The 60948-nt window shown below is 48.5% G+C and overlaps 3 protein-coding genes, 3 non-coding genes and 2 pseudogenes across 6 annotated transcripts in view; 4 read left to right on the top strand and 4 right to left on the bottom strand.

Moving 5' to 3' along the window:
* Nucleotides 1-1881: 1881 nt before the first annotated feature.
* On the bottom strand, nucleotides 1882-5862 carry NR1I2 (nuclear receptor subfamily 1 group I member 2). The gene is made up of 8 exons (XM_053455205.1): nucleotides 5644-5862; nucleotides 4717-4847; nucleotides 4270-4457; nucleotides 3654-3796; nucleotides 3267-3412; nucleotides 2914-3030; nucleotides 2520-2628; nucleotides 1882-2061 (listed from the first exon to the last, which is right to left on the bottom strand). The coding sequence occupies exons 1-8, from the start codon at nucleotides 5829-5831 to the stop codon at nucleotides 1917-1919; spliced, it is 1167 nt and encodes a 388-aa protein (XP_053311180.1). The 5' UTR covers nucleotides 5832-5862; the 3' UTR covers nucleotides 1882-1916.
* A 17640-nt stretch (nucleotides 5863-23502) lies between these two features.
* CFAP91 (cilia and flagella associated protein 91) lies at nucleotides 23503-39671 on the bottom strand. The gene is made up of 18 exons (XM_053455200.1): nucleotides 39542-39671; nucleotides 38599-38675; nucleotides 38297-38454; nucleotides 37122-37199; nucleotides 36238-36294; nucleotides 35740-35909; nucleotides 34382-34559; nucleotides 33924-34081; nucleotides 33560-33742; nucleotides 33022-33161; nucleotides 32426-32542; nucleotides 31969-32040; nucleotides 29928-30074; nucleotides 29420-29641; nucleotides 28767-28915; nucleotides 28540-28631; nucleotides 26894-27079; nucleotides 23503-23601 (listed from the first exon to the last, which is right to left on the bottom strand). Exons 1-17 carry the CDS (start codon nucleotides 39615-39617, stop codon nucleotides 26913-26915), a joined length of 2241 nt encoding a protein of 746 aa, XP_053311175.1. The 5' UTR covers nucleotides 39618-39671; the 3' UTR covers nucleotides 23503-23601; nucleotides 26894-26912.
* A 3028-nt stretch (nucleotides 39672-42699) lies between these two features.
* Nucleotides 42700-42863, top strand: LOC128481088 (U1 spliceosomal RNA). Its single transcript, XR_008350861.1, has one exon. It is a non-coding gene; the product is annotated as a U1 spliceosomal RNA (small nuclear RNA).
* Nucleotides 42864-43454: 591 nt separating this feature from the next.
* On the top strand, nucleotides 43455-43633 carry LOC128481133 (uncharacterized; annotated as a pseudogene).
* Nucleotides 43634-44126: 493 nt separating this feature from the next.
* LOC128481122 (uncharacterized) lies at nucleotides 44127-44264 on the top strand (annotated as a pseudogene).
* A 544-nt stretch (nucleotides 44265-44808) lies between these two features.
* Nucleotides 44809-44972, bottom strand: LOC128481037 (U1 spliceosomal RNA). The gene has a single exon (XR_008350812.1). It is a non-coding gene; the product is annotated as a U1 spliceosomal RNA (small nuclear RNA).
* A 2471-nt stretch (nucleotides 44973-47443) lies between these two features.
* LOC128481095 (U1 spliceosomal RNA) lies at nucleotides 47444-47607 on the top strand. The gene has a single exon (XR_008350868.1). It is a non-coding gene; the product is annotated as a U1 spliceosomal RNA (small nuclear RNA).
* A 6132-nt stretch (nucleotides 47608-53739) lies between these two features.
* The window catches only part of LOC128475437 (nuclear receptor subfamily 1 group I member 2-like), a 14236-nt gene continuing 7027 nt past the window's right edge, over nucleotides 53740-60948 (bottom strand). The window contains exons 2-9 of the mRNA XM_053457936.1: nucleotides 57316-57578; nucleotides 56567-56697; nucleotides 56124-56311; nucleotides 55494-55636; nucleotides 55107-55252; nucleotides 54760-54876; nucleotides 54343-54451; nucleotides 53740-53884 (exon numbers count right to left, since the gene is read on the bottom strand). Of these exons, the coding sequence (XP_053313911.1) occupies nucleotides 53740-53884; nucleotides 54343-54451; nucleotides 54760-54876; nucleotides 55107-55252; nucleotides 55494-55636; nucleotides 56124-56311; nucleotides 56567-56697; nucleotides 57316-57506 (1170 nt within the window). The 5' untranslated portion in view covers nucleotides 57507-57578. The remainder of the gene's footprint in view (nucleotides 53885-54342; nucleotides 54452-54759; nucleotides 54877-55106; nucleotides 55253-55493; nucleotides 55637-56123; nucleotides 56312-56566; nucleotides 56698-57315; nucleotides 57579-60948) is intronic.

The following is a 60948-nucleotide window of genomic DNA, read 5'->3' as shown; positions in this document are numbered from 1 at the left end:
TACCCCCCATGCATGGGTTTGTAGGGTTATTTGGGAGGTAAAAGGCCGCCTTTGTGAGGTGTGTATTTTTTTTTGCCATTTAGACATCTGCCCCATGTCCCATATTTGGGACATCTTTGAACCCGGCCAATTCAATTTACCCCATCAACTCATATATTTTTTAATACTAGACACCCTATGGGCATTTGTAATGCCAATATTTTAACTCTTTCCATGATGGAATTTTTGTAAAGATAAAACATTTTAGGACTTGCTTATTAAAAACTTTTTTTTTTTGTGCTTGCTCCTCGGATCACAGGATGCCCTCCCCGGATCCACGGTCAGCCCGTACATGTACGGGCATTGTCGTTAACACGTTGCACGGCAACCCCCTACATGTACGGGGATTGTCGTTAAGGGGTTAAGAAAGAATATTTGCGAATAAACGGCGCCGTCCTCGTTGCTTTGAAATCTCTTTATTCCGAGTCTCGTTGCGCGGACGGAGGTATCTTGTGTTGCAGCTTAAATCAGATCTGATATATAAACGGCTCCGATCGCCTAAACACTCAAATTACAGGCAACTCCCGGCGATCGTTTCCGTGGCGTCTCCACGCGGACGGGAAATATTATTATTTTATACAAACATAAAAAAATCTTTCATAAATATACATTTAACAAACGTTCCCACAAATTGCACTTGGATTGACAGAAAGAAAAGGCGGCTCCGGCGTTAGCGTGTGAGAGTGCGTGTGTGAGTGAGTGTGTGAGTGAGTGTGTGAGTGAGTGCGACCCCGGGAAGGGTCCGTCCAGACAGACACACTGACAAAGAGTCCTTTCTGGGCTCCCCCGGCTCATCGGTTTCATGAATATTTATCACACGGGAGGCAGGCGTTAATTACAAAATCGAGAGCGGGGGGGGGATTCGGGTTGTGGCCCTTCCCGTATCACGCACCGGCCCCGTTACTGTAAAGAGTTTGGCACTTTAAAGAGGCTTCTCGTGACCAAATCAACCACATGACCCGCTAAGATATACAAATTAACACAACGTGTGTAATTACACATAACACGCACACGCAAACACGCACACTTAATCCTATGCAATGAAGCCATGTCCCGTAACATGCACACAACAACTACACGCAGGTTCAGACATTTTAACACTAACGGCAAGACTCTCAGCCTCTGGCCCGGCCGACATAGTGAAGCAAGACTCCCATCAAGCCTTTAGTGAGCGCCAACCATTTGCAATCCATTGAGCATGTTGGCTGTGGCTCACGTAGCCCTGGAGGCTGTATAATTACACAACGGATGCTCCCCTGACATTCATGCGCATCCTGGGAGTGGGAGTGCCGCAGAGCGAAGGGTCATTCACGTTTGGTTATTACCCTGAGAAATTAGGTCATCATCGTCAATCTTTTGATAAACGGACTGAGTTCATCGCGGAGCAGGCGAGAACCTGGCAAGGCGGCTCGCGTGGCACGGAGTGGCATTTACACTGTAGTGTTTCCTGAGATTTCGCTGCCGGAGGACAGCGTTGAGGTTCCTGATTTGGTTACAAAACCACAATTTCACAAAGTTCACATTAAACAATCCCACCGAGTCCGCAACAATAAATACAACAAAGAATTAAAAAACAAAAAAAAAAAATCAAGCATTTTCCTGTGCTGGTCCTGTTAGCCCCGCCTGCATCTCTGCAGGAAACAGGGTGACAGTCAGGGACCGCCCCCGCGGAGCCAAACATCTCCATATTACCCCAGAACAGGGAAGAGCAGTGATCTCCAGGATCGCCCCAGCTGGACAGATAGCTGCATGTGGATTGGATGGACAGACTGCCGCCTGCGATGCTCTCATTGGACGGACGGACTGACTGTTGCCTGCGATGCGCTCAGCATGCCTCACGAGGTGTAGGCAGGCTGCGCCACGGCCGGATGGCGCCATCACTCGGGCAGCTTGCTGAACACCTCTCTCATCAGCGGGGTGCCATCCTCCTGGATGTCCAAGATTTGCAGGAGTTGTTTGCTGTGCTCGGAATTAACGCTGCGGAGCTCCGTCAGACACTCCATGATCTTGGCAAAGAGCATCCTGAAGGGAGAGAATGAATTATCAGTCCGTAAGCACTGAGTAATGCCTGGCACCGAGTACACTACAGGAACGGCACCGGCAGCTACCGGAAGCCTGGCGGGTGACGCCGTTCATAAAGTAATTTAGATTAATAGAGCAGGACGCGGCGTGACGGAAAACCTCCTTCCATCCATCTCACCCTCTAGTGTTACATTCTGGCCTTTCGTTGGTTTATTTAATGAGCTTTGAATACAATTCCCATCATGCATCTGGCCTAATTCAATATTCAGTTAATTTTACAAACCGGTGCAGGAATCAGATTAAAATAACAGGGCTTGTAGCATTTAACAGGTCCTTGGAGTGTAAGCTCTTTGGGCGACAAGTCTTATATACCAAGCGCATGAATATTTTAGAGCGAATGAATTAACGGATTGTTGGCGAATGCGTTTTGCACGTTAGGGACTGTCGGGGTCTCTTACCTGTTCCCCGGGGCCGGTGGGCGCTGGGCATCTATATACACCATCAGGGTCAGGGCTAAAAGCTCCTGGAGCTCGTCGACAGCACGGCGGTCCTGGATGCCCGGGCGGTCTACGATAGAGAGAAATACAAAGAACGCCTCAAATACCCCCTCTCCGGGTGCGATGGGGTTTGGGGGATTCTGTGAGACGTTTTCCAGCCAGGGGCCACATTACCAACTCACATATTTAATGACATTAATCCGGGCAGATTTCACCCAAAAACAGATAAATTATTTCTTGTGGGGATTATCGGCACCTTTACCAACAGCATATCCATGGCTCTGTGCCGTGGCCCCCCTACCCGTACGGCTGTGAAATAAAACGGGAAGGATCGGGCCCTAAACGGCGGACGCACCAGGAGAGAAGAGCGACACGGCCTGCATCAGGACGTACTCCTCCGTGTGCAGACAGAGCCTCTTCAGCATGCAGTGGAACCGGATCAGCGGCTCCAGGAACAGGTGGCGGAAGCCGGCTACGGAGAAACGCACAACGTGAGTCAGTGAGGGAGCGCCGGTGCTCGGGTAAAAGTGCCGTCCTACAGAATAGGAGATACATGCACGCGCGCGCACACATACATACACACATACATACATACATACTCACCCCCACCCGAGGAATGAAAGGAGCGATTCCTCATTCATCTCATTCTCCAGAGATTTACAAAGCAAGCGGATGAATGAAAGACGCAGAGACCGCCATAAGACTCACCCATCTCGATGTCGTCGATGTTGTAGGTGATGTCCCCGCACTCCCACGTCTGGGACTCGTAGTTGAACACGATGTTGAATCGGATGATGCACAACTCGAAGGCCGAGCCCTTAAGGAGAGCGATTTGATCTTCAATATTCAAATTCCTGAGGACGGTGGAGAGAAGAAACGATCATTCCTCAGGATGGACCCACAGACCCCAAAAACCGTCCAACAAGGCCCCATCTACAAAATGTCGTCTTCTCAGCAAGGCTGAGTAGACCAACTAGTACCGAGGGCGGTTAACCTGCTAGCTGGAAAGGTTTTGCTAGTCTCGGTACCGGTGGGGTTGCCCCTTCTGTCGAAACAGAATCCGCATCTCAAACTTGGCCGGTCCAGAGAACTCACCTGAAGTACGGGATGATCTTGGCAAAGTCGATGACGCCCTTGATCATGTAGGTGACCAGGTCGGACAGGTGAGGTAGCATCACGAAGGCTTTCGCAGAGGTAGAGCAGACTTTGTCGCCGGAGTCCCAGGTGCGTCTGATGGGCTAAAACACAGCGAGGAGGCAGAATGTTATACCGCGAAACAGTGCGCGGCCCCAGGGACCCGACTTCTCAGGATCTCCTCCCAAGGACCTCGATGAAAAAGAGCCAGAGCCGAACAAGTTGGCATGGAATAGGCATTTGGGAACTTGGGTAATTTAAACCCTGCGGGGAAGGCCCAGGAATCAGAGATGTGCTTTGGATCCGTAGGAACCAGAACCGGGGAGTTCTTCAGCCCGAAAGACTTTAATGGGCTCCATTGCTTCACCGTCTCGACAAACAGCGGTAACATTCGCTACAAGATTCTAAGAAAGAGATGCGAAGGTTCTATTTTAAGAAACCCAAGTTCCCAAAGGGTTGCATCAAAGCTGAAGACCGAAGATCATCTCCTTACAGATAAAATTAAGAGGATTTACTGCCCCTCGGTTGAGTAAAAGCCCCAGGAGACCCGAGGAACCCCAGCACAGCTGTGACCTACCCTGAAATCCCTGAAGTATTTGAACTCGAAGTCGAAGGTCCTGGCGTGGGCGTCCATCAGCTGAGCCACGAGGTTGAGCTGCTCCGTGGACAGACAGGTCGCGGACATCGCCGGGGGAGCCAGAGACTGCCCCTGCTTCCTTCTAATCAGCGCCCGTCTCCGCTGCACCGCCTCGTCCGACATGATCACTGCAGGCAGAGGACACCGGATCACACGGACTGGCACCCAGAATTACGGCACAGACTACACTGAAACCCAACAGCAGACCGCGGGGGGGGCATAGACAGCCAGCCCTGCTGGGGTGAGGCTGGGGGGACCTGGTTTAAGGCCCCGCGGTGGGATGCGTCTACCACCCAACCTGTGACATGGAGAGCACTGGCCCCCCGACGTCGGGGGAGGGGGTCACTAAGTGAATTGTCTGATAAAACGGAGAAAGGCGTCACGTACTTTCCTTCTTCATCCCGATGTCCAGGCATTTCTTCAGCCGGCAGGCCTGGCAGTGACGCCGATTGTTTTTATTGATGATGCAGGAGTTCTGGAAGGGGCAGCTCAGCCGCAGGTCCCTCTTCATCGCCCGCCTAAAAACGGGAAAGACTCGGAACGTATGACGGGAGAGACGAGACGACCCCCCCCCGGGTCACGCATTTTTGAATTCCTTTGATGCAATTACCACACTCTCTCCAATAACGAGTTCAAACCCCCCCCCTCCTCCCCGCAGCATTAAACCTGAACCGCTCGCCATTTATTTGGGTGGGGGAGCTCCAAATATTATTCTGGTTAAGGGGGAGGAATAAATAGAGGCGCACCGAACGCCATAATTTAATTTTAATGCATGCAAACAGGTGCAATAATTCTTTAGTTATTGGGCTGGATTTCTGACATTTTGCCGGCCCCACCGCGAGGGCTTCTATGGCCGGCTTAGAGCGGCTCTCGTTGTAACCACCTGTTTACACGAAGCGTCTCTTAATGGATATTTGGCTTGTTACCCCCAAGTGCCTTTGTCCAGACTGACGGTGCCCCCTGTCCTGTTGCCAGGTGATCACCTCCCCCACTTCCCTAAATACAGTTAAAGCTATTGTCTGCCGGGGCCCCCATACGCCGAGACCACCTGCCTTCAGGGGCAGAGACTACCGTACGACAAACCAAGAAACCGCCGGCATCCCTGCCCTTTCTCTACTACCCTGAGCAGAGGGGGGGGGTGATACAGCCGCATGGCGATGATAAAGGTCAGCTGACTGGGGCAGAAAATAGATGCCACCCAATAAACACTTATGTATTGGTTTCTTCCTCCATGTCTCGGGGCAAATAAGTCTATAAACACCAGGTTCAGGTGACGCTCTGATGAATACCCGGGGTAAATAAACAGCCACCCACCTGAAGAACCCTTTGCACCCTTCGCAGGTCATGGCATTGAAATGGTACCCCGTGGCTCGGTCCCCACATGCGCGGCAGATCTTGGGTTCCCCGTCGTCGTCGTCATCCGCGGTCCCATAGCTGGTGGAGGCGTCTTCTTCCTCCTCCTCCTCTTCCTCCAGTACGATGGCCTCCTGGAGCTTGGACATGGCTCGGTCACCCAGCCCCGACCCCCGAGAACAGCCACTTCTCGGATTTACAGTCCAGCTCCTCGGCCCAAACTGGAAAGCAAGAAGAGACGCCATTAGCCCGGGGGGGGGGGCAGGAAGGCAACGCACCAAACCCAACATACCCGGCCAGGGAGAGGAAAAGGGCCACCGACCCTCAGCGCCCCAATCCTTCACCCGGCTGCCGACACCGCTGCCTGCCAACATCAGCCAATTATTTTCTGTTAAGAAATCGGGGACCTGAGGCAACTCAGGGTATCCAACCCCCCCACCCTGGGGCTGCCACGCGACACCAGTTGGCTGCCTCCAAAGCGAATTTATTACCAAGCTGAGCATGCCGTGGCGCACACTGGCCTAGGGCTAAAGGTCCAGAGGATGGCAGTCCCTCTGCTTAAAAAACCCGGGGCAGCTCGCCCTATTAGGGCAATTAGTCTGCTTGGTGGAACAGTCGGGGTGATCAGAGATCTCTACCTGGGGACCCCTGTACAGCTCCTCGTGGGCTGGGTCTCAGCATAGATGGGAGGGGTAAATCAGGGGGTCGTTGGTTTCTGCAGATTTGCCCCCAAGTACCATTTGATTGTGTGCAACTCCAGTGGCGTAACTACAGGGGTCACAGCTGCAACGGGGACCATGCCTCTAGGGCCCTGGGGCGACCCCGGTCGCGGAAAACTGCAGGAGAGGCAAGCGCGGCAGGCAGGAATGTATATATATATATATATATATATATATATATATATGTGTGTGTGTATGTATGTATGTATGTATGTATGTATGCGTGTATGAATGAATGAATGAATGCGTGTGTGTGTGTGTGTGTGTGTAAGCATGTATGTATGAATGAATGTATGTATGTGAGCATGGATGTGTACGTAGGTTGAGATGGAGTGTGTGTTAGTGAGTATGAGTAAATGTGTGCAATTTGTGTAAGTGTGTTTACATATGTGTGCCACAGTGTATGTTGGGGGGGGAGACGACACAGACAAGTTGTTTGGGGGCAATGATGGCAGAAACAGGCTGTTTGGTGGCTAAGATGGCACTTATAAGCTGCTTGGGGGCAAAGGTGGCACTTGTTGTTTGCTGAGGTTGGGGGCCCCCCCAAGGCCAGGGCCCTGTGGTTTCTAGTTACACCCCTGTGGAGTTCATTGGATCAGATTCACCAAATTCGTTTTTTTATGGAATCAGCGGGGGATGACGAGTCCTCGGAAACGCACGCAGCACCCGAACGCCCCACCGCGGAAACGGGGCCCTCAACCGCCAAACTTCCAGCAGAGCTGCCCCCGAGCTCCGCAATTCCTGAAATTGCACCAAAAAGATCGAAAAATGAGAGGAATCCATTCCACGGCACATTCCGGATCCAGGACGGGGGGGGGGCAAAACGTGACAGACAGGGACAGAAGGAAGGTACAAGGGGGCAGAAAAAGAGGATCAGGGTGTGATGAGTGACAGGTGCCCTGTGGGGGAGGGGTGCAGAGCAAAAAAAAAAAATAAAAAGCCCCTTTCAATTGGATACACCACCAACTAAGGGACCTTCCAGGGCGTATTTTGTTTATACACCAAAGCGCCGTCATATTCCGTAGCGCAGTGCAACGGATTAACTCTTTCCTTTCTTCTGGTGCTTCAGATTTCTCCGGACGTTCCCCAAAATAAAGAAACCTTTAGGGATCCCGCCGGCAGATCGGCCCCATCCGGCCCCCATCTAGTCGCTCGTTTCTCCTGCTGTAAAGACTCAAACCTTAATCAGTCGTTGGTCTCGTCTTAGATTCAGGAGCCGTATGTCTATCCCACGCATGTTTAATACCCTCAATGTATTATCCTCTACCACCTCTGCCGGGAGGCTGTTCCAGTTGTTACAGTGACAGGGTAAAGGAGAAGGCTGTTATCGGACTTAAAGCTGCGGTTCCACTAATCGCTTCGTGTGCAGAAGCCTCACTCTTTCCTCAGAAAGCTCAATCGCATATAAAAAAGAACTTTAAAGTTTGTTTCTATAGCAATAGCCTATCAGTGTCTGCGTCCGCCTCACGTGACAAGCGCCCACCGGGAAAGAAAGGGAGAAAAGGGGCCTGAAAAGAAAAGGCATGAATGAGGCCTTTGAGGTCTCCTCTTCAGTTGGAGAAGGAGACACAAAATGGTCGCCAGACATAACCGGGGATGAAAGGTCGATTTAAATGACACCCGAGGCAGCTGCAGACCGGGGACGGGGGGGAACAGACGCAGAGCGGCCACGGTGGTCTCCATATAAGCCTTTTTATTCTCTATTCACATAGTAAAAAAACCCTAAGCCCTCCGTTACTATAGTAACCATAACAGAAATAATCACATTCATCAATTTCAGCCCGTTTTACTGACACATCCAGAGACAGCCAGCAGCACGGTGACCTCCCGGCTCAGGGGCGACGCTTTGCGGCAATGCTAATGAAGTCCGGTCCTCCATAGACTTTAGTCAGACTGGGTGAGTAAGACCGAGCCATTCTATTGTTCCCCACAGGCAGTATGATAAGGAGCCGGGGGGGTTTAGTAGATCGGGGGTCCGATAACAGAGCGAGAATCATACAAACGGCTGATATGCAGCTGCCTGAAAACTTTATATTATGGGGGCAAAAAAAGGAAAACAGAGCGATATGTTTATTCTGATACATTTTGGGGAGATAACGACTCCGGAGTCCATGGGCGAAGCCCCCCGGGGTGATCAGTGGGGAACACGGTCTGGGATGCTGCTCCTGCCCCCCCTCCCCCCGCACACACCCCCTCGGTGTAATTATTATTAATTAGCCTAATCTTTACAATTAACCTTTTCATTTCCATAAGTTAAAGCATATATTAAGTATAAGGCGGCGTGCTGTTTGCTAAAGGGTTAAACCCTCGGTCACGGCTCGTTTCTGGTGTATTTGACATCCGTGTCAGCTCCACGCGGGCAGCAAACAGCCCCAGTACCCGGGGTATCCGTGTCGGCCCCGACCGCAGGGGGTGACCCGCATCACACAGATAATGGAAAGGGCGGGAAAAAAAATCCTCGGAACCGGTTTATCCGGTTATTAAAGCGTCTGCCGGGCGGCAAACAGGAACGGCTAAATAATTTCAAATGGTTTCAGGGCAGAAACGTAACCCTTTGGTGACCAGAAAACCAAAAGCTATTTATTATTAAACAGAGAAAAAAAGTGCGATCCCAGCGCTGGCCGCAGAACACACAGATTCCTGTTTTACTGGTGGATAAGTGGAGCATCCTCCCATCAGAGGTTGTAGAGGGTAATACAGTGAGGGAATTAAACATGCATGGGATAGACATACGGTTCCTGAATCTAAGACGAGACCAACGACTGATTAAGGTTTGAGTCGCTACAGCAGGAGAAACGGGGCGACTAGACGGGGGCCGGGTGGGGTCCGGGTTTGGGCATGGACAGGACGGGGGATGGTGCTACTAATGCTGTCCATAAAGGTGTTGGATTCAGTAGAGCGGGTGGAACGGCAGCTTTAATTTACAGCTCATGGCGCAGAAGGGGGGTGAAAACTCGCGTGGCCCCCGAGGGCTTTTCTGCTCATTCCTTTACATAACGGGAACCGGAATCCCCTCAAACCCCGGCACGCAGGAACATGTATTATGCAACAGACTTCCTGCCACCACCTGCCTGGCGCCCGACTCCACCATGCGCGATCCCACGCAGCCAGCTTTACGGGAATCGACAGGGTGCGTCTCTTACGGCAACGCGACCCGAAACCAAGGAAACGGGGGATTCACACAAAACACTCCGATAACGAGGAGGGCGCAGAAGGTTCGTTTACATTTCGTTGTTTTGTTCTCTCTGGGAGCTGCTGAGACGATTCACCTTCTCCACGGATCAGCAAAAGGGCGGAGCCACGCACGCCCCCTCGGGGGCAGCCTTGCCTCATTCCTCCAATCAGAGACCGACCCCTGAATAATGTATAGTTAAATAAGTGGGCCGGCCCCCTGTATAATGTATAGATAAATCAGTGACCGGCCCCCTGTATAATGTATAGATAAATCAGCGACCGGCCCCTGTATAATGTATAGATAAATCAGTGACCGGCCCCTGTATCATGTATAGATAAATCAGTGACCGGCCCCTGTATAGTGTATAGATACATCAGTGACTGGCCCCTGTATAATGTATAGTTAAATCAGCGACCGGCCCCTGTATAATGTGTAGATAAATCAGCGAGCCGGCCCCCTGTATAATGTATAGATAAATCAGTGACCGGCCCCTGTATAATGTATAGATAAATCAGTGACCGGCCCCCTGTATAATGTATAGATAAATCAGTGACTGGCCCCTGTATAATGTATAGATAAATCAGTGACCGGCCCCCTGTATAATGTATAGATAAATCAGTGACCGGCCCCCTCTATAATGTATAGTTAAATCAGTGACCGGCCCCTGTATAATGTATCATTAAATCAGTGACCGGCCCCTGTATAGTGTATAGATAAATCAGTGACCGGCCCCTGTATAGTGTATAGACAAATCAGTGAGCGGCCCCTGTATAATGTATAGATAAATCAGTGAGCTGCCCCTGTATAATGTATAGATAAATCAGTGAGCGGCCCCTGTATAGTGTATATAATATGAGGTATATACAGGGATATAACGGGTTATAAGGATGGGATTAGTTATACGGGGGGGAGAGTATATAATATATAATATGAGGAATATACAGGGATATAACGGGTTATAAGGACGGGATTAGTTATACGGGGGGGAGAGTATATAATATATAATATGAGGAATATACAGGGATATAACGGGTTATAAGGACGGGATTAGTTATACAGCCGGAGAGTATATAATATATAATATGAGGAATATACAGGATATAACGGGTTATAAGGACGGGATTAGTTATACAGCCGGAGAGTATATAATATATAATATGAGGAATATACAGGGATATAACGGGTTATAAGGACGGGATTAGTTATACGGCCGGAGAGTATATAATATATAATATGAGGAATATACAGGATATAACGGGTTATAAGGACGGGATTAGTTATACGGGGGGAGAGTATATAATATATGATATGAGGAATATACAGGATATAACGGGTTATAAGGACGGGATTAGTTATACGGGCCGGAGAGTATATAATATATAATATGAGGAATATACAGGATATATAACGGGTTATAAGGACGGGATTAGTTATACGGCCGGAGAGAATATAATATATAATATGAGGAATATGCAGGATATAACGGGTTATAAGGACGGGATTAGTTATACGGATGGAGAGTATATAATATATAATATGAGGAATATACAGGATATAACGGGTTATAAGGACGGGGTTAGTTATACGGGGGAGAGTATATAATATATAATATGAGCAATATACAGGATATAACAGGTTATAAGGACGGGATTAGTTATACGGGGGGAGAGTATATAATATATAATATGAGGAATATACAGGATATAACGGGTTATAAGGACGGGATTAGTTATACGGCCGGAGAGTATATAATTTATAATATGAGGAATATACACGGATATAACGGGTTATAAGGACGGGATTAGTTATACGGGGGGAGAGTATATAATATGAGGAATATACAGGATATAACGGGTTATAAGGACGGGATTAGTTATACAGCCGGAGAGTATATAATATATAATACGAGGAATATACAGGATATAACGGGTTATAAGGACGGGATTAGTTATACGGGGGGAGAGTATATAATATATAATATGAGGAATATACAGGATATAACGGGTTATAAGGACGGGATTAGTTATACGGGGGGAGAGTATATAATATATAATATGAGGAATATACAGGATATAACGGGTTATAAGGACGGGATTAGTTATACGGGGGGAGAGTATATAATATATAATATGAGGAATATACAGGATATAACGGGTTATAAGGACGGGATTAGTTATACGGCCGGAGAGTATATAATATATAATATGAGGAATATACAGGATATAACGGGTTATAAGGACGGGATTAGTTATACGGGGCAGAGTATATAATATATAATATGAGGAATATACAGGATATAACGGGTTATAAGGACGGGATTAGTTATACGGCCGGAGAGTATATAATATATAATATGAGGAATATACAGGGATATAACGGGTTATAAGGACGGGATTAGTTATACGGGGGAGAGTATATAATATATAATATGAGGAATATACAGGGATATAACGGGTTATAAGGACGGGGTTAGTTATACGGCCGGAGAGTATATAATATATAATATGAGGAATATACAGGATATAACGGGTTATAAGGACGGGATTAGTTATACGGCCGGAGAGTATATAATATATAATATGAGGAATATACAGGATATAACGGGTTATAAGGACGGGATTAGTTATACGGGGGGAGAGTATATAATATATAATATGAGGAATATACAGGATATAACGGGTTATAAGGACGGGATTAGTTATACGGCCGGAGAGTATATAATATATAATATGAGGAATATACAGTATATAACGGGTTATAAGGACGGGATTAGTTATACGGCCGGAGAGTATATAATATATAATATGAGGAATATACAGGATATAACGGGTTATAAGGACGGGATTAGTTATACGGGGGGAGAGTATATAATATATAATATGAGGAATATACAGGATATAACGGGTTATAAGGACGGGATTAGTTATACGGGCCGGAGAGTATATAATATATAATATGAGGAATATACAGGGATATAACGGGTTATAAGGATGGGATTAGTTATACGGGGGGGGAGAGTATATAATATATAATATGAGGAATATACAGGTATATAACGGGTTATAAGGACGGGATTAGTTATACGGCCGGAGAGTATATAATATATAATATGAGGAATATACAGGGATATAACGGGTTATAAGGACGGGATTAGTTATACGGGCCGGAGTATATATAATATATAATATGAGGAATATACAGGGATATAACGGGTTATAAGGACGGGATTAGTTATACGGCCGGAGAGTATATAATATATAATACGAGGAATATACAGGATATAACGGGTTATAAGGACGGGATTAGTTATACGGCCGGAGAGTATATAATATATAATACGAGGAATATACAGGATATAACGGGTTATAAGGACGGGATTAGTTATACGGCCGGAGAGTATATAATATATAATATGAGGAATATACAGGGATATAACGGGTTATAAGGACGGGATTAGTTATACGGGCCGGAGAGTATATAATATATAATATGAGGAATATACAGGATATAACGGGTTATAAGGACGGGATTAGTTATATGGGGGAGGTTATATAATATATAATATGAGGAATATACGGGGATATAACGGGTTATAAGGACGGGATTAGTTATACGGCCGGAGAGTATATAATATATAATATGAGGAATATACAGGGATATAACGGGTTATAAGGACGGGATTAGTTATACGGCCGGAGAGTGTATAATATATAATATGAGGAATATACAGGGATATAACGGGTTATAAGGACGGGATTAGTTATACAGCCGGAGAGTATATAATATCTAATATGAGGAATATACAGGGATATAACGGGTTATAAGGACGGGATTAGTTATACGTCCGGAGAGTATATAATATATAATATGAGGAATATACAGGGATATAACGGGTTATAAGGACGGGATTAGTTATACGGGGGGAGAGTATATAATATATAATATGAGGAATATACAGGGATATAACGGGTTATAAGGACGGGATTAGTTATACGGCCGGAGAGTGTATAATAATATGAGGAATATACAGGATATAACGCGTTATAAGGACGGGATGCGTTATACGTGTCTGGGGAGGGGGTGTCTGTCCGTCACGCGCTGCCAGTAAATGCCGCTTCCTATAAATATCTAAATCGCTTAGATTTAAAGAAATACAGAAAAGCATAAAAAAAAAAAAAAAAAAAGACGCTTGGTAGATTAAATAGACGCCAATAAAAAAAAAAACATATGTCTGCGATATAAGCAGAGATATCCCGGAGCACGCAGCGCGTTATAACGCATTGTCTTATCATATCTCTGAAGCCGACTGACTCCTAAACCCCGCGTCCTGCAGACTCCCTCCCCACGAGATACACCGCAGGATGACGTATACACCTGGTACATATATACCTACATGTATGTACACAAACACTATATATATACACACAAAAACACATTACATATACAGTATATACACACACACATGGTATATATAATGAATATTATATATATTGAATAGTAAGTCTGCATCATGAAGGGCAAACACTAGCAGACAGTGAAGGCTGAGCCGGCCCCGCATGATGGGTAGTTAAATCCGGGAGGTAATTCATGAACTCTGCACAGGTGGTCTACCATTGATTGAAAAGTCAGACTGAGGACTGTCCCGTCAGATTCAGGAAATCCAGCAACTATTACACTTATTTTGACTGCTGCCAACCTGCATTTAACGAATCCTCACACGGAGAACAAGTCGGTGTGAAGGGGGTTAATTACCCACAGAGCTCGGCCAGACCCTTTGAATGTAGGGACTGTCGGAAGTGCGGCGAGAATTGTTGGTGCTATGGAAATAATTAAAATCTATGGAGTGGAAAGAGGGGAGGGATAATTCATTTGCATATGTGGCTGTGCTGTGATGTAATCAAAGCGTCCCGCAATAAAAGGAGCAGGTGCCAGGCAGAGGGTGACTGTAAAGTGCGGGACATAAACAAACGAGACCGCGCAGCCGGCCCCCGGGGGCCAAGAGACAGCCATTATGTAATGATTACTGGATTACCCAGAAGGGGTTAATGCTTCAGCCACAAGATATTAACCAACAAAAGGCCAGAACTCGGCAAACACTCGGATCCACTGAAGGGTCTGATATCTGCCCCGAGATCTGTTTGAAGTCCTTGAACAAGGGGGGTGACCCGGGGGGGGGGTTTATATTATACATATAAGTCTGGAGGGCTGCAGCACAGAGAACACGGACACAACTTACAGCGATGCGCTCTGTACAGGTATCAGTGACCCCAGCACACACACTCAGCGTGACACACACACTCAGCGTGACACTGACACACACACACACACACACACACACACAGTTCGCACATTATGCGGGGAGGGAGTCTGTGTCACCCTGCAGGTCACTCACCTTGTGTCCCGGTTCCTTCTGCTCTGCCCGGACCCCGGCTCTCTCTTCTCTCCCGGCGGTGGCCCCCGGGCTCTCCTCTCCCGTGCCCCCTCTCCTCTCGCTCGGCGGAGACACACCCCGCAAGCGACTAACTTCCCGGAGCACCGAACCAATGGGAGCCTACCAGAGGCGGGGCTGTAGGCGCTTGGGATGTATTTTCGTGCAACATTAACCAATACACACTCAGGGGGCGGGGCTACCGAAAGAACTTTGACAACCTGCAGATCATAAGGACATTTGGGCTGCGGAGCCGCCGGACTGTGGGCACACGGAGCATGAGCACTGTATCCACTACAACTCACCCGCACTCATAGAGCAGACACACCGCACTCTAACCCATCTGTGCCCATCACCCCCCCGTGTCAGAGACTCTGGGGTAAATGGGCAGGTAATTGGCTGCCAACCCGTTGCAGGTTTATATATGGGGGGGGGGGGGGGGGGTTAGGAAGCGTTATTTACTTTGCGGGGGAAATCCCTGCGCTAGGCAGCCCGGGGCGAGAGTCACTGGCCACGTACCGGGAGGTACCGGAGCAGCAAACGGGGTGGAGGACTCTAGCCATAGCGGCAGAAAATACACCTGGTAGGCGGCAAAAAGCTGTTATTTAATTCTGTGCACCCTTCTTCTGTCACAGTGGTTTCTTCTGACACAGAGTTCCCACCTGCGCAGACACCGTTTGCAGGCAGCAGACAGATGGTAGTTTTATATATTATATATCTCCAGCTCCCATGACTCTCAGCCAGTCTGGTATGTTAAGTGTCGCAGCAAAGTGAGCGCAACCGGAGTGTCAAAGGTTATGGATTGGTTCTGCCGCTGCTGTGGAATCCACATCTCATGACTCTCAGCCATCTATTTGGTTAATAAATACAGCAGAAGAAGAAACCTTAATCTGAAACTAGAGGATCAGAGACATGAGATGGAATGGAAGGAAGTTTTACTTTACTGAGAGTGTGGTGGATAAGCGGAGCAGCCTCCCAGCAGAAGTGGTAGAGGGTAATACAGTGAGGGGATTAGACATGCATGGGATAGACATACGGCTCGTGAATCTAAGACGGGTTTAAGGTTTGAGTCTTTACAGCAGGAGATAAAGTTTAGGATTGGACCTGCAGCTCATAGCCTGAGGGTAATATGGTGTTACATCACAAGGGGTGGAGCCTCTGCAGAGTGTTTCACGTGTAGATACTCTGCAGAGCCTGGAGGCTGTGAACATCATGAAGGATACAGCATGGCGACTACAGACCCCCCCCCTTCATACCCCTCTGGTGCATCTGCATGTGTGGATCACAACTCTCATCACACTTAGAAGTCTGGCTGATTTTCAGAGTACTTTTCTCTATTGATTTCGGGGGGGCAACCGTGACATCACAATTACTGATTCCTGCACGTTAGCAGGGATCGGACATTTTTTTTCCTGGCAGCCGGCCTCACAACAGCGAGTGACATGCTGACGCTTTTACTTTGTTGGCAGTAGTCGTCTGAAAGGGTTAAAGATTAATGAATAGTGATTGTGGAGATAAAGTCTTGTGAAGTAATTAAACAATCAAGTTCTGGGAATATTTGGATCTAATTTTAAAAAAAATATATTGTTTTGATTAATTTGGATGCGGAAGATCTAGATTGTAAGCTCCTGTGTACAGGGCCATCCTCACATGTTTCTGTTTCAAATTGCTACGTTATATACTCTTTGTTACCTCCTGTCTTCCCATTGTACAGCGCTACGGCGTATGACGGCGATATATAAATAATAACACATTGTACAGCGCTGCGGAGTATGACGGCGATATATAAATAATAATAATAACACATTGTACAGCGCTGCGGAGTATGACGGCGATATATAAATAATAATAATAACACATTGTACAGCGCTGCGGAGTATGACGGCGATATATAAATAATAATAATAACACACATTGTACAGCGCTGCGGAGTATGACGGCGATATATAAATAATAATAATAACACATTGTACAGCGCTGCGGAGTATGACGGCGATATATAAATAATAATAATAACACACATTGTACAGCGCTGCGGAGTATGACGGTGATATATAAATAATAATAACACATTGTACAGCGCTGCGGAGTATGACGGCGATATATAAATAATAATAACACACATTGTACAGCGCTGCAGAGTATGACGGCGATATATAAATAATAATAACACATTGTACAGCGCTGCGGAGTATGACGGCGATATATAAATAATAATAATAACACACATTGTACAGCGCTGCGGAGTATGATGGCGATATATAAATAATAATAATAACACACATTGTACAGCGCTGCGGACTATGACGGCGATATATAAATAATAATAATAACACATTGTACAGCGCTGCGGAGTATGATGGTGATATATAAATAATAATAACACGTTGTACAGCGCTGCGGAGTATGACGGCGATATATAAATAATAATAACACACATTGTACAGCGCTGCGGAGTATGACGGCGATATATAAATAATTATAACACATTGTACAGTGCTGCGGAGTATGACGGCGATATATAAATAATAATAATAACACACATTGTACAGCGCTGCGGAGTATGACAGCGATATATAAATAATAACACACATTGTACAGCGCTGCGGAGTATGACGGCGATATATAAATAATAATAGCACACATTGTACAGCGCTGCGGAGTATGACGGCGATATATAAATAATAATAACACACATTGTACAGCGCTGCGGAGTATGACGGCGATATATAAATAATAACACACATTGTACAGCGCTGCGGAGTATGACGGCGATATATAAATAATAATAGCACACATTGTACAGCGCTGCGGAGTATGACGGCGATATATAAATAATAATAATCTGGCTGCTTTGCCATGATTCCAGGCTGGTTTCCATTGCTCCTCAGTTACCATAGCAACATGTACACAGCTCCCGTAAAGCTTCATTCTATCACTATGGTTACTGTTGCTCTGCAAAAGGTTTATTTCATACAGGTACTTAATTAACCCTTTGAGTGCTGGGCAGTGCATCAGTAACCCCTCTAGCACCAAATCTAGTGGGACGGTGTCAGTTTACCCCTCAACAAACACCCAGCGGGGGTGGAAATTCTTCTGCAGTGGGGCATAGTAAGAGTGGGCAGAGGTGTGAGTCTTTAGGGTATTTAGGGCAGCCACACGCTACTCCCTGCCCAGGTTCCACCCACTACCCCCTTACTCCCTGCCCAGGTTCCACCCGCTACCCCCCTACTCCCTGCCCAGGTTCCACCCACTACCCCCTTACTCCCTGCCCAGGTTCCACCCACTACCCCCTTACTCCCTGCCCAGGTTCCACCCACTACCCCCCTACTCCCTGCCCAGGTTCCACCCGTTACCCGCCTACTCCCTGCCCAGGTTCCACCCGCTACCCCCCTACTCCCTGCCCAGGTTCCACCCGCTACCCGCCTACTCCCTGCCCAGGTTCCACCCGCTACCCGCCTACTCCCTGCCCAGGTTCCACCCACTACCCCCCTACTCCCTGCCCAGATTCCACCCGCTACCCGCCTACTCCCTGCCCCGGTTCCAAGGAAGATCCCAAGTACTTTTTCTTTTATTCGCGGATTAAAGCTGCTGTTCCCTCTGTTGCGGATTTTAACATGTTTAGCACCAAATGCGGCGATAGATTCCTCGTTCCTGGTGCCGCCGAGCCTGGAACCTCTTTCTGGAAATAATTAGATTGTTTTTTTCTTCCAGGGAATTCCTAATGAATAAAATTGATAAAGTAATAATAAATAATAATAATAGCGTGAATAATAAATGGTTGTGGTGCGCTGCATTCGTGAGGAAGGCTCGGTGAATCGGTCGCATCCTCCATGTTTATTTTATCGCGGATCTCTGTTCTGTTTGAAGAAACGTCGGATGTGAGAAGCCTCGTTAGGCGTCGTACGAACGGCCGTTCTTCTGGTTGGAGACTCGCAGTGACGCCGTTTAGTGTTTCCGCAAACAAAGGAGCCTTTATGTGGTTTAAGAGACGCAAACATCGTGAGGACCACGTGGGATGAGGTCAGAGAGCTGTCTCCAAACTGGGCCGCGGGGGTCAGACATGGGGGTATTTACGGAGTCAGGGTTAGAATACTGGGGGAATCGGTAGCTTCCCTCCGGCCGCGCTGAACGCGACCACCAGTGGGACATAAACGCCGTGCTCAGTGTTGGTCGGTTGGTGGCCGCCATGGAGATGCGGAGAGCCGTAAGGGGGACGCTTGTCTTCCGGGCCTCTCCAACTTCTTCAAACAGAGCCAGTCCAACTTGGACCAGTCCAGTGATGGGGGGTGGGGAGTGCAGCCTCAGCACAGGTGAGTTTTATCAGGGGGTGTTTGGTCGCCAACATGGGCTTGAGGCGTTGGAAGCCATTTACGGGACCACCAGCGGAGCTTCGTGTCACGGATCCCCCATCTTCTTCCAGGCGGATGAGAATGCGATGGATAGGAATGCGCGAAGATGGCGCTTAATTGAGCGGAAAAGTATAGAATGTTCTGAATAATGCACTTTATCACTCATAACGCGTCTGTGCTGATGTAAAGCTGTTTATCCGATGGATCACAGCGTGACGCACGCGTTCTGGAAGGCCTGGCTGGGGTCTAGGAGCGTTGGGCGCAGAAGAGCCGGCCTGCTGTGACTACGCAAAACGGAGCGCCGCCGAGAGCCTTGTGAATGGGCTGGCCGAGGGGGCCGTGCAGGTGCCCAGCGGCACAGTGAATGCGAGAGGGGGAGAGAGAACTGCAGTGAAGTGTGTGTGCGGATAACCGCGCGGTGTTAGAACATGCGCACGTTATTGTATAGCGTTAGAGTGAGGTTCGAGCGAGTTTGGGTTACTGCCACACATATTAACACTCACACTCATAATACCACATACCGACACACACTCACACTGATACCATATAGTAACATGCACAGGAACAAGACAATCCACTCACACATGCTAACACTCTCTCGCATATACATATAGCATGTGTGAGTGGATGGTTTTGGCATGTGTCTGTGCACGTTACTGTGTGATATTAGTATGAGTATGTGCGGGTATTAGTGAATGGTGTGAGCATGAGTGTCAGCATATGTTATTAGAGTGTGTGCTAGTATTTGGTATAAGGATGTGTGTGTGTTAGTGTATGGTGTGAGCATGAGTGTGTGCTCAGCATAAGTTATTAGAGCGTGTGCGTGTTTGGTGTAAGCATGTGTGTGTTAGTGTTCGGTGTCAGCATGAGCTGAAGAAATTACCGGTGTCCAACTGCCTTGGAGACTTTTCACATCAAACTGCCCCCTGGGGGGGGGTTAAAGGGAAACCTTCATAATAAAGGATCTGACCTTCTAATAAAAATATAATTAAGTCACCAAAACGCGGGTGACATTTACTGCTAATTTATAAAATTACATCTAATCACCAACCGCTTCCCGTTATGTTCCGGGGCCGGTATCCACGGCTACGCGGCCCGGACAGCGGAACGGTTATTGTGATTCCTCGAAGCAATTACCGCAGATTGTTATTGATGGCATATAAAACCATTCTTCAGACGTAATAATGAGAAAATCCATTAAAAAACATGTTTCTGAGGCGGCTATTCAATCGCGGGACCCCCCGTTCACGTTATAACATAAAGACTTCCCTTTATTCCAAGGAGAGCGAAAAAAATGTACATTATTATTTATATTATAGATTGTTATATAGATTTTAGACTGTTTTCTTAACATCTGAACAGCGAAGAGATGTTCGGAGATGAGAACAGTCCCTGATCATTGACGTGAAAAGCACATGTTCTATAAATAAGTCGGGGTACTATGTATATAAAAGTGATGGCTGCTGATTGGTCCATTCTGCTGGTTGCTATGGTATGGTTATTTATGTAGCCGCAAGGATCGCTTGGTGGGGATGTTTTCGTGCTGCGCAGGGCAAATCATCAGTGGAGGAGGGGACAGTAATGTACGAGGGCATTTGGGTGGGTAGTGGGTGTCCCGAAATGCTACTCTCCAGCCCAGAGAAAGTGACCTAGAGACCCTGGGGAAGCCATGATCAACCCGGGACTCAAAACCAAAGAGTTCCCAGCCCCTCAGCAAGGCCAGATTGTCCATTGGGTACAACTATTAAATGCCCAGTGGGCCGGTCGGTGCCCTTTGAGCCTCTCACTTAACATAACCACTGATCCAATGCTTTAGTCCGTCTGCTGGATACGTGCGAAACTCTGCAATAGACTAGAATGTGGCGTGTAGCTGCACACACGTGATGAATTGGCCACTGACCTCAAAGTGCCAATGTGGAAATTTATCCCCTGTCCGTTCCTGCCCTGAGCATCTGTCCTGGGAAACCAGGGGCTTTTATAGCCAATTTCTATGTGGCAGAGCCTGTCCTGGTGTGTGTGTGTGTGTGTGTGTGTGTGTGTGTGTATTCGGGTGTCGGTGTGGCAGAGCTTGTCCTGGTGTGTGTGTGTGTGTGTGTGTGTGTGTGTTCAGGTGTCGGTGTGGCAGAGCTTGTCCTGGTGTGTATTTGGTTGTCTGTTTTCTGTCACTTTACTTACTGTAGGAATAAATTTAACTATTTAATTTTTACTTATCCAGGAGATAAAACGCCCTCCTGAATTTGTGGTCACTTCTGAGGACAAAACTTTCTAGGCCCAGAAATCAGTGAGAGGAAAAGTAAAGGTTTTCTGTTATTCACTCGGTTTCAATCTGCATATTTTATCATAAAGGATTAGTGGTAGTAAATTGTGGCTTTAGGCGTCCCGTGTATGATGATTTTTTTAGTGTACGGATTACTCCCAATCCCATCACATCAATATGCGTTAGAAAATCAGGAAAAGTTGGGCATGGATGGTGGGCTAATTCAGTGGTGCAACGGGCCACTTCACTAGACTTGCCCCCAGGCCGTAGGCTGCCAGCCCTCCCTCTGGCCTCTGCCTTCTGATAAGATGTCCGTGTTAAAGCAGCAGCAATACGCGCCCTCCGTGAATTAGAATGTAGAGTTAGAATGTAATGAGGATGTATCATGAGGTAATCAGTCAGATTTAGTGAATCCATGGAGTGAAGCCTCATGTGGGGCTGGGACGCTGCAGGGCCCCAGGGGCCCCCGTTGGCCCCAATCTGTAGACACAATGATGAAGACGGTCTTGTCACATCCATTACAATAATGCTAGAGGTTCTCAGTGTTCCCAAAGCAGAGACAGCAGAGACTGATCCTGGCAACTTACAGACCTGGAGGGGAGAGTCTGGGGGAGCGGGGCAGAGAAGGGGTGCAGCTGGGGTAAAATCTGATGTAAAAGGAGAAAAGTGATGGAGGTTCAAGAGAGATGAAAAAGCAGGAAGACCAAAGAGAGGTTAGGAGGGTATCTGGAGACAAGAGCGGAGATATAGGGGGTTTGGGGGGTATGGGGAGCCAGTCGAGGGACCAACGCCGGGGTAAAGGGCGATGGGGTAACAAAATGAGGCTGGTAGAGGCGACCAGGATGGATTGGAAGGATGGGGGGGTGACACCGGTTAGTAAGGACGGGACGTCACAATGGCGTGGATGAGTATTTGGGTGTCTGTGTGAGAAAAGAGAGATCTCACAGGGGAAGGTGGCGGGATTTGGTGAACGGCTGGACAGGAGGGATGTACATCTCTACGGAATATGTTGGCGCTATATAAAACTATAAACAATAATAACAAAGCAGACAGCGTTGTTGACTGGAACCCAAGAGAGGTTAATTGTCCGACACGAAGCGCAGATAGAGAAGAGGCTCCATAGCCGAGCGGCCCCGTAGCTGTTCCAGCGGGTTGGAGGTCGGGCGGTAGATGGATGTGGTATCTAGGGAGGTTTCTTTGGAGGGGAGAGCATGTTTGGAGGGGGGTGGGGAGACGTCAGTGAAAGGAGAGAACCTGAATAGGTTAGAAAGGGAAGGTAGGAGATGGAAAAGGCTCGAGGGGGCAGGTGGTGAGGCTGGAGGACATCAGAAACCTAATTAGGGGCAACAGGACAGAAGTATCTGAGGGTGGCTGCCGGCGAGCGTCGGGGAGGGGGATGTTATCTGTTTATTGCGCAGAACGCCTCTTGATACAAAGCGCGGGGTGCAGGACTCATTGGGTTCCCTTATAAATGTAATTCGAAGTTTGTTATTATTAATGTATTTTATGATTATTTCCAAAAGTCTCGGCATCTCCTCGAAAGGACTTGTTTGTTGGCGGCTATAAAGTGAACTCTGAAAGCGGAACCCGACCTACGGATGGGAACCTTGGTGTCCGAAACGAAGGTTCAGGTTCTGATCTCTCCATGTCTGGGGGTCCCGTAACGCTGACCGGTGGGATTCACTAATCTCTCATTTGTCTGCAGTGCTTGGAGTTGCTGGGCTCGCGGAGACTCGTACCAGGATGACCCATTAGAGTTTAGTGAATAGGGTGAGGTTCTCAGGAACGGTCATCTCATGGTCATTGTAACCCAGCCCTTCATCAGACCCGGTGCTGCCGTATCCACGTTGCGATGGAGAAGCTGACAATAAACAGCCAGGAATCGGGACGGGGATAAAAAGTTTATTCCTTGGTTTTTCCTTTTCAGGTGTTTTTTTAATAATCAAAGATCGGCCGCCGGACTCCAGCGAGTCTCCTGCCAACGGCACCTGAGAAGACAAAACAAGGCCCCCCGGTTAATGAAAGCCTTTGGGGAGGCGGAATAACCGCGGGATGAGCGATAATCATGTATTCAATAAACACAATACAGGAGCAGAGCACAGCCCTGTTAATGGGATTATGGAGTGGAGGGGACGGTGATTACAAGTGGTTGGGAGGGAGGGAAGAGCTCGAGGTGGAAAGGAGCGTGAAGAGGATGAGAAGGTTAATAACAGAAAGTGTAGCTCGCTCATTCAACTATACATTATACAGGGGCCGGTCACTGACTTATCTATACATTATACAGGGCCGGCTCGCTCATTCAACTATACATTATACAGGGCCGGCTCGCTGATTTATCTATACATTATACAGGGCCGGCTCGCTCATTCAACTATACATTATACAGGGGCTGGTCACTGATTTATCTATACATTATACAGGGGCCGGTCGCTGATTCAACTATACATTATACAGGGGGCCGGTCACTGATTTATCTATACATTATACAGGGGGCCGGTCACTGATTTATCTATACATTATACAGGGGCCGGTCACTGATTTATCTATACATTATACAGGGGGCCTGTCACTGATTTATCTATACATTATACAGGGGCCGGTCACTCATTTAACTATACATTATACAGGGGCCGGTCACTGATTTATCTATACATTATACAGGGGCCGGCTCATTGATTTATCTATACATTATACAGGGGGCCGACTCGCTGATTTATCTATACATTATACAGGGCCGGCTCGCTGATTTATCTATACATTATACAGGGGGCCGGTCACTGATTTATCTATACATTATACAGGGGGCCGGTCACTGATTTATCTATACATTATACAGGGGCCGGTCACTGATTTATCTATACATTATACAGGGGGCCGGTCACTGATTTATCTATACATTATACAGGGGCCGGCTCTCTGATTTATCTATACATTATACAGGGCCGGCTCGCTGATTTATCTATACATTATACAGGGGCCGGTCACTGATTTATCTATACATTATACAGGGGGCCGGTCACTGATTTATCTATACATTATACAGGGGCCGGCTCTCTGATTTATCTATACATTATACAGGGCCGGCTCGCTGATTTATCTATACATTATACAGGGGCCGGTCACTGATTTATCTATACATTATACAGGGGGCCGGCTCGCTGATTTATCTATACATTATACAGGGCCGGCTGATATAACTATACATTCATAAAGACCTTAATGAACTAACAGCCTTGTAAAACCTTTCATCGCACCCTGCTTGTTCTCAGGTGTTTGAGCCGCTCCAGCACGGAGTGTATTTTATTTCTCATTCCTAGAAATCAGCCGCTTTTGTTAAGCGGAGTACAAGGATTTCCTACTAATCGTTACAACGAGCCAAGGACGGCTCTCTGCGGCCCCCGCGCTGCACTTAGCGGTACGGAAAGATCTGGATATCTCTGTGGTTACAAAGAACGATCGGAGTAAAAGCCAGAGAAGCAGGCGGTGGGAGCGCGGACGCGAGTTTCTACGGCAAGCTGGACGGGCCAAGCGGGAAATACAGACAGCGAGCGGCAGAAAGCGGTGTAAACGGGGGCTACCTGCTGCGCCATACAGTGTGCAGGGTGGACAGGGCTGTCTGTAGGTATTTCAATTATTAAAGGGACAGCCCAATGGCCTGAACCAAGAATAATTATATAAAGCGCCGTTATATTCCGCAGCGCTGTACAAAACCAAGTCGCTTACCTTTAGGAGAGGCTGATTGGCTGCTCACATGATATTTATTGGGAGTGGTTTCTGCGCATGCATGGGGGGGGTGGAAATCGCGCACCCCAAGCACATCTCCTGCATAGCAAACAGCTTGGTGGGGAAAGGGGAAGAGATATATATATTATATATATTATATATGGGGGATTCTGCACAATACACCCAATCTGTTTGCAAGGGGGGGACACATGGAAATTTAAAGGGACCTGTCAGCTGTCATATGCACTGAAGTATACATAATATATATATATATATATATATATATATATATATATATATATATATACATATACATACATATATATATACATACATACTAGTATATATATTATATATAATGGCTGGAGAGTCCCTCCAATATGTGTTGCCCCCGATAAACATTTAGATGATCTGCGAGAAGACTGATCGGCACAATGAGAAATAATATATATGGAAAGCAAACAGCAAACCCCTTGTACAGCGCTACAGAATATGATGGTGCGATATAAAACAATAATTTATAACATGTACACCATGGGGGCAGCCATCTTCCCTTCCTGTTCTCAGAATCTGCCCGCTCCTGGATTATGGGGGATGGGGAGAAGGTAATGCCGGTTGTGGCCCCTTTTGCGTCCCCCGCTGCGCTCACAGCTCGTGCATTTAGTTAACTTAGTTAAAAGGTTATAGTTCTTTAATGAGTTAACGAGTAATTATGTGTGTATTTGCATGTGGACTTTGCTCGGTGTAATTTAAAGCATTCTACCCAACATTCCCATTTTCTAATGAACAGTCACGATTTCCGGCCGCTGTCTGCGCTGCATAGACCCCCATCGCAGCTCCCACGCAGCCACCTTACCATGCGCTGAAGCTGAGAGCTGCGGTGGGGGCTGCGACTTAACGAGACGCTCCGCTAGACGATCGTTTAAAGTGGCAGCAGGCATTTCTACAGCCTGCTTCTGTGATGTATTGCTTGTTATGTCCTGTTTACCCATTGTACAGCGCTGCGGAGTATGACGGCGATATATAAATAATAATAACACACATTGTACAGCGCTGCGGAGTATGACGGCGATATATAAATAATAATAACACATTGTACAGCGCTGCGGAGTATGACGGCGATATATAAATAATAATAATACACATTGTACAGCGCTGCGGAGTATGACGGCGATATATAAATAATAATAATAACACATTGTACAGCGCTGCGGAGTATGACGGCGATATATAAATAATAATAACACACATTGTACAGCGCTGCGGAGTATGACGGCGATATATAAATAATAATAACACACATTGTACAGCGCTGCGGAGTATGACGGCGATATATAAATAATAATAACACACATTGTACAGCGCTGCGGAGTATGACGGCGATATATAAATAATAATAATAACACATTGTACAGCGCTGCGGAGTATGACGGCGATATATAAATAAAAACACATTGTACAGCGCTGCGGAGTATGACAGCGATATATAAATATTAATAGCACACATTGTACAGCGCTGCGGAGTACGACGGCGATATATAAATAATAATAACACACATTGTACAGCGCTGCGGTGTCACTCTGCCTCCTCCTCTTGTGTCCTCGCGCTGTCAGACGGGCCACCCAGGTCATTCTCGGTGCCAGACGGCCCCCCGGGCCCTGCCGTCGGACTCAGAAGGGTCTCCGTGTCCTGGTGAATAACACGATGCGCAGCTTCAATGTGTCTCCGCTGCGACTTCCTCACTGCAGGGGCAGAGAAAGCGCAACATAATTACCCTGAAGAGGGACTGTAATTACCCCAAAGGACCCCCATGGGACACTATAATTACCCCAGAGAGGGGACCCACATCGGATGGGGCCGATCTGCCGGCATCAGCTCAGAATGCACGTCGGACACCTAACTAAACCATACGGATAAAGCGACCGTCATGAGCTGAGCCTAGAGATGGATTTGTCCCCGACGCCTGATTAGTGGCCCTTTTTATGCGATCTTTTTTGCGGGGATCTCACTAATTGGGTAACTGCGTGTTTTGGCAGCAGGAGGGTGGATTTTAAGCTGCAGCTCCTGATATTTTTCTGTGTTTTTTGATCCGGTGTAAAAGGCGGACGGGTAATAAGGGGCCACGCGCTCCAAGGCTGAGGTTACAAACTGCTACCCCGTCTAAAATGTTTTCAGCCGCTGATTCATGGAGAACGGCTTCCGGGTGAAAGACCACCTTTACAGCAAACAGCCCTAGTTGTAGCTACGCCATCTGTGGTGGTATGGCGGACAGCAGGGAATGACATCAGGCAGAGGTGTGATGTCATAGAGCTGGTGCATTAGACAGTAATGGACCAAATCCAGGCAACCATTGCCAATAAAATCCGATGTAAGTTTAAGGACCTGGAGACAGGACGCAGGTTAGTTTAACGATCCATAAACCAGGCTGGGGGGTCGGAACTACCTGCAGGGTTCGCTGAGCCAGCCCCGGGGCTGACAGAGATTTGTCTTCTGTAAAGGAAGTAGCTGGGGGGCGATGGAAGGGGCTTTTGCGAGGGGGCATTTAAGGGACCTCTAAGCGACGATATGCATTAAAGTGCTTATAAGGGTGAGTGTCCCTTTAAGAGAGCGCCCTGCTTCCGGCAACCAGTGAGTGCGTGTCAGAGGCGTTAGAGCGACATCTTGTGTCCGCGAGGTGATACTGCGGGTAGAGAGGCTGCTAGGAATCTGCCGCCTGCACCAGCATTGTTATCAGGGGGCAATTGTTGTCAGCCCCCCCTCTTCTGTTGCAGTCGGTGATCCTACTGAGGGCCGTCATCCACTAACGGTGACTGCGTTGGGGGCCGGACCAAGTTACAACCAATTTTGTTTAATAACAATGGTGGGACTCTAAAGAGGAGACCTCCGAGGTTCTGAATGCTTATGTAACGTTACACCTTTTTCTATTTTGGCCCAACGGAAGACATGAAATGTTTTCTCTTGTGCTCATACAGAAACATCAGAGAGTGCCAAGGACTCGGCTTCCCCCGATTACCAAACGGCACGCTTCTCTGGACAGCGAGGAATCCGCGCACAAACCAAAGGAACTCAGGCGCTTAGCTGTGCCAGGAAGGGCCAGCGCCCCAGTAGATCAAAATAAATAAAGGCTTTACTTGATAAAGTCTGAGCTGGAACCCTGGAGCCTTTATTTATTTTGATCTCTGGCCAGCGAGATCTCACTCACCTCTCTCCCGCGCATGCGTCTTCTGGACCTCAGGGATCAGGAAACTGTAAACCAGCTCGGCCACGATTTCTTCCGACTGCATGCGAGTGCGTCTGCGGACAAAGAATAACAGCGCGTGGAGTCAGGAAGACCTACGGGTAAGTTCTGAGGAACATGCGCGATGCATGAACGGGGACAAACACAGCGCTCCCTGCCACCTGCCGAGACGTCGCGCGTTCTAAACCCACCTGCTCTCCATCTCGTACGCGATGTCATTGATCTCCTCTGCCTTGCGCTGGATCTCCTCGCGGGTCTGCTCCTCGGCCGTGCGGTCGGCGGCCCGGAGAATGATGTCCTCCAGATACGAGTCCACGGTGCTTTGATGGATATTAACCACCTGCGGGACGGACGCAAGCAGAACGACATCAGGGGGGCGAAGGAGCGGCAGGAACCCCCCAAACATTTTACCGAGACCCCCTCTAATATCCAACGTTACAAACCCTTTAACTGTAATCAAAGCAATGCGATTGTAATCTCCGTCCAAATACTTAATACATCCAGGCCTTTATTTCATGTTTATCATTTCTGACATATAAACCCAGAACCTGCCGGCAGATCGGCCCCATCCGGCCCCCGGCTAGTCGCCCGTTTCTCCTGCTGTAAAGACTCAAACCTTAATCAGTCGTAGGTCTCGTCTTAGATTCAGGAGCCGTATGTCTATCCCATGCATGTTTAATACCCTCACTGTATTACCCTCTACCACCTCTGCTGGGAGGCTGTTCCACTTATCTACCACCCTCTCAGTGTGTGTACTGTGTATTATCTTAGGACTTGGTAAGGTCCTTCCTGCCACGCCACGCAACTCTCCAGAGTCTTAATTGTTGTATATACTCGGACGCACCTTTCTGAAGATCTCGTCCTCCTCTCTCCGGCGTCTCTCCTCCGCCTGCCTCCTTCCGCTCTCTTCTGCCTCCCGGACGCGCCTGCGTCGCTCGGCCAGCATGGCGAAGGCATGAATGCGCCGCTCCTCCTGCAGCCTCACCAGCTCTTTGGAGAGGAAGTCGAACGCGTCGGAGAGAACCTCGCCCTCCAGCGCGGAGAGCGGCTCGTCTTCTGCGGCTCTCTGTGCGGACGACAATTACAGCGAATAGCAGCGGGGAGGACAAAGAGAGGAGCAAACCCCATCGCACCCCGCGGACTGCGCCGCTCCAGGCTGTCGAGCACCCAGCGGCAAAGCGGGGACCGACTTCAGGCGTCCCAATAATAAGGGCAATCCGTTTAGGGGGACGCATTGGGACGTATTCTCCGGACTTTCCCTCACCTTGGATTGGCTTTCGGTTGCAGATAAATGTATGGGGGGATAACGGGGGGTTAAACGTGTTGGGGCCGCGTCACGCTGTATAACGCACCTCGTGTTCATTCATCTCTCGCTCCCGCTGAAGGCTCCGGACGAGCCGCTCCTCTTCGTGCTTCTGGAGCTGCCGGTCCTCCTGCAGGGCATGCGTCATGCGCAGCTCCCGGATCAGCTCCACGCGCTTCTCCTTTCCTTCAAACATCTGAAACGGGAAAGTGAAAGCGGGTGAGCGCCCACTCACCTCACAACGGTCACCGTGAGGGGGTTCATTTCTTTCTTACTTCCATTATTCCATTATTCTCTAAACCCACCGCTCTCTGTTTGATTGGGGAATTAGAAACGTTGCCTCTCCTACCCGGGGCATTTGTGTTATAATGACAGGAAAGCAAATGACCGACCTCCGGGAACCCAGGTTATATTACTGTATACAGCGCTGGGGTTATATTACTGTATACAGCGCTGGGGGTTATATTACTGTATACAGCGCTGGGGGTTATATTACTGTATACAGCGCTGGGGGTTATATTACTGTATACAGCGCTGGGGGTTATATTACTGTATACAGCGCTGGGGGTTATATTACTGTATACAGCGCTGGGGGTTATATTACTGTATACAGCGCTGGGGGGTTATATTACTGTATACAGCGCTGGGGGTTATATTACTGTATACAGCGCTGGGGGGTTATATTACTTTATACAGCGCTGGGAGGGTTATATTACTGTATACAGCGCTGGGGGGTTATTACTGTATACAGCGCTGGGGGTTATATTACTGTATACAGCGCTGGGGGGTTATTACTGTATACAGTGCTGGGGGTTATATTACTGTATACAGTGCTGGGGGTTATATTACTGTATACAGCGCTGGGGTTATATTACTGTATACAGCGCTGGGGGGTTATATTACTGTATACAGTGCTGGGGGTTATATTACTGTATACAGCGCTGGGGGTTATATTACTGTATACAGCGCTGGGGTTATATTACTGTATACAGCGCTGGGGGGTTATATTACTGTATACAGCGCTGGGGGGTTATATTACTGTATACAGCGCTGGGGGGTTATATTACTGTATACGGCGCTGGGGGGTTATATCACTGTATACAGCGCTGGGGGGTTATATTACTGTATACAGCGCTGGGGGTTATATTACTGTATACAGCGCTGGGGGTTATATTACTGTATACAGCGCTGGGGGTTATATTACTGTATACAGCGCTGGGGGGTTATATTACTGTATACAGCACTGAGGGTTATATTACTGTATACAGCACTGGGGGTTATTTTACTGTATACAGGGCTGGGGGTAATATTACTGTATACAGCGCTGGGGGTTATATTACTGTATACAGCGCTGGGGGGTTATATTACTGTATACAGCGCTGGGGGTTATATTACTGTATACAGTGCTGGGGGTTATATTACTGTATACAGCGCTGGGGGTTATATTACTGTATACAGTGCTGGGGGTTATATTACTGTATACAGCGCTGGGGGGGTTATATTACTGTATACAGCGCTGGGGGTTATATTATTGTATACAGCGCTGGGGGGGTTATATTACTGTATACAGCGCTGGGGGTTATATTACTGTATACAGCGCTGGGGGGGTTATATTACTGTATACAGTGCTGGGGGTTATATTACTGTATACAGCGCTGGGGTTATATTACTGTATACAGTGCTGGGGGTTATATTACTGTATACAGCGCTGGGGGGGTTATATTACTGTATACAGTGCTGGGGGTTATATTACTGTATACAGCGCTGGGGGTTATATTACTGTATACAGCGCTGGGGGTTATATTACTGTATACAGTGCTGGGGGTTATATTACTGTATACAGCGCTGGGGGGGTTATATTACTGTATACAGCGCTGGGGGTTATATTATTGTATACAGCACTGGGGGTTATATTACTGTATACAGCGCTGGGGGTTATATTACTGTATACAGCGCTGGGGGGTTATATTACTGTATACAGCACTGGGGTTATATTACTGTATACAGCGCTGGGGGGGTTATATTACTGTATACAGCGCGGGGGGGGGGGTTTCGTGGGATTTTCCAGATCACATGACGCAGAGAATTACCATGTTCTGTACGGCTCGCCCCCGAATTAATTTCTGCAAGAAGATGACAGCGAGTTCTCTCTCCTCGTCGCCCTGAGGAAAGATGCCATTTATTTATAAGTTGCGGATTTCTGAAGCCTCTTTGTATGAAAACCAAGCTCCCCGCTGCCGGCTGCCACGTTTTGGGATGAATTCAACAGGAAGAGAGAATCCCGAGGAGACCAGAAATGACAAAAGGAAGCGAAGCGGAGCAGGTTCCGGGCTCCAGAATACGGCAGGACCGGGACACGGGCCGGGGCAGATAGAAGGAGCAGAAACAAGGACTCCTCAAACACGTGACAACAACAGAAGAATGAGTGGAGCATGCGCAGGGTGGGCGCCAGGGACCGGCCAGCACAGAAGCAGACGGGTGAGGAGAGCGGACGCGGCTGAGGAGCTTCTTCTATCGTGTCTCATGGGGGCAGATGCCGGTTCTCACCTCCGGTGGCGGCTCCGATTTAGGCGTGGCGGGCCGAGGCGCCGGCTTCTCTATCTTCTGCAGGAAGCGAAGCGGCTTCTTGGGCTCCTCCGCCGCGTGTTTCTTCGCCAGGAGAGCCTGAAAGACCCAAAAAATCTTCAACAACAGAAACGTCATTTTTCATTTTTAAATCCTCTCTGGTGGAATTTACTAAGAATTAGGAGAACTTTAACCATCGCTGGAAGCAACACAAATAACTCGCGCATGTCTGGATACCAGGCGATAGAGCGATAATCACTGGCAACGTCAAAAGGCTTGGACTCCACGCCAAAGGCTGGATCCCCATACGCTGTCTCCCACACCGGGGGTCCGCATGATATTGGCGTTATCATACGGTGCAAACCACGTGCATTGGATGCTGTACTCCTCCACGGCTCGCTCAGCGATATAGGTATATCGGTACCTTGGACATTATCCTTTAAGACTCAGTGATCTCTAGAGGATTGGAGGCGTTTAGGACGGCATCCGACGCATGGAGTTTAGTACCACATACAGTAGAATACAAGAGGTTTCATGACCAGAAGCCCCCCGCACCGTCACAGGCTGAGACCCCCAACCTTGTGGACTTGCTCCAGCTCCCGGTCGCGCGCAGCTGCTCGCTTCAGGAAGCCGTCCTTGGTGGCAGTTCTGGGTTTGGGAACCCGAATACGCGGCTGGGTCACAAAGTCTGGAAGGCTTGCCTCTAGATCCAGTAACCCTGTGGGGGCAAAAACAGAGCGTCAAACACAGGGGCAGGTGCAAGGAGCTCAAAACACAAGAGCGAAATTACAGGGGTCTGACGGACAGGGTGCAGCGCCAACAACTAAACTATCCTTCTACCATGAGAAGCGATAAAGCCGGTACCGGGTGCAGCTAACCCGAAAACCGTGGCACCGGAGGAGGTGTGTTACCCCTCGGCTCTCATGTATAGCGTTGTGGTGGAGGAGACTTCCACTCACTTGTCCCGGCAGTGCCCGCTCGCTTGGTTTGGAGTTGGGACTCAAGGACTCTATCGAGAGAAAGTGCCTGTCCTACCTCTCTGCGCTGCACACGCTTTCCCTTTACTGCATTGTACGGCGCTGCGGTATATGATGGCGCTTTGCACGAAGGCCTCACCCTGGTACGAGTTCAGGAAAGAGCTTTTCACCACGTAGTTTTCAGAGCTTCGGTCGGGGAAGTAGCCGACTCTGGAGAGCGGCGCGTGGCTCTGAGAGGCGTGATCGGAGTAATCGTGGATCACGTCGCGTCTCTCCCGCCGGCCCTCCACGTTCTCCGCGCTTTTTGTCAGCTTCCGGATCGCTGAAAAACCCAAAAACAGACGAATTCAGGAAACCGAGTGCCACAATGTATCAGCACACGCCGGATGAACCCCCTTTCTACACAGGAGGCTCCGAGAGGGTCGCGCATGGCTGCGGGGTCCGACCGATGCCCGCGGGCAGCTTTACATTTCGTATTATTTACTGAACTCGGTATAACTCACCCCGAATGTGCTCTTTCCGGATTTGCTTGACTTTGTCCTCTTTCTCCTTCTGTAGTCGGGCCCAGCGAGAGTCCAGCCTCTGTTCCTCCATCTCCCCCTGCGCCTTCGCACGTTTCTGCAGCAGAGCCTTCAGCACCTCCAGCCGCGCATGCTGCAGCCTGACGGACGCCGCCAACAACGGAAGCAAAGGATCAAAACGAGACGTCCCCGATATTCACCCCTAAAAGACTTTCTACTGCCGTGACATAGGGGGGGCAATAAGGGCATTTGTGCGACCTGCTGCCCCTCAACGAGTCCTGAACTGGTTAAAAATGTCGGATTTAATAAAGATTCATTTATAAATGGGTATTTTTCCCGTGTAAATGATTAGAATTGCTGGGTCCGCTCTCCGTCCCCCCACTCTGTACGATGATCGATCGAGGGATCTAATACCCCCTCCCATGCGCGGCGAGTCTTACTTCTCGATCTCGCTTTCCCGGAAAGCCCACTCCTTCCTCTCCTGCTCCTCCATCATCTTCCTCCTCTTCTCCAGCTGGGAGACGTCGCTCAGGGGGGGCAGCGCGGCTTCCCAGGCCCTTTTCTCCCGAGCTCTCTCTATCATCTCCACTTCTGCCACCCCGGCTGGGAGGCCGCGGCCTGCGAGAGACGAGGGACACGCAGAGGGATGAGGGCAGAGCGAGCGGGGGTCACGTTATCCGACAGACAAAGCGGGGGCACCGACCCCAGACCCAGCACGAGGCTGATTAACTGTCAATCAAAACGATCAGCAGCCCCCAAAGCAAAAGAGACATTTAACTATACATTATACAGGGGGCCGGCTCACTGATTTATCTATACATTATACAGGGGGCCGGCTCACTGATTTATCTATACATTATACAGGGGGCCGGTCACTGATTTATCTATACATTATACAGGGGGCCGGTCACTGATTTATCTATACATTATACAGGGGCCGGTCACTGATTTATCTATACATTATACAGGGGGCCGGTCACTGATTTATCTATACATTATACAGGGGGCCGGCTCGCTGATTTATCTATACATTATACAGGGGGCCGGCTCACTGATTTATCTATACATTATACAGGGGGCCGGCTCACTGATTTATCTATACATTATACAGGGGGCCGGTCACTGATTTATCTATACATTATACCGGGGGCCGGTCACTGATTTATCTATACATTATACAGGGGGCCGGCTCACTGATTTATCTATACATTATACAGGGGCCGGCCACTGATTTATCTATACATTATACAGGGGGCCGGTCACTGATTTATCTATACATTATACAGGGGCCGGTCACTGATTTATCTATACATTATACAGGGGCCGGCCACTGATTTATCTATACATTATACAGGGGGCCGGCTCACTGATTTATCTATACATTATACAGGGGCCGGTCACTGATTTATCTATACATTATACAGGGGGCCGGCTCACTGATTTATCTATACATTATACAGGGGCCGGTCACTGATTTATCTATACATTATACAGGGGCCGGCACGCTGATTAACTATACATTATACAGGGGGCCGGTCACTGTTTTACTATACATTATACGGGGGGCCGGCTTGCTGATTAAATATACATTATGCAGGGCATCTCAGAATTACAGATTTAAACATCTGCAACTCTATGATGACAACGGCCCTAAAAATATTGAATTCAGGTTTGTGGCAGATGTCGGATTTGCTCTCAGACCCCAAGCCTTGTGAGTCCTTGTTGTGAAATGTGATGAGATCCAACGCTTACTAGTCTCCAGTAGTAATAATGCCACCTCTGCCGGAGGTCCACTTACCCCAGGTGAGATTGGCGAGGGTGAGTAGTTCAGGCACAGAGCCGGGACGCAGCACATACTCGGGGCTGTAGGGGTCCGTCTGAGCCTCGCTGTCCCGGTAATCAGTCTGAATCCCCACTGTACGGACCAGAGGAGTGGGCGCTCGCGGGCTGCGGGGGCTCGGCTCGGCTCTACCCAAAACATAAAAGTACGAGGTGACAAGAGGAGCGACGGAGGATGACGGGAGTTGTAGTCCATTATTGGATAATCTCATTTATTATAAAATGTTGTTTGTTTGGCCTTGGTTCTCCTCTATGTTCACCAGCATGCGCATGCACAACGGGTCTGCGAGACAGGCCTGGACTTGCAAACAGGGTACGCTGGCCACCAGACGATACCCGGGCAGATGCCCTTAAAGTGCCAGGACGGCTTTTCTGTGCCCAGTCTAGCCCTGCTCTGAGACACAGTTTGTCTGGAGAAACCCCAGGACTGGTGGCGAGAGATTCGGCGCGTACTCACCGTGGGACGGCTAGCAGCACGTTTGGTGCCATCTGCTGGGTGAACGGTACGAGCGGCCTGGAACAGAACACAGAATAACCGTCAGAGAGACAGACGGGCAAGCGGAGCGAGCGCCACGTCCAGAACATCCGTTTATATAGCTCCGGCAGATGCTGTAGCGCTGCTAAATGTGAGCCCTGCTCTTGTGAGCTTGCAATCTATTTGGTGATCAAGCAGGAATGAGGCAGGGGAGGGCTGCTTGAATGCAGTGGGGGGATCCAGAGAACTGGGGGGGGGGCTTCTAATTTAAACTGGGAAGAAACTGGGATTAACAGACTGCCTCTAGTGAGCCATTCCCTGAAGCACACCTGCCAAGCATCCCTGTTTAGTTTGGCCAGTCCCCATTTTCCCTGATGCCTCTCTTTCCACCCGCAGATGGTGCTTATTTTGTCCGTCGAGGAATTGTTTTGGAGGCATTTAGTTTAAAATGAATGGGCTATTTTTTCCCCAGGGAAGATGAGATGAGTGGCAGCCTGTGGCAGAGCCAGAATTAATATCTCAATCCCCCCCCCCCATAACAAAGGCTGCCCGAACCAATCAGCAACTTAACAATAGGGAGAGATAACTTAATGGGGAGGAATAAGATGCTGAGAACAGGAAGTTAAGACGGCTGCTCCCATAGGATACACATGGGGGGTTATAACATATATATATATATATATATATCGTATTATAATGTTCTGCGTTAGACTGCATTAGACTGCATTAGACTGCATTAGACTGCGGGGCCCTCTTTTGCTTCTGTACCAGAATGTATTTTGTGCGCTGCTGTTATTATTCCTTTTAAGGGTTAATAAATCCCAGTTTGAATTGAGGAGAGTCTCGTCATCTGATCCTTTACTTACCTCTCAAAAAACTTGTACCGGTCTCTCCCAGAAACATCTCCGTGTCGGGGGACTGGATGGGGACCCGAAGTCTGAGATCTAAGAGAGAAGATCCAGGGCACAGCGGGGGTTAAATGTGTGCGGCTGACCCCTAGGCATGATCCATAGCGGCCTACGGTCCCTTACTTCGAAATACATACACATCGACATACCTTCCTTACAAAAGAGACAGTCGGGAGAGGATGGAGGAGCGCTTCAGGCTATTCTTTATGTTACACGCATAGTATATGTGATATATTACACTGCGTGTACGTCGCTGCGGACATTCTTTAGTTATTGGTGTTAGAAATGAGACTTCTGTGTCCTGTGATTCCTCCTCCAGCTGCCATTTGTCGATGCGCTTCCCGCACGTGCTCAGGGCCACGAAAGTAGCAGCAGCCGATTACATGTATGAAAGCTCAACACGCATGTTCAGCATATAACACATGGTGTGGAGGTGGGGCTGGGACTGTCCATCTACCTTACCCAAAAGAGACCCCCCGCAGCTCTCGGCGTCAGAGCGCCACAAGGCGATCACGGGGTTTTATATCTCCCTGTGCCGGCTGGAGGAGGTCAGACGATCTCCCAATCTGGGCCCGCTATCCCCACTGGCCAGAAAAGCTCAAAAATCATGACTATACTGCGAAAAGCAGGGCAGTTGGGAGGTATGAAACATGCAGAGACACCGGCTGGCGCGGAGGAGAGACGTAAAACCGGGGTATTTGTGTGATGCCGCGGGAGGCTGGGGGGGCTGATGGGCGAAAGTGCTTGGAGTCTTCCGGAATACTGTTAATACCCCGGTTACCCTACAGCCTTCGGAACCAACGGTTCAGTAATCTGCCCCAATCCCAGTACCCAAAGGGGCAGATAGTGGGGGCTGACGCTATATAATAATAACATCCTAGGGGGGGCAGAGACACCCGATAGCTCTCTGTACGAGAGGCACTTTTATTATTGTTTAGTAGAATTCGGTTGGAATTTTGGGGCCAGAAAGAAAAATTAATTAAATAATGAAACCGACTCGGAGCCTCGCCATTGGCCACCGTCCTATGACCCCCATCCTGTAGACCCCCACAGGCAGCCCTGGCCTATCCTTCCTGTGGGCCCGTCCATGATGGGAGTGGGACCCTTGGTTTTGGGGACTGAGTGACACTTACCCAGCCAGCTGCTTCAGAGCATTTGACCTCTGACCTTCTGGCCCCCTCCATCGGCGGTCAATAAACTGCGGCACGGGGTCCTGGAGCTGCAGGCGCAGGGTGATTCGTGGCCAGTGGACCAGCTCGCTGAACAAAGTCGGGAACTCGGACACCTTTTGCTGGAACGGAAATTCAGCGGCCGGTAAGAGACCAAGCGATGGGGCCACGGCATTCACCCCCCCATCGATATATTTACCCCACTTTCAGGGTCAGAAGGGGTTAAGTGGACCGAGACACATTTAAAGCTGTGCAGAAATACTTACCATGCGGTCATACGACACGCGTGCTCTGATGTTTGCCTGTACATGATCTCTCTCACTAGACACGGTGTACAGAGGGTCTGCAACGAAGAGACAGCACGTGATTAGCAGAGACCGAGAGACGCCCGAGACACTCACGTGTCTACACGTATAGCTGTAGGAATAAGGGACACGCAGTCTCAGGTCACGTGTCTACACGTATAGCTGTAGGAATAAGGGACACGCAGTCTCAGGTCACGTGTCTACACGTATAGCTGTAGGAATAAGGGACACGCAGTCTCAGGTCACGTGTCTACACGTATAGCTGTAGGAATAAGGGACACGCAGTCTCAGGTCACGTTACACGTATAGCTGTAGGAATAAGGGACGCGCAGTCTCAGGTCACGTTACACGTATAGCTGTAGGAATAAGGGACACGCAGTCTCAGGTCACGTTACACGTTTAGCGGCAGACAGAAGGATCACGGCTCTCAGGAGCCGTTACACGCACGGTCAGTAACAGATGTAAAGGACGTGCGGCTTTCAGGGCAGGTAACTGAGACACAGACACTCAGCTCTATCATACTCCCCAAACCCGTCTGCGCATGTCCACAGCTATACACTGCTCCTGAGTACAGGGGGACACTCACAGAGTACTGGGGGGACACTCACAGAGTGCAGGGAGTCACTGACAGAGTACAGGGGGACACTCACAGAGCACTGGGAGCAGTCGCTGGGTACAGGGAGCAGTCGCTGGGTACAGGGAGCAGTCACTGAGTACAGGGGAACACTCACAGAGTGCAGGGAGTCACTGACAGAGTACAGGGGGCCACTCACCCTCACAGAGTACAGGGGGCACTCACAGAGTACAAAGGCAGTCACTGAGTTAGAGGAACAGTCAGTGCGTTTTAGGGAACACTCGGGGTCCCCAGAGCGGGTACAGAGTCAGGATACCGGGGAAGTCTTACCGTACAGAAAGTCGAATGGCCGGTTCGCTCGGTAAGGGCCCGAGGGGGCCACGTTGTGAGTCACCGTCTGGCTCATGCTGACCGGGAGCTGTGCGGGCCCCAGCGCACAGTATACTGCGTCTCCGGGGCAACCGGTTGCGTACAGTAACCAGGGAGACGCGCCACGTGAGTCCTACATGTCACGTGACTAAATGCCGGATAGGCTGAGACACGTCGCATGGGGTTACAGAGCTGGGGCAGTATAGGGGGATGGGGTGAGAGGTTACAGAGCTGGGGGCAGTATAGGGGGATGGGGTGAGAGGTTACAGAGCTGGGGCAGTATAGGGGGTTGGGGTGAGAGGTTACAGAGCTGGGGCAGTATAGGGGGTTGGGGTGAGAGGTTACAGAGCTGGGGCAGTATAGGGGGTGGGGGTGAGAGGTTACAGAGCTGGGATAGTATAGGGGGTTGGGGTGAGGGGTTACAGAGCTGGGGGCAGTATAGGGGGTGGGGGTGAGAGTTTAAAGAGCTGGGGCAGTAAAGGGGGGGGTGAGAGGTTACAGAGCTGGGGCAGTATAGGGGTAGGGGTGAGAGGTTACAGAGCTGGGGTAGTATAGGGGTAGGGGTGAGGGGTTACAGAGCTGGGGGCAGTATAGGGGGTAGGGTGAGAGGTTACAGAGCTGGGGTAGTATAGGGCTAGGGGTGAGAGGTTACAGGGCTGGGAGCAGTATAGGGGGTGGGTGTGTGAGGTTACAGAGCTGGAGGCAGTATAGGGGGTGGGTGTGTGAGGTTACAGAACTGGGGGCAGTATAGGGGGTGGGTGTGTGAGGTTACAGAGCTGGAGGCAGTATAGGGGGTAGGGGTGAGAAGTTACAGAGCTGGGAGCAGTATAGGGGGTAGGGGTGAGAGGTTACAGAGCTGGGGGCAGTATAGGGGGTGGGGGTGAGAGGTTACAGAACTGGGGGCAGTATAGGGGGTGGGGGTGAGAGGTTACAGGGCTGGGGGCAGTATAGGGGGTTGGGGTGAGAGGTTACAGAGCTGGGGGCAGTATAGGGGGTGGGGGTGAGAGGTTACAGAACTGGGGGCAGTATAGGGGGTGGGGGTGAGAGGTTACAGGGCTGGGGGCAGTATAGGGGGTGGGGGTGAGAGGTTACAGAGCTGGGGGCAGTATAGGGGGTGGGGGTGAGAGGTTACAGAGCTGGGGGCAGTATAGGGGGTGGGGGTGAGAGGTTACAGAACTGGGGGCAGTATAGGGGGTGGGGGTGAGAGGTTACAGGGCTGGGGGCAGTATAGGGGGTGGGGGTGAGAGGTTACAGAGCTGGGGGCAGTATAGGGGTGGGGGTGAGAGGTTACAGAGCTGGGGGCAGTATAGGGGTGGGGGTGAGAGGTTACAGAGCTGGGGGCAGTATAGGCCAGAAATTTGCCTTTACCAGAGGAATGTGATTATAATAAAATGGTTTGGGGTAAAGTGCGTGTTTTGGGGGACTCTGTGTAATTTCAGGTAAGACTCAGCACCAGGGTCTGGGACAGGCATGATTCAGGGGGCCGTAAACTGTCAAGCCAAACCACTTATTCCTCCCCAGTAACCCCCAGGGGTGTCCAGCCTCTGTGATCTTTCTATATAATGTGAGTTTTGGATAATCGTAGAGATTTTCTTTTTTCACAACTTGATGGAGTGAACTTTCTAGTGATTATTTTATGGGCTGTTTTGCTGATTTATTATTTTCTGTGTCGTTTTTTCCTGTATTTTTTTACTCAGCACCAGCATCAGATTAAATGCTCAGTGAATGAGCTCTGGTGGAAGCTCGGGAAGAACACGTTGGCAAAGGGTTAATCCTATAGGGCTGATTTGGGGGTAACTTAAGCGCCCGGATATAAAGTCTTGGTGGTGGAAGGATTTCAGAGGTTAGTTCGGTGGTTGCCGGGAATGGTAACGGGTAACCAGGGGTCTGGCGTCGTTAACCCCTTCACTCCCACCGCTGTCTCAGCCGGGCCCAATGCCCTCGCTCGTGACGCCTCCCGCAAGAGAAGCTCACCGCGGAGCGAGTTCCGAGGTTAAACGAGGCTCATCCATCTCACTCCGGCTCTGCCGGCCCCCGCGATTCCCCCAAATAATTTCTGTTAGCGGGACCCTCGTTCACGATTTCCCATGATCGTTCCGTTTAGTGATAGAGCGGAATTAAAGCCGTTTATTTGTGTGATTCTGATGATTTTATAGTAAATGTTTTGCAATTATCCTTTTTATCCGGAATGTGAGGGGGATCCTGCAGGAATTGGACTGCGTTTATATTTCTTGCAGGAGGCCTGCAGTTCTGCAGATAACCAACAGGTGGCGGTAGATAGATAAATGCGGACAGGAGCCGCTGTTACTGTGTGGTTGGGGTTCTGTAAGGCTCCCCCCCCCCCCATTGACCTCACAGTCACACAGCAGCCGCTTCCTCCCACGACTGCGGAGTCGCTGCGCATGGGAGGTGCTGATCGCGTCGCTGAGAGGGGCTCTTCCCGCTGTTATCAGGGGCCCGGTTATTACATTATGGGCCACGAGATCCGAATGTTTTACCAGGAAATTGTACGTTTCCATCACCTCGCCGCTTCTACAAGATGCCGACTCGTTACAGGGTGATCTGGGGCCTTTAAATGATTTCTCACTCTGTACTTCTGTATTTAATTCTAATGTTGGACAGACAGCTAATCGCCCCGCAATATAATCTAATGATAGATAAATAGATCAGTTATCCGAATATTAATAAGGTTTGTGCCGCCATAATATTTCGGTAATAAATGGTGTAAGAGGTTAATATCTCCTGTATTTTATGAGCCGTTAATCCATACACGGTTTGTACCGAAATAAAACAGTAACAGCCGCGTCCTGTTATACAGACACGCTTCGCGGGTTAAACGTCTGTCCCCGCGGGCCTGCAGGTAGAAGCCGTCACTGTAATGGGCGGTGCTACAGTATGCAAATCTACTTGCAGCAATGCCCTCTGGGATTATTAATTTTGAGGCCACGGCTGAACGCCGGAGGTTTTTTTCTGATCTTAAATAATAAGGAATTCTCTAGGTGCCGGCAGTTTGTCCAGAACAGCTTTTCTTAGCACAATGGAGTCCTGGAGAAAAAAAATCCCCTTAAGTTTGGCGAAAGGGTTCCAAGCAGCGCCCGCTCCTTTTGCCGTAACAACTCATACTTACCTGGCAGGGGAGACACTGTGATCATGAAGGCAGTTCTCCCAGGGCGAGGCTCATCCATTGCACTCCGGCTGTGCTGACCCTTGCGATTTCCCCAAATGCGGGAAACTCGACTGCATAATTTGTGGTAGTGGGGGACTGCGTTCGCGCTTTCCCCTGATTGTTTTGTACAATGATAGAATTCAATGTTTTCCATGCGCATGCTAGGGCGATATGGCTGATTCTTCTCAGGGCGTATGGTGCAACCATCACGACAACCGATAGATGGCAGTGGAAAATTTTCTTGCCCGTGCCGAGGAAACTTGCTGCTTCCTGTGGCCATTTGGTTTCAGGGGTCGTGGAGGGGGTTCTGCACCTGCTTGTTCTAGGAATTTGGGTTTGGGCGCTTCCTTCTGTTACTTCTTGTTGGTTTGCTTTTTTTAACCAATAGATGGCAGCAGAAAACCGCCGTTTCTAGCATTAATCCATTTGCTGTCTTTTTGGCCTTTTGGCTACGATCAAGTGAGTAGCGGTGAGAGAGGGAAAGCTCTGGCCCTGAGTATGTTTTAGGTCCAGGACTGGGCGCTGTGCACAGGGTGTAAGTGTGAGGTTAAGCGCTCTTCGTCTTTTGGCTCGGTGTGCGGTGCATACTAGAAAAAAAAAATCACACCAGCCAAAGGGCTTCCTAGGGGGAGCACTTTGTACATAGTTTTTGTTTCGCGTGATTTGCGCTGTTTTTTTTGCACAGGGCATGTGATATATTTGAAGTTTATCGCTTCTCGGCCTTTTGGCTAAGATCAAGTGTAGTCTCTCTTGTGGTGGGGGAGATGACACTGATCCTCTGGCCTTAGGGTTCGGGAAAGCAATGGAACCCGAGGTGAAATTGCCCTGGCAGAAATGCCGGAGTCACCGTGTGTGGTATTGCACGCCACTGCACACGGTGAGCGCACGTTTCCACTGGCGGCCTTCCAGCACTACTCGCCCCCATGTACCATCAGGTCTTGGGGATGAGATTTATTTTTGAATCTGGCAGGCCAGAAATGGTCTGTCCTTAAATTATTTTTCTTTATTTATTTAATCACTTCGTGTGGTCACGAGTGCCAATTAATTTGTCCCCCTTTGATTCACGGCTTGGCCATCACTATTCCTTGGCACACGATTTTGTCACTGCGTTTTTGGACACTGTTTTCTTTTTAAGAGGCAGTGAAGCCTGGACTTTGCTGGAGGAGGATTGGAGCCTTCTGGCCCTTTCCTCTCTTCAAGAAGGCCAGCAAGGAGTCTCACTCTTCGGGGTGAGACTCAAGATCCGACCCTCCCATGGGGGGGGGTTGGAATTTGTCCGAGTTCTCCGTGAGGGAACTCGGTATCGTAGTCTGGCTTCTGCTGCCTTGTGCACAGAATGCGGCACCAAAGGAGCACGCACCTCGGGCTTCCAAAAAAAAAAAAAAAAAAAGGCAGTTCTCCCAGGGCGAGGCTCATCCATTGCACTCCGGCTGTGCTGACCCCTGCGATTTCCCCAAATGCGGGAAACTCGACTGCATAATTTGTGGTAGTGGGGGACTGCGTTCGCGCTTTCCCCTGATTATTTTGTGGAATGATAGAATTGTGTTGCTTCGTCTTTGAAATCATTACGTTCGTATAGCTAGATGGGCTCAGGGCAGAACTCTGATTGAGACTTTATCTCTGCGTTCTGTATTACTGATTTTTATTTATTTTTTACAATAAATATTGAATTAATGCACTCTGTAGCGTTACAGCTCCAGGACGGAGGTTGTTATTGATTGTCCATTCGTCGGTTCAGTGTTGGAGAATTTTTTGTTTTTATTTCCTTTTATTTGCAAATCTGCCACCCCCCCCAGTCTGTCTGGACGGAGACACTCTCTGCCGCCATCTGTTGGTTATCCTGAGAAAAATACAAATCCCACAAGAATTAACAGTGATAATTATAATCTGCTTTACACAATTCCCCAGAAAAAAACAGCCAAACATCCACCCCACAGTTCTAAATAAAAAGAGAACAATGTATTAGTTATCCTGATGGTAACCCCACACCCTCAGAATAATCATCCACATCGCCCTAGCATGCGCATGTAAAAAATTGAATTCTATTATTGTACAAAATAATCAGGGGAAAGCGCGAACGCAGTCCCCCACTACCACAAATTATGCAGTCGAGTTTCCCGCATTTGGGGAAATCGCAGGGGTCAGCACAGCCGGAGTGCAATGGATGAGCCTCGCCCTGGGAGAACTGCCTTCATGATCACAGTGTCTCCCCTGCCAGGTAAGTATGAGTTGTTATGGTAAAAGGAGGGGGCGCTGCTTGGAACCCTTTCGCCAAACTTAAGGGGATTTTTTTTCTCCAGGACTCCATTGTGCTAAGAAAAGCTGTTCTGGACAAACTGCCGGCACCTAGAGAATTTCTTATTATTTAAGATCAGAAAAAAACCTCCGGCGTTCAACCGTGGCCGCAAAATTAAAACTCCCAGAGTGCATTGCTGCAAGTAGATTTGCATACCCCTCCGTGCGGTGATGGGGGGAGGGGGCGGTCGAGCAGCTGGATATTCTAGGAATAAGTGTTTGTATGGCTGTTACTTTTATTTCTTGTTGTTTTCTTTATAGAGCCGCTATCAGGATAACTAATAGATTGTCCTCTTTTTATTTAGAACTGTGGAATGGATGTTTGGCTGTTTTTTTCTGGGGAATTGTGTAAAGCAGATTATAATTATCACTGTTAATTCTTGTGGGATTTGTATGTTTCTCAGGATAACCAACAGATGGCAGCAGAGAGTGTCTCCATCCAGACAGTGTGGTGGGGGGGGGTCAGATTGGCAAATAAAAGGAAATAAAAACAAAAAATTCTCCAACACTGAACCGACAAATGGACAATCAACAACACCCTCCGTCCTGGAGCTGTAACGGTACAGGGTGCATTAATTAAATATTTATTGTAAAAAATAAATAAAAATCAGTAATACAGAATGCAGGAAAAAAGGCTAATTCGGAGTTTTGCCCTGAGCCCATCTAGCTATACGAATGTAATGATTACAAAGACTAAAAAGCAATTAAAAAACAATTACCAAACCAATTAATTATTAATTAGATTATAGCTGAGCGGGGATGGCAATAAAAGAAATTGTCAAAGTTACCAAAAGGTAGAATTTAAAAACATATTTCACATCCAGCCCTGCGCACCTGCTCCAATTAACCGGAAACATAAGCGAAACTCGCTGCAATATATCAATTTGTACCGACAAGAAGAAACAATGAAAAGGAATTTATTAGATCAGAAATAAAGAAAACAATCACAGAATTATAGAAATAAAAATATATTTCAATTACACTTAAATTACGCTTAAAACAGAGGCTGTAAAGTGATTGCATTTATCTTCACGTTCGCAGCGTTTACAGATATTGAGCTGAGAAGAAAATTTCAGGTTTAGATCGTTAGAATTTGCATTTTCCAAAAAGGAGACGGCCTGTTCTTTACTACCTGACCGAATCAGCGACAAATCGCCGAGATATCGACCAAAATAAACCATATACGGCTTAAAAGGTTCTGTTCCTGGAATATGAAATATTGGCTTCGCCAATAAAATAAATACAGATTAGCATACGAGGGCGCAAACCGCACCCCCACCGCCGTACCGAGAGACTAAGTAACATTCCCCCCAAAAAGAAAATAATTACGAGTTACCAAAAATTCAAAATCTACAACCAAAAAAATCTCTCGAAGAATCCTTAGAATGGCTGCGTCTTATAAACCCCCAGCGAAGGGCTTCAAGCCCCTCTTTATGCGAGATCCGAGAGTGCAAAAAACAACGTGAAGGGGAAGCTGTGTGAACTCCTCCCGCCAACGGACATCTTTGCTGCTGCAAAACTCAATTTGTGTCCCTAATACACCCTATTTGGGATGCAACTAAGGGTTAAAGATAAAGGTCCGTAAGCACCGAGGACCCTTTCCCAGCCCACCAATGATTGGCCGGCCAGGGGGGTCTTTCAGAGACTTGAAGAATTGGCTGCGCAGGATTCTCGCTGTAAATGAACGGAACCTCATGAATATTACGCTCTCCAGATTAACCCCTAAATCCAGAATAACTAAAAGTCCCCGGAAAGAGACTTTAGTGGGTTAAGCAAGAGCTTCTTATCTTTTGAGGGATCCAGAAGTTTCCTCAAAGCCTCCTTAATGTCATTTTGTCTGCTGGCTCCCCCCTCATCCGCATCCCGTATCACCAACTCTGTGTTACTCCTTAACTCCTCCACAGCCTCCAGCTCAGCCGCATTATTTCTTTACCTAATAGCCTATTCAAAAATGGCTACTGAGGAGGAACTCTCCCTGATTCATCACAACAAGTGCCACCATTTTGGAGTCAGTTCCTGCGGTATTATGTCTGCGGCGATGCAGACGATTATAGAAGCTAGAAGGGAGAGGGTAAAAGATGAAGAAGACGTGGAAGCAGCCGACAGAGAAGCATTAAGAAACATCAGGCTAACGGTAAACGTTTCAGGGTTGAATGTAGACTGATAGGCGGTGCTATAGTATGCAAATATACTTACTGCAATGCACTCTGGGATTGTTCATTTTTAGTCCACGGCTGAACACCGGAGTTTTTTGTTCTGATGTTAAATAATAAAGGATTCTGTACGTACCGGCAGCTTGTCCAAAACAACTTTTCATGGCAGAGCGGAGGCCTGGAGAAAACTCCCCTTAAGTGTGAGGAAGGGGGTCCAAGCAGCGCCCGCTCCTTTTACCATAACAACTCATACTTACCTGGCAGGGGAGACACTGTGATCATGAAGGCAGTTCTCCCAGGGCGAGGCTCATCCATTGCACTCCGGCTGTGCTGACCTCTGCGATTTCCCCAAATGCGGGAAACTCGACTGCATAATTTGTGGTAGTGGGGGACTGCGTTCGCGCTTTCCCCTGATTACTTTGTATAATGATAGAATTCAGTGTTTTCCATGCGCATGCTAGGTGGATATGGCTGATTATTCTGAGGCCTTATAATGTATCCGATAACCAATAGATGGCAGTAGAAATTCTTTTCGGCCTAGCTGAAAACACTTGGCGCTCCTTCTGGTCATTTTGTTTATGATAGAGATAGGGGTCTATCGTTTTATTCGTTTATAAGGTTTGCCTGCCGGGGGTGCGGTTTACAGGGGTCGGCGTTTGTTGACGGTCACACAGGAGAGATGGCTGCTCCTAATCTCTAAGATACGGTACGGCTGTGGATTCGGAAGGATGCGTTGGAAGACATAATTTTGGAGACAGATTACTGGAATGTATTGGAAGTTCCCAGCCGCTCTCTCTTCTGTGTACAGCTGGGATTTTATGACGTCTCTTTTGTGACGACTGCTTGGATGATGACAGCTTTAGAGCGCTGGAAACGCTGGTGGATGGAATAAACTTGGTGCCGCATTATTGTGCTGCTAAAATACCTATCGCAGTACACATGTACGATCCTTTTGTGTCCGAGGAGGAATTGCGGGTCTTTCTACACAGATATCGTACAGACATTTCCAGACCGAAACATCTGGAAAATGGATTTTGCGCGTAGCATGGGAAAAGGAGATTCTGGGCAGTTTTGAAAGAGGACAGAAATGGAATAGGAGGAAAAATACCCCCCCACACACACACAATTTCTCCATAGGGCGTAATCGTGGATATTTATTTTACCCAAATCAACCCAGATTTTGTGGTACATGCCGGCATTTTGGGCACCTGTTGCAGAATCTGTGGTTCCGTTAAACACTTTGCTGCTGACTGTACAAAAAAGAAGACGTGACTTGTGTGGTTCAGAGAATCATTTCGCTGAGTTGCCCCAAGTTGTATCCTAGAAGACCTGACTGGGTAGATCCTAATGCCGGCTTTCCTACTAACCCTGTTGTGCAAAATGGAGCCTCAATTACCAACCCTACTGCTACACAGAGCGCTGTACCCACTACCAACACTGCTACTTTGAACTTCTGTGAAAATGAACGAGGTGTGGAGCAGGTCCTCCAAGTCCGAGTCTGCTGTGGGGGACCCTGCGGGGGCGATCCTAACAGAGGACTTATTGCCTGCAACAGCTGTTAATGCGGAACCGACAAAACGGAAGCTGGAATCCGACGTACACACACTCGGCTGAGAGTGATAGGGATGGTGGTCTCTCCCCCTCTCCCTGCTCCGAGTCCTCGGAGAATCTGGGGCTTATCTCAGCGAACAGGCTGTCTCATCGATGGCGGGGAAGCCAGGGGGTAGAATAGGCGTTGGCGGCGGGGTAGACAGCTCTGGAAAAGAGTTACAATTATTGAATTATTAAATCTTTTGAGAGCGTTGTCAGATATTTTATGATAGAAAACATGTATTCCATATATTCTGTATTTTACATGAGCACAAAATGGAGTCAGAGCCATTTTATTTTACTTAATCATGTAGTGATTATTTCTTTTTGTCCTTGTTCCCTCTATAATTGAGAACAAAGGAGTATTCATGTATAATGATGTTTCAGCGTATATATGATACAATTAATGTTATCTTCCATGAGAAAGTTAAGGAGTAGACACTGCATATCCTTGGGAATGTAAATTGGAATGGGGGATACATGGGAAGACCACCAAGACCTGAGTTACTATCTAGGAAGTAACATTTGGTGATTAGGGTGACCAAGGATAAATTCCTAACACATATGTAATGGTTTTAAGTTAATTCTTAGACCAGAGCGTCTCTCACAGGTAAATGAAGAAATTACAACGGTGTAAATATTAGTAGAAATCCTAATTATAATGGGTAAAACCCACCGTTATGATTGGAGAATTCCAGCCAATAGGTGGAGGCTTTGATAATAAGCCCTGTCTTTTAAAAGCTTATGTCTTCAAGAAAAAAAGGAGACAGACCTTAAAAAAGATCGCACCCTGAAATGGACAGACCCTGACGGACTTATTTATTTATTTTTTATTTTTTTGGAAGCCCGAGGTGCGTGCTCCTTTGGTGCCGCATTCTGTGGACAAGGCAGCAGAAGCCAGACTACGATACCGAGTTCCCTCACGGAGAACTCGGACAAATTCCAACCCCCCCCATGGGGGGGTCGGATCTTGAGTCTCACTCCAAAGTCTCACTCCAAAGAGTGAGACTCCTTGCTGGCCTTCTTGAAGAGAGGAAAGGGCCAGAAGGCTCCAATCCTCCTCCAGCAAAGTCCAGACTTCACTGCCTCCTAAAAAGAAAAACAGTGTCCAAAACGTGGTTACAAATACGTGTGCCGTAGAATAGTGGGGGGCCAAGCCGTGAATTTCAAAACCGTGAATCAAAGGGGAGTAAATTAACCCCTTCAATCCCCTATAGACGTACCGGGACGTCCAAAAAACGCCCACAAAGAAACCCCTATGGACGTCCCGGTACGTCCAGCCCTTCGTGCAGCGTCAGGGACACATCCCTGCCGCTGCACGGGAGACCAGGCTGTCGTTTGACAGCCTGGACTCCCCACTGACAGCAGAAGCCGGCTTTGCCGGCTTTCTGCTGTCCGATCGCCCGTAACAGCTTCCGGCATGAAAGCCGGTAAGCTGTTACCGGTAAACTGCCCGATCGGGCATTCCCTGCGGGGATATCCTGCCCTCCGATGAGGCACAGAGACGCTACGATCTCTATGCAGGTCTGTGAGGACCTGCATAGAGATCACAGTGTGATTGGTGCAGGGGGATCGCGGGGAGGGGAGTGAGAGACCATCTCTCTCACTCCCCCTCCCGTCCTGTAAGAGAAAAGCAGAAAAAAAAAAAAAAACGTTAGTGATTTAAAAATAATATTAAATAAATCATTAAAATATTAATATAAATAATACAAAAAAAATTATAACGTGAGCTCTGATGTCATTGTGACATCACTGGCATGTTCAGGAGGTCCCTAGGAGGACCTCTAACCATTTCTGTGTAAAAATAATATATAAAAAATAAAAAAAAATGTAAAAAAATTAAAATAAAAAAAAAAAAAATATATATAAAAAAAGATAATAAAAAATTATTAAAAAACCTTACTTCCCATTGCCCTAGCATAACATCTAGCCAGTATAACCCTCCTGCCCCCGTTCACAACCCCCAAACCCGTTAAGCCATAGGCATAAAAATTATACAAAATTGTACACCTAATAGTATGCTCCCTGGTGCTGGGAAAGTCTGGAAAATCTATATAAATTAGGTATTTCTGAAATCAGGACACCTGAATTAATAAACTTGGAGGGGATTTTCCATCACTTTACCTAATTTTGTGAGGATTCAGAGGGAAAATGTAAAAAAAAAATTAGTTTATTTTTCTAATCTTCGCTAGTTTTTACTAAATTTCTCATTCTAAATTTTCAGCTAATCATCCAACTATGGTATCAAACGAAAGCTCTATCTCTCCTTGAAAAAACAATATATAGTTTACATGGGTACGCTATTCACAGGAAAAGAGAATCATCGCTAAACCGACATACCCCAAAAATGGGATTGAAGGGGTTAATAGGCACTCGTGTTTTATTATTCTGAATAGAGGTGAATTTTGTCTTCTTCGTATAGAATTCCCTGTTTCTGGGAAGTACTATATTGCATTATTGTATATGACGGCTTGTGAGACTGCAGCTTATAACCCGTGATAATAATAATGAAAAGGTATTTTTACCTATAGATGAAGTTTGACATTATTTGCCTCTATTAGGAATTTCACTAATACTCTTAGACACAATTAAATTATTTTTAATTTGTTATATTAGTTCAACTAATATTAGAGAGACAGTGATATTTTTATTACTGCCCTGATTATTATCAATTTTTGGTTGCTGAGTGGGATGGAAATTAATTGTGTGTTAGACTCATAAAGTAGTAACTCATATTGATAACTATCAATAATATACTGTATTTTAATTGATTTATTTTTGACATGTTTTAAGAATCTTCTGTTTTATATTATGCAATGTGTGACTCATATAGATATTTTATAAATTGTGTTTACAATAAATAATATTTTGATTGACTATCTCCTTAAATTAATATTGTGGATGTGGTACTACAATATTTGGTAGCGTCGTTATTTTGCGTATGTGTGTGTGTGTTTGGGTGTCGGCGTGGCAGAGCCTGTCCTGGTGTGTGTTTGGGTGTCGGCGTGGCAGAGCCTGTCCTGGTGTGTGTGTTTGGTTATCTGTCTCCTTAATTTACAGTAGGAACTATTTCATGTTTACTTATCCAGAGATAAAATGCCCTCCTGAATTTGTAGTGACTTCAGGGGACAAAACATTCAAGGCCCTGAAATCATTTAGTGGAAAGGATAAGGTATTGTGTTATTTACTCTATAATATTTATTTCAAGGATTAGTCGTACTAAATTGTGGCTTCAGGCTTCCCATGTTGAATGACCAAGTATTATGTATATGTATGTACATATGTTTTTTCATAAAAAATGGGCTGCTCAGTATGAAATGCCCAGGCCTATTTTTTGTCCCAGTCCGGGCCTGCCAACAATAGATCCGCTTCTAAAGCATCATCGTCGCGATAACACAAAGCAACGAAGCGTCTCCTCGTTCTCTTATTAGGAAAGAATATTTGCGAATAAACGGCGCCGTCCGCGTTGCTTTGAAATCTCTTTATTCCGAGTCTCGTTGCGCGGACGGAGGTATCCTGTGTTGCAGCTTAAATCAGATCTGATACATAAACGGCTCCGATCGCCTAAACACTCAAATTACAGGCAACTCCCGGCGATCGTTTCCGTGGCGTCTCCGCGCGGATGGGAAATATTATTTTATACAACCATAAAAAAATCTTTCATAAATATACATTTAACAAACGTTCCCACAAATTGCACTTGGATTGATATTTATCGAAACGACAGAAAGAAAAGGCGGCCGCGGCGTTAGCGTGTGAGAGTGCGTGAGTGTGTGTGCGAGTGCGCGTGCGACCTCGGGAAGGGTCAGTCCAGACAGACACACTGACAGATCATACACAGAGTCCTTTCTGGGCTCCCCCGGCTCATCGGTTTCATGAATATTTATCACACGGGAGGCAGGCGTTAATTCCGCCCCGCCGGGTGCTTTCTAACCGGGAGAAGCTGTGGCTTATAAAATCGAAGGGTTGGCGTGGGGGCGTGGTTGTGGCCCTTCCCGTATCACGCACCGGCCCTCGTGACCAAATCAACCACATGACCCGCTAAGATATACAAATTAACACAATGTGTGTAATTACACATAACACGCACACGCAAACACGCATACTTAATCCTATGCCATGAAGCCATGCCCCGTAACATGCACACAACAACTACACGCAGGTTCAGACATTTTAACACTAACGGCAAGACTCTCCGCCTCTGGCCCGGCCGACATAGTGAAGCAAGACTCCCATCAAGACAAATCAGCCTTAAGTGAGCGCCATTTGCAATCCATTGAACATGTTGGCTGTGGCTCACGTAGCCCTGGAGGCTGTATAATTACACAACGGATGCTCCCCTGACATTCATGCGCATCCTGGGAGTGGGAGTGCCGCAGAGCGAAGGGTCATTCACGTTTGGTCATTACCCTGAGAAATTAGGTCGTCATCGTCAACCTTTTGATAAACGGACTGAGTTCATCGCGGAGCAGGCGAGAACCTGGCAAGGCGGCTCGCGTGGCACGGAGTGGCATTTACACTGTAGTGTTTCCTGAGATTTCGCTGCCGGAGGACAGCGTTGAGGTTCCTGATTTGGTTTCAAAACCACAATTTCACAAAGTTCACATTAAACAATCCCACCGAGTCCGCAACAATAAATACAACAAAGAATAAAAAAAAAAAAAAAAAGTCAAGCATTTTCCTGTGCTGGTCCTGTTAGCCCCGCCTGCATCTCTGCAGGAAACAGGGTGACAGTCAGGGACCGCCCCCGCGGAGCCAAACATCTCCATATTACCCCAGAACAGGGAAGAGCAGTGATCTCCAGGATCGCCCCAGCTGGACAGATAGCTGCATGTGGATTGGATGGACAGACCGCCGCCTGCGATGCTCTCATTGGACGGACGGACTGTTGCCTGCGATGCGCTCAGCATGCCTCACGAGGTGTAGGCAGGCTGCGCCACGGCCGGATGGCGCCATCACTCGGGCAGCTTGCTTAACACCTCTCTCATCAGCGGGGTGCCATCCTCCTGGATGTCCAAGATTTGCAGGAGTTGTTTGCTGTGCTCGGAAGTAACGCTGCGGAGCTCCGTCAGACACTCCATGATCTTGGCAAAGAGCATCCTGCAGGGAGAGAATGAATTATCAGCCCATAAGCACTGAGTAATGCCTGGCACCGAGTACACTACAGGAACGGCACCGGCAGCTACCGGAAGCCTGGCGGGTGATGCCGTTCATACAGTAATTTAGATTAATAGAGCAGGACGCGGCGTGACGGAAAACCTCCTTCCATCCATCTCACCCTCTAGTGCTACATTCTGGCCTTTCGTTGGTTTATTTAATGAGCTTTGAATACAATTCCCATCATGCATCTGACCTAATTTAATATTCAGTTAATTTTACAAACCGGTGCAGGAATCAGATTAAAATAGCAGGGCTTGTAGCATTTAACAGGTCCGTGGAGTGTAAGCTCTTTGGGCGACAGGTCTTATATAGCAAGCGCATGAATATTTTAGAGCGAATGAATTAACGGATTGTTGGCGAATGCGTTTTGCACGTTAGGGACTGTTGGGGTCTCTTACCTGTTCCCCGGGGCAGGTGGGCGCTGGGCATCTATATACACCATCAGGGTCAGGGCTAAAAGCTCCTGGAGCTCGTCGACAGCACGGCGGTCCTGGATGCCCGGGCGGTCTACGATAGAGAGAAATACAGAGAACGCCTCAAATACCCCCTCTCCGGGTGCGATGGGGTTTGGGGGATTCTGTGAGACGTTTTCCAGCCAGGGGCCACATTACCAACTCGCACATTTAATGACTTTAATCCGGGCAGATTTCACCCAAAAACAGATAAATTATTTCTTGTGGGGATTATCGGCACCTTTACCAACAGCATATCCATGGCTCTGTGCCGTGGCCCCAGCTGGCGTGCATGCGTCGTACCCTACCCGTACGGCTGTGAAATAAAACGGGAAGGATCGAGGCCCTAAACGGCGGACGCACCAGGAGAGAAGAGCGACACGGCCTGCATCAGGACGTACTCCTCCGTGTGCAGACAGAGCCTCTTCAGCATGCAGTTGAACCGGATCAGCGGCTCCAGGAACAGGTGGCGGAAGCCGGCTACGGAGAAACGCACAACGTGAGTCAGTGAGGGAGCGCCGGTGCTCGGGTAAAAGTGCCGTCCTACAGAATAGGAGATACATGCACGCGCGCACACACACACACATACATACATACATACTCACCCCCACCCGAGGAATGAAAGGAGCGATTCCTCATTCATCTCATTCTCCAGAGATTTACAAAGCAAGCGGATGAATGAAAGACGCAGAGACCGCCATAAGACTCACCCATCTCGATGTCGTTGATGTTGTAGGTGATGCCCCCACACTCCCACGTCTGGGACTCGTAGTTGAACACGATGTTGAATCGGATGATGCACAACTCGAAGGCCGAGCCCTTAAGGAGAGCGATTTGATCTTCAATATTCAAATTCCTGAGGACGGTGGAGAGAAGAAACGATCATTCCTCAGGATGGACCCACAGACCCCAAAAACCGTCCAACAAGGCCCCATCTACAAAATGTCGTCTTCTCAGCAAGGCTGAGTAGACCAACTAGTACCGAGGGCGGTTAACCTCCTAGCTGGAAAGGTTTTGCTAGTCTCGGTACCGATGGGGTTGCCCCTTCTGTCGAAACAGAATCCGCATCTCAAACTTGGCCGGTCCAGAGAACTCACCTGAAGTACGGGATGATCTTGGCAAAGTCGATGACGCCCTTGATCATGTAGGTGACCAGGTCGGACAGGTGAGGTAGCATCACGAAGGCTTTCGGAGAGGTAGAGCAGACTTTGTCGCCGGAGTCCCAGGTGCGTCTGATTGGCTAAAACACAGCGAGGAGGCAGAATGTTATACCGCGAAACAGTGTGCGGCCCCAGGGACCTGACTTCTCAGGATCTCCTCCCAAGGACCTCGATGAAAAAGAGCCAGAGCCGAACAAGGGGCAGGAAAAGTTGGCATGGAATAGGCATTTGGGAACTTGTGTAATTTAACCCTGCGGGGAAGGCCCAGGAATCAGAGATGTGCTTCGGATCCGTAGGAACCAGAACCGGGGAGTTCTTCAGCCCGAAAGACTTTAATGGGCTCCATTGCTTCACCGTCTCGACAAACATTGGTAACATTCGCTATAAGATTCTAAGAAAGAGATGCGAAGGTTCTATTTTAAGAAACCCAAGTTCCCAAAGGGTTGCATCAAAGCTGAAGACCGAAGATCATCTCCTTACGGATAAAATTAAGAGGATTTACTGCCCCTCGGTTGAGTAAAAGCCCCAGGAGGAGACCCGAGGAACCCCAGCACAGCTGTGACCTACCCTGAAATCCCTGAAGTATTTGAACTCGAAGTCGAAGGTCCTGGCGTGGGCGTCCATCAGCTGAGCCACGAGGTTGAGCTGCTCCGTGGACAGACAGGTCGCGGACATCGCCGGGGGGGCCAGAGACTGCCCCTGCTTCCTTCTAATCAGCGCCCGTCTCCGCTGCACCGCCTCGTCCGACATGATCACTGCAGGCAGAGGACACCGGATCACACGGACTGGCAGCCAGAATTACGGCACAGACTACACTGAAACCCAACAGCAGACCGCGGGGGGGGGGCATAGACAGCCAGCCCTGCTGGGGTGAGGCTGGGGGGACCTGGTTTAAGGCCCCGCGGTGGGATGCGTCTACCACCCAACCTGTTACATGGAGAGCACTGCCCCCCCGAAGTCGGGGGTCACTAAGTGAATTGTCTGATATAACGGAGAAAGGCGTCACGTACTTTCCTTCTTCATCCCGATGTCCAGGCATTTCTTCAGCCGGCAGGCCTGGCAGCGACGCCGATTGTTTTTATTGATGACGCAGGAGTTCTGGAAGGGGCAGCTCAGCCGCAGGTCCCTCTTCATCGCCCGCCTAAAAACAGGAAGGACACGGGAGAAACGTATGATGGGAGAGACGAGCAGAGCCCCCCCCCTCTGCGGGTCATGGATTTAGAATTCCTTTGGTGCAATTACCACACTCTCTCCAATAACGAGTTCCTATCACCCCCCCCTCCTCCCCGCAGCATTGAACCTGAACCGCTCGCCATTTATTTGGGTGAGGGAGCTTCAAATATTATTCTGGTTAAGGGGGAGGAATAAATAGAGGCGCACCGAACGCCATAATTTAATTTTAATGCATGCAAACAGGTGCAAGAATTCTTTAGTTATTGGGCTGGATTTCTGACATTGTGCCGGCCCCACCGCGAGGGCTATATTTGGCTTGTTACCCCCAAGTGCCTTTGTCCAGACTGACGGTGCTCCCTGTCCTGTTGCCAGGTGATCACCTCCCCCACTTCCCTAAATACAGTTAAAGCTATTGTCTGCTGGGGCCCCCATACGCCGAGACCACCTGCCTTCAGGGGCAGAGACTACCGTACGACAAACCAAGAAACCGCCGGCATCCCTTTCTCTACTACCCTAAGCATGTCTATAAACACCAGGTTCAGGTGACGCTCTGATGAATACCCGGGGTAAATAAACAGCCACCCACCTGAAGAACCCTTTGCACCCTTCGCAGGTCATGGCATTGAAATGGTACCCCGTGGCTCGGTCCCCACATGCGCGGCAGATCTTGGGTTCCCCGTCGTCGTCGTCGTCATCCGCGGTCCCATAGCTGGTGGAGGCGTCTTCTTCCTCCTCCTCCTCTTCCTCCAGTACGATGGCCTCCTGGAGCTTGGACATGGCTCGGTCACCCAGCCCCGACCCCCGAGAACAGCCACTTCTCGGATTTACAGTCCAGCTCCTCGGCCCAAACTGGAAAGCAAGAAGAGACGCCATTAGCCCGGGGGGGCAGGAAGGCAACGCACCAAACCCAACATACCCGGCCAGGGAGGGGAAAAGGGCCACCGACCCCCAGCGCCCCAATCCTTCACCCGGCTGCCGACACCGCTGTCTGCCAACATCAGCCAATTATTTTCTGTTAAGAAATCGGGGACCTGAGGCAACTCAGGGTATCCAACCCCCCCACCCTGGGGCTGCCACGCGACACCAGTTGGCTGCCTCCAAAGCGAATTTATTACCAAGCTGAGCATGCCGTGGCGCACACTGGCCTAGGGCTAAAGGTCCAGAGGATGGCAGTCCCTCTGCTTAAAAAACCCGGGGCAGCTCGCCCTATAAGGGCAATTAGTCTGCTTGGTGGAACAGTCGGGGTGATCAGAGATCTCGACCTGGGGACCCCTGTACAGCTCCTCGTGGGCTGGGTCTCAGCATAGATGGGAGGGGTAAATCAGGGGGTCGTTGGTTTCTGCAGATTTGCCCCCAGGTACCATTTGGTTGTGTGCAACTCCAGTGGCGTAACTACAGGGGTCACAGCTGCAACGGGGACCATGCCTCTAGGGCCCTGGGGCGACCCCGGTCGCGGAAAACTGCAGGAGAGGCAAGCGCGGCAGGCAGGAATGTATATATAAATATATATATGTGTGTGTGTATGTATGTATGTATGTATGTATGTATGAATGAATGTATGTGTGTGTGTGTGTGTGTGTGTGTGTGTAAGCATGTATGTATGAATGAATGTATGTATGTGAGCATGGATGTGTAAGTAGGTCGATGGAGTGTGTGTTAGTGAGTATGAGTAAATGTGTGCAATTTGTGTAAGTGTGTTTACATATGTGTGCCACAGTGTATGTTGGGGGGGGGGAGACGACACAGACAAGTTGTTTGGGGGCAATGATGGCAGAAACAGGCTGTTTGGTGGCTAAGATGGCACTTATAAGCTGCTTGGGGGCAAAGGTGGCACTTTTTGGGGGCCCCCAAGGCCAGGGCCCTGTGGTTTCTAGTTACACCCCTGTGGAGTTCATTGGATCAGATTCACCAAATTCGTTTTTTATTTTGTTTTTTTATGGAATCAGCGGGAGATGACGAGTCCTCGGAAACGCACGCAGCGCCCGAACGCCCCACCGCGGAAACGGGGCCCCCAACTGCCAAACTTCCAGCAGAGCTGCCCCAAGCTCCGCAATTCCAGAAATTGCACCAAAAAGATAGAAAAATGAGAGGAATCCATTCCACGGCACATTCCGGATCCAGGACGGGGGGGGGGTGCAAAACGTGACAGACAGGGACAGAAGGAAGGTACAAGGGGGCAGAAAAGAGGATCAGGGTGTGATGAGTGACAGGTGCCCCGTGGGGGAGGGGTGCAGAGCAAAAAAAAAAAAAAAATAAAGCCCCTTTCAATTGGATACACCACCAATTGCTAATCAAGGGGTTAATCTGTTCAGTCGTTATTATCAATACAGAGACCCCTGGCCCCCAGAAACCTGCACCCCAGGGGGGCTTGTAACATGCGCAGCACGCACTCGCGCCTTCTGACATATACTGCATTCTGTACACCTCGTGGGGCAATAAATAAGGAAGAGAAATATCCCTGGGGCAATAACCTCTTGGCTTCTGTCCAGCTGTCAGCAGAGGGGTAATTTACCCTCTGCCACCCCCTCCGGGCTCAGGGACCTTCCAGGGCATATTTTGTTTATACACCAAAGCGCCGTCATATTCCGTAGCGCAGTACAACGGGTTAACTCTTTCCTTTCTTCTGGTGCTTCAGATTTCTCCGGACGTTCCCCAAAATAAAGAAACCCTTAGGGAACCCACCGGCAGATCGGCCCCATCCGGCCCCCGTCTAGTCACCCGTTTCTCCTGCTGTAACGACTCAAACCTTAATCAGTCGTTGGTCTCGTCTTAGATTCAGGAGCTGTATGTCTATCCCATGCATGTTTAAGCCCTCCGTTACTATAGTAACCATAACAGAAATGATCACATTCATCAATTTCAGCCCGTTTTACTGACATATCCAGAGACAGCCAGCAGCACGGTGACTTCCCGGCTCAAACGCCACACAGGGACGACGCTTTGCGGCAATGCTAATGAAGTCCGGTCCTCCATAGACTTTAGTCAGACTGTGTGATTAAGACTGAGCCATTCTATTGCTCCCACAGGCAGTATGATAAGGAGTCGGGGTGTTTAGTAGATCGGGGGTCAGATAACAGAGCGAGAATCATACAAACGGCTGATATGCAGCTGCCTGAAAACTTTATATTATGGGGCAAAAACTACAAGCGGGGTAAAAAAAGGAAAACAGAGCGATTTGTTTATTCTGATACATTTTGGGGAGATAACGACTCCGGAGTCCAGGGGCGAAGCCCCCCGGGGTGATCAGTGGGGAACACGGTCTGGGACGCTGTTCCTGCCCTCCCCGCACACACCCCCTCGATGTAATTATTATTAATTAGCCTAATCTTTACAATTAACTTTTTCATTTCCATAAGTTAAAGCATATATTAAGCATAAGGCGGCGTGCTGTTTGCTAAAGGGTTAAACCCTCGGTCACGGCTCGTTTCTGGTGTATTTGACATCCGTGTCAGCTCCGCGCAGGCAGCAAACAGCCCCAGTACCCGGGGTATCCGTGTCGGCCCCGACCGCAGGGGGTGACCCGCATCACACAGATAATGGAAAGGGCGGGAAAAAAAATCCCCGGAACCGGTTTATCCGGTTATTAAAGCGTCTGCCGGGCGGCAAACAGGAACGGCTAAATAATTTCAAATGGTTTCAGGGCAGAAACGTAACCCTTTGGTGACCAGAAAACCAAAAGCTATTTATTATTAAACAGAGAAAAAAAGTGCGATCCCAGCGCTGGCCGCAGAACACACAGATTCCTGTTTTACTGGTGGATAAGTGGAGCATCCTCCCATCAGAGGTGGTAGAGGGTAATACAGTGAGGGAATTAAACATGCATGGGATAGGCATACGGTTCCTGAATCTAAGACGAGACCAACGACTGATTAAGGTTTGAGTCTTTACAGCAGGAAAAACGGGCGACTAGACAGGGGCCGGATGGGGGCCGGGTTTGGGCATGGACAGGACGGGGGATGATGCTACTAATGCTGTCCATAAAGGTGTTGGATTCAGTAGAGCGGGTGGAACGGCAGCTTTAATTTACAGCTCATGGCGCAGAAGGGGGGTGAAAACTCGTGTGGCCCCCGAGGGCTTTTCTGCTCATTCCTTTACATAACGGGAACCGGAATCCCCTCAAACCCCGGCACGCAGGAACATGTATTATGTAACAGACTTCCTGCCACCACCTGCCTGGCGCCCGACTCCACCATGCGCGATCCCACGCAGCCAGCTTTAC

The sequence above is a fragment of the Spea bombifrons genome, chromosome 2 (genome assembly GCF_027358695.1).
Source record: "Spea bombifrons isolate aSpeBom1 chromosome 2, aSpeBom1.2.pri, whole genome shotgun sequence".
In the NCBI taxonomy this organism is placed as follows: Eukaryota; Metazoa; Chordata; class Amphibia; order Anura; family Pelobatidae; genus Spea; species Spea bombifrons.
The sequence above is the reverse complement of the archived record's forward strand: the minus strand, read 5'-3'. Positions and strand labels throughout refer to the sequence as shown.

Coding starts and splice junctions, on each gene's coding strand:
- NR1I2 (XM_053455205.1), bottom strand. CDS start 5,831: ATGTCCAAGCTCCAGGAGGCCATCGTACTGGAGGAAGAGGAGGAGGAG. Junction 3,413..3,653: donor AAGATCATCCCGTACTTCAG/GTGAGTTCTCTG, acceptor CACCGTCCTCAG/GAATTTGAATATTGAAGATC. Junction 2,629..2,913: donor CGTGTCGCTCTTCTCTCCTG/GTGCGTCCGCCG, acceptor TCTCTATCGTAG/ACCGCCCGGGCATCCAGGAC.
- CFAP91 (XM_053455200.1), bottom strand. CDS start 39,617: ATGAGCCAGACGGTGACTCACAACGTGGCCCCCTCGGGCCCTTACCGA. Junction 34,560..35,739: donor CCTCGCCAATCTCACCTGGG/GTAAGTGGACCT, acceptor CGTCTCTCGCAG/GCCGCGGCCTCCCAGCCGGG. Junction 33,162..33,559: donor TTTCCTGAACTCGTACCAGG/GTGAGGCCTTCG, acceptor TTGCCCCCACAG/GGTTACTGGATCTAGAGGCA.